At 46.4% G+C, this 71410-nt stretch overlaps 3 protein-coding genes and 1 pseudogene across 4 annotated transcripts; 2 read left to right on the top strand and 2 right to left on the bottom strand.

Annotated features, from left to right (window-relative positions):
* Nucleotides 1-10246: 10246 nt before the first annotated feature.
* Nucleotides 10247-18682, top strand: LOC123146131 (CLIP-associated protein). Of its 2 annotated transcripts, none has more exons than XM_044565716.1 (16): nt 10247-10393; nt 11237-11398; nt 11502-11599; nt 11862-11936; nt 12029-12097; nt 12170-12255; nt 12331-12448; nt 14379-14477; nt 14559-14877; nt 14964-16531; nt 16737-16838; nt 16955-17029; nt 17120-17188; nt 17360-17428; nt 17768-17869; nt 17996-18682. In XM_044565716.1, the coding sequence occupies exons 1-16, from the start codon at nt 10276-10278 to the stop codon at nt 18134-18136; spliced, it is 3270 nt and encodes a 1089-aa protein (XP_044421651.1). In that variant the 5' UTR covers nt 10247-10275; the 3' UTR covers nt 18137-18682. The 2 variants fall into 2 exon arrangements, with proteins under 2 accessions (XP_044421651.1, XP_044421652.1); XM_044565717.1 differs by having other exon boundaries at nt 14976-16531.
* A 1300-nt stretch (nt 18683-19982) lies between these two features.
* On the bottom strand, nt 19983-24890 carry LOC123146132 (disease resistance protein Pik-2). Its single transcript, XM_044565718.1, has 3 exons — nt 23980-24890; nt 20370-22469; nt 19983-20273 (listed from the first exon to the last, which is right to left on the bottom strand). The coding sequence occupies exons 1-2, from the start codon at nt 24795-24797 to the stop codon at nt 20429-20431; spliced, it is 2859 nt and encodes a 952-aa protein (XP_044421653.1). The 5' UTR covers nt 24798-24890; the 3' UTR covers nt 19983-20273; nt 20370-20428.
* A 20637-nt stretch (nt 24891-45527) lies between these two features.
* Nucleotides 45528-47303, top strand: LOC123142761 (26.2 kDa heat shock protein, mitochondrial-like). The gene is made up of 6 exons (XM_044561527.1): nt 45528-46035; nt 46122-46297; nt 46412-46431; nt 46598-46616; nt 46711-46820; nt 46961-47303. Exons 1-6 carry the CDS (start codon nt 45843-45845, stop codon nt 47199-47201), a joined length of 759 nt encoding a protein of 252 aa, XP_044417462.1. The 5' UTR covers nt 45528-45842; the 3' UTR covers nt 47202-47303.
* A 797-nt stretch (nt 47304-48100) lies between these two features.
* Nucleotides 48101-49185, bottom strand: LOC123142855 (4-coumarate--CoA ligase-like 5; annotated as a pseudogene).
* Nucleotides 49186-71410: the final 22225 nt, after the last annotated feature.

Below are 71410 nucleotides of genomic sequence, written 5' to 3' on the forward strand. Positions count from 1 at the left end.
GGGCGACCGAACTGAGTGGTGACGTAGGAATAAAAGGCGGTGAGTGTGGCTAAAGCATCGGATTTACGACGAAGAGGAAAAGTCCACACATAATGAGAATAATCGTCTAAAATCACCAAATAGTATAGACAGCCCGTGTTACTCGCAACAGGAGACGTCCAAACATCACTATGAATCAACTGAAACAGAAAAGCGGAAACTGAAGTAGACGCACTAAAGGGAAGACGCACGTGCTTGCCCAAACGACAAGCCTCACAAGTATGCTCATCGAGCTTATTACATGAGAAAGAAAAACTCCTAAGGATCTGACGCAGAACGGCGGGGTTGGGGTGGCCCAAGCGAGCATGCCAAAGGTCGACACCAGCGGAGAGAGCGACGGGTGTGGAAGTGGAGGCGCCGGCGTGCACGGGATAAAGCTCGTCAGGGCTATCACATCGGTGAAGCACCATCCGGGTACGGGCGTCCTTCACAGAAAAACCAACACCGTCAAATTCAACAGTAAGAGGATTCTCACGAGTAAGACGACGAACAGAGACTAAGCTAGTGACTAAGTCAGGTGAGACAAGAACATTAGACATAGTGATAGGTGTGGAACTGGAAGGAAAACTAGTACTACCGACATGGGTGATAGGTAAAGAGGAACCGTTGCCAACGGTGATGCGAGTGGGAGTGTGAACGGGAGTGGAGGAGGAAAGGTTACCGGGATGAGCTGTCATGTGCGCAGTAGCACCCGAGTCCATGTACCAGTCGCCTCCACCGCCATAGTTGCTCGGCGACGGCGCCGAGTGTAGGGCGGCCAGGAGGGCAGGGTCCCACGGTGCAGGGGCCGGCGGCGGCAGCTGACCTCCATAGGGCGACGCCTGGGCGGGCGCGCCGTAACCACCGAGGGATGGCGGCGCGAGCGGGGCACCGTAGTGCTGGTAGGGGGCGGTGACGAACGCCTGGTGGCCCGCTGGACGGGGGCCAAGGAGACCCGGTGCAGGAGCCCGCGCGACGGGCATGTGATAGGCGTGGACGACGCCCGTCCACGGGTTCTGCCCGGCGGCCCACGGTGGAGGCGGCTGCTGGAAGTGGGGCGCCCCCCTGCGCCCTGCGCCTGCTACTGCTAGCGGCGGCCCCCGCCACCCCGCCAGTTGCGCCGGCCCCCGCCACCTTGCGGCTGCTGGGGAGGCGCTGGGGGCGCGGGCGGAGCGGGCGGCAGCGGGTAGTAGCCGGCGGGTGCTGGCGGCGCGAACGGGCGGGGGCGGCCGGAGAAGCAGGGCCGCTGCGGGTGGTACCGGCGGCGAGAGCGGTGTGCTGGACCCGCTGCTTCAGCTTCGTCATCCGGCGCTCCTCAAGTTTGAGGTACGAGACGACGCGCTGGAAGGTGGGTTGCGGCAGCAGGGTGAGGTTGGTCGCCGCGTTGCCGAAGTCCTCATTAAGTCCGGCAGTGAGGGTGCTCAACATGAGGTCGTCAGAGACCTTAGCGCCGATGTCGCGAAGCTCGTCGGCGAGCATCTTGAGCCTCATGCAGTACTCGTCGATGGTGGAGTTGTCCTGGTGACAGCCAAAGAACTCCTGCTGCAAGAAAACAAGGCGCTGGAGTTTGTTGTCAGTGAAGAGCATGTTGATCTTGCCCCACACGGTGCAGGCGTCGTCGTCCTCGGCGACGACCGTGTGGAAGATGTCCTCCGAGACCGTCTGGTAGAACCAACGAATGATCGTGGCCTCGATGGCGGACCACTCCGGGTCGCCGCGCATGTACGCGCTGTCCACAGAACCGTCAATATGCTCGGTAAGATAGTACTCGCGGAAGACGAGGTTGAAGTAGGTCTTCCACGCGTAGTACGACATGCTGGAGCTGTCGAGACGGACGTGGACCCGGGCCTCAATATTGAGGTCACGGATGACGGCGGCGGAGGGCTCGGGACCAGCGAACGGATTGGACGAGTGGATGATGGAGGAGGAGGGCCATGACATGGCGGCGGCGTGCGGGGTAGCTGCTAGAGTTAGGGTTGGGAGAGGAGGAAGCAGCAGCGACGGGTCAGCGGGAGATGGCGCGGCGGCTGGCGAAGCGGCAGCGCGATGGAAAAAGGCAGAGCGGCTGGCGAAGCGGTGGCTGGCGCGATGGAAAAAGCTGGGCGGCGGCAGCGCGATGGAAAAAAAGGCAGAGCAGCACGCGATGGAAAAAAAGGTAAAGTTAGCTAGCTACTGGTCAACGCGGTCAAGGCTACAGCTAGCTAGCACGAGGTGTGCGGCTGGTCGAGCGGAGAAGCGGCACGAGGCGCGCGGGGTGCGGAAGCGAGGATGGGGCGCGGCGGCGGCAGCGGCGGCGGCGTACAACCCTAGGGTTAGATCGGAGAGGATGATACCATATAGAAAGATAATTTGCAATACGATGTATTGATTTGGTGTGCTGGTGCACGCATATATAATACAAGGGAAGGCCTCTACCTCAACTATACAAGACTAGGAGGTGGGCCACAACTCCAATACACGTGCAGTACAAAATACATATTCAACAGTATGGACACCGCATCTCGAGAATACAACTAAAGCAAAGCACAACATATATAGTTGTGGTTTGATTTGGAAGGACTCCTCATTCTTCTTTAAGTTGTGCACCGTCCGTTCGGTCGTATGGCTACCTCCGAGTACGGTACGAATACCGCAGCCTGTTTCCGTTGGGGCCGGTCGTCTACTCCGTCGAGCCATTTTTATTGAGGGCAGCTGAGCCTGGCTTGTATCGAGACAAGGCGGAAGATGTTCGGATCTCTGGGGTGCGTGAGAAAGTCAAGACCAACGCTACTGGCTTTGCATTTGTTAAACGACGACGTTCCGAGCGGTCGTCGTAGTCGTCGTTGTTTGTGCTTGTTTCTTAATTAACTGGCCTTCACTGACCCGATCGTTCGTTGGCTTCTAACCACCGCGTAGGAGTCGAGAGAAATCTCTCCATGCATTTGTAATCATGCATGGCAATCTTATCAAGTAATCTAGCTGGTTTTCTTGCCGTGTGTGTGGTTTGATGGTTCATACACGGGAGAATATCATACACAAACCAACACACGGTGTCTGTTTGTTCTTTAATCTCTTGCATGTAGCGCTGTGTGCCCGGCTCTTTCAGAGATGGTACATGCATCAAGTTGTACCACTGGTGGTTACAGCTTAATTACCTACTTAGGGTGAGTAGGTACTTCTGAAAATGTATAGCTAATAAGCGTAGTACATTATCTTCAGGGAATATTTGTATTCCCTCCGATTCATATTAACTATCAACAAAATCAGGGGCAATTAATTTGAATCAGAGGGCGTATTATTTTTAAGTCGCGGCAAATATATACTACACTGCAGTTCTCGCTCACAAAGGTTTAAAACTACAATGCACCTCTCCTCTTTAGAAAAAAAATGGTTAATGTCACTGCTTGTGACGGGCGAACTAATGCAAAACGCCATCCAGCACGTAGGACGTGCTCCCTCCGTTTTAAATTACTCGTCGTGGTTTTAGTTCAAATTTAAACTAAAACCACGACGAGTAATTTGAATTTGAACTAAAACCACGACGAGTAATTTGGAACGGAGGGAGTACAACGACACGTCCTCTTTGAAAGAAACAGTGAAGCAATCATATGCATGAAGTGCAAACTATATTTTTCCTGGCGAAATTTGTTGTACTAGCTAATTAAACCACCTGTTATTTATTTAGTCGCGAACGTATGACACGTTTCTATTACAAACAAACTTCGCACAAGAAGACAAAGAACGAACAACCAGCGTACACGCGTTCTTGAATTTGACGTACGTATGAGTCCGTGGATAACTAAGAATAATCTCGAGGACATGAGTTCGTGTTGTCACAACAACGATGCTGCAACAGCCAGGGGTTGGTCGAATTGACATTCATTTTGACCGGCGTTTCATCATACAACTCATGGGTGGTAGGAGAGAGCAAGTATAAATTAGAACCTCAATAAGTATCCAACGTTCGGAATTTAAGCATGCTAATCCGAACTTTTTTCATGGCAACTTTAGTTAAAGCGATGCCGACAAATATGGCAATTTTCTAACAAAAATCGAAATGAAATGAAGTTGCCATGTGTTAACAACTAAAATTGCCACCTCGCAGCAACTAAAGTTGCCATAAAAAAAGTTCGGGATGACATGCTTAAATTCCGAACGTTCGAGATCTATTCCGATAAATTAAGTCTTCCATAGGTGTCCCTCGCTTCTCTTTAGGATGTATAGTTAGGTTTCCTTTTTTCTAAGGAAACATTATATTTTTTCTCTCAAAAAAAAGGAAACATTATATTTTTCTCGCAAAAAGGAAACATTATGTTTTTACATCTTATTTGCTTAACTATTGCCCAAGTCAACAAGTCAGGTTGCAATATGGCCAGGATTGTCACCCCTAGTCACCGCGGCCAGAGCTTTCCCTACACGTCTTTTGCCTCAGTGGAGGCTAGAGCCACAAGGACAGAGTAAACCTTGGTGAAGTACTTTTACTTCACTAAGTTTTGGTCGTTTCGAGCTGATCCCTTAAATTTAGCGTAGTAAAACTTACAATTGTTGGCTGATGCATCTTGTCTAACACTTGGTATGTGTCTCCGCAGACGATGCCAGCCCTAGCGAGGAACCTTCGATGGTGATACAAATCACTTCAAACAAGTAGTAAGAAAAACGAACGGCAAAGACGACGACAACAAGCAGAAGATCCTAGTCCTGGTGGTTCCGGTTGCCCAAGGTGGATGCGCTCCGCATGGGCGAGCGACCCATGGATGGGGTTGTGGCGCAGCTCTTGCCGGCGAGCGGGGCAGCTTCGCACTCTGGCACGTACTGACACGACGAGGAGGAGGCGCGGGAGGTCGTGGCACGCGCGACAGTGACAGGTGCCCCGTCCTCGAAGCCGAAGTCCTCCACGTAGCTGATGGTGCGGATCACCCGCATTCCGGCGAACAGTCGCAGCCCACCCCGCCCCTAGACGCCCTCGACGAGAAGCCGCACCCCATGGCACCCTGTGTCGCTGTTCCTTATCCAACACGAGGGGAGCTGGTCGCGGGACACGACAACGACGGCCCGAGGCGGAGCTGGTCGTGGCGCAGACCCGAGGTGGACGCGACGGAGGGTAATACCTTCGACGATGTCGCAGGCAAGCACCACGCCCGCATATACCTCATTACCTCCACACGAACATGGCGCTTATCTCATCTCCACCAACGCCGCTTAATGTCCCCGGCGATGCCCGACACTACCGGAATCACACCCTATGCCGACGGCCCTGGCCGTCGGCATAGCCTTGATTCCCCATCGGGACAGGCCTATGCCGACGGCCCCCGTCGGCATAGGGCCATCGGCAACATATCCGTCGGCGTAGCCCGGGAGGCCGTCGGCATAGAAAGGCCGCCAGCATAGGACCTATCCCGACGGTGTCCGTACATCTATGCCGACGGCCCTGGCCGTCGGCAACGTTCCCGCCTAACGGCGGCTGCCGTCAAGTGCTGACCAACGGTTGCTCGCCACGTGGCGCATCTATGCCGTCGGCTTAGTTTGAAACTACGCCGACGGTCTAGCCGTCGGCGTAGTTTCAAACTAAGCCGACGGCTAGGCCGACGGCATAGCCCTGCCACGTGTCAGCCGCTGGGCACTCCTGGGGCAGGGCTATGCCGACGACCTAGCTGTCGGTTTAGTTTAAAACTATGCCGACGGCTAGGCCGTCAGCATAGCTGCCACGTGTTAGCAACTGGGTGCTCGCGCCAGCTCTATGCCGACGGCCTAGCCGTCATCATAGTTTGCATTTGATTTTTTTCTTTTTTCTGTTTGTTTTTAGATCAATTCAATTCAAATATACAACACATATCAGCAGATATATATGATGGAAATAGACATATAGAACACATCTAAGTATCATCTGGCACCGTCACAACAAGATATGCATAAGCATCATCACAATCAACATAAAAATAAGCATATAAAGAAGCACACAAGTCATATGAAGGACCATCAAAGACCGCAAGTTTATGATCATCACCACACACAAGTCATCTAAAGAAACATAAGCATAAGCACACAAGTAACCGAAAAGGCTTAAGCGCCAGGACGTCGAGCACCGCGGAGGTCGTCACCCCCAAGACCGCCGAAGGCCAGGTCGTCACTGCTAGCGGCAGCGCTACCGCCAAGACCGCCTCCACCTCCGCCTCCACCTCCGTGGATTGGAGTGGTCGGGCTCCGTGACTCGGGAGTGCTGCGAAGACCACCGCCAACGGTTGATCCACCGGTTCCCTGGATGTTGAAAAGACATATTAACAGGATATATGACTGTGTTGAAAGGCATGATATGCTTTGGGTGAATAGATTGGGGACTAGCATGCCGCCAAATCTTGCGTAGGCGGCCTCTCACAAGTCTGGAAGTGTTGTGGCGGTTGCAAACGCCCGACACGCGTCTCCGGGGTGCGCCTTCCCTCACGGACGGCGCTGCCGTCGGCACCTGGAGGGAGGAAACGGACGCGTGGGTCTACACAGATGTGATCTTGCTGTGGCTTTGGCCCGGATGTTGCTCCAAAGTGTTTCTATGGGCTGACCTAACACAACTGGGTGGAGAGTTCCACTGGTCAAAGCCCGTCCGTGCAAAGTCAAAGGGCTAGATCCCGTGGTCATACGCTACAGGGTAGGCGGGACGGGGCCCCTGGGGGAGGGTAGAAATGCCACCGGAGCGTCGCAACGAGCCCTCATACATATCGTATGGTGTGGTGGCATGTCCGAAGAGGCGGCACGCGTCTCCGGGGTGTGGCCCCCCTCACGGACGGCGATGACACAGTAGTAGACGTTCTGCGGTAACGATGCGGCGTGAATATTATTAAATACTCGGAGCGCGATAAAATCATGAGTTTTTTACACGACGTGGGCACATGTGCTATAGGACTGATGGTAATTTTTCATAATTTTTGGTGATGGAGAAGTATCTAAACACTTCCCTCTACGCGGATTGCTCTTCGCGTGTCTACGACTGTGGCCCGCGGCCTCCGGGGGCTAGCATGCCGCCAAATCTTGCGTAGGCGGCCTCTCACAAGTCTGAAAGTGTTGTGGCGGTTGCAAACGCCCGGCACGCGTCTCCGGGGTGTGCCTTCCCTCACGGACGGCGCTGCCGTCGGCACCTGAAGGGGGGAAACGGACGCGTCAGGTCTACACAGATGGGATCTTACTGTGGCTTTGGCCCGGATGTTGCTCCAAAGTGTTCCTATGGGCTGACCTAACACAACCGGGTGGAGAGTTCCAGTGGTCAAAGCCCCTCCGTGCACAGTCAAAGGGCTAGATCCCGTGGTCAAACGCTACAGGGTTAGGCGGGACGGGGGCCCTGGGGGTAGCAATGCCACCGGAGCGTCGCACCGGGCCCTCATACATGCCGTACGGTGTGGTGGCATGTCTGAAGAGGCGGCACGCGTCTCCGGGGTGTGGCCCCCCTCACGGATGGCGATGACACAGTAGTAGACGTTCTGCGGTAACGATGCGGCGTGAATATTATTAAATACTCGGAGCGCGATAAAATCATGATATTTTTACACGACGTGGGCATGTGCTATAGGACTGATGGTAATTTTTCATAATTTTTGGTGATGGAGAAGTATCTGAACACTTTCCTCTACGCGGATTGCTCTTCGAGTGTCTACGCTTGTGGCCGGCGGCCTCCGGGAGCCGCGTGCCGGGTGCCTATGCGTGCCACCATGCTTCCACAACCGTAGGAGGGCCCACCACAACACCTGGCGGCATTGCTACCCCCCCAGGTACCCCGTCCTGTCTAACCCTGACATAGACGACCGCCGGGTCTAGCCCTTTGACTTTCGCCGGACGGGGTTTGACCGGTGGACCTTTTGACCTGGTTGTCATAGCCCAGCCCATAGCTACACCCCCAACACCGTCCCGGCCCAACCCACCCCAATATTCGCCATGCCGGCCCGATGTGGCTGTTTCCCCCCTACGGGACACGACGGCAGCGACACCCGTGAGGGGGGGGGGCACACCCCGGAGCCGCGTGCCGGGTTCCTGCGCCTGCCACCATGCTTCCACAACCGTAGGAGGGCCCACCGCAACACCTGGCGGCATTGCTACCCCCAGGTACCCCGTCCCGTCTAACCCTGACATAGACGACCGCCGGGTCTAGCCCTTTGACTTTCGCCGGACGGAGTTTGACCGGTGGACCTTTTCACCTGGTTGTCATAGCCCAGCCATAGCTACAGCCCCAACACAGTCCCGGCACAACCCACCCCAAGATTCCCTCCGTGTCGGCCCGGCGTGGCCGTTTCCCCCCTCCGTGACACGGCGGCAGCGACGCCCGTGAGGGGGGGCACACCCCGGAGCCGCGTGCCGGGTGCCCGTGCCTGCCACCACGTTTCCACAACCGTAGGAGGGCCCACTGCAACACCTGGCGGCATTGCTACCCCCCACAGGCACCCCGTCCCGTCTAACCTCTCCGTGACACGACGGAAACAAGGCCCATGTGGGGGGCAATCGATATATGTTTTCTGTACATTTAAGGCACATTTAAGTTAATGAAATTAGTTTTGGAAAAAAATAAAAATAAAAAGAGAAAATAAATAAAATATTAAAATATTATTAGAAATCTATGCCTACGGCAAAGCCGTCGGCATAGCTATGGCCACGGAACAGTAGAGCCCTGGATCGATGACGTGGCGTAGGGCGGGGATCAATGACGTGGCAAGATCCATGGGCCAGGCCTATGCCGACGGCAAGGCCGTCGGCATAGATATGGCACCCCACGGGACCGGCGAGCGACGCAGATCGATGCTTTCGGCATAGCTATGCCGACGGCCACTGTTAGCCCGTCGGCGTAGCCTGACGCCGTCAAACGGCCGTCGCCGCCCGGGTAGACGGCCCACATGATATGCCGACGGCCTGCGCTATACCGCCGGCTGCCGTAGGCATATTTCTTGCGACGCCGACGGCTGATCTATGCCGACGGGTGCCGTCGGCATAGATTGATATATGCCGACGGCCTTTCTACGCCGACGGCTTTAGCTGGGCCGTCGGGATATGTCCATCTATGCTGACGGGGGCCGTCGGCATAGATTTGGCCGTCGGCATCGCAAGTTTTTCTGGTAGTGCGAGGTCACCGCCGTCGACAAGGGTGCTTCACGCAAGACACCCGCCTGCCACAAGGGGGGCTTCGCATGAAGAATTTTTTTACAACACGCGGTCGAGACAGAGTATTAGCAGGCGCCCGCTAGGTAGAGCGGTAATTTTTTTACTCCACTATGTAGTAAATTTTACTCCTCTAATAGCATTTTAGGGGAGCTAGAGATGCTCTTACTAATTCTAAACACTGATCAACAGACTGAATATTTTGAAGCGTCGACCTACCAACAGACGCAACCTGGTTAAAAATCAGTTCTAGACCGCGATTCCCGCGCCCATAAAAGCATCAATGCTCCCATGCCAAAACCTCGTTCAACTCTCTCTCTCTCTCTCTCTCTCTCTCTCTCTCTCTCTCTCTCCTCGTTCCCACCATTTCCATCGCCTCGCACACCCAGCAGGCACCAAACCCACGCGCCGGCGGGATGGCGTCGTCCGCATCCGCGGCGGCTCGGCTGCAGGAGCTAGCGCCCGGGCCGGGTGAGGTGATCTCGGCAGCCGAAGCCGCCGCCCTCGCCGAGTGCTGCGCGGGCCTCCTCGGCTGCGGAGACGCCGGGGCAGCGTGCTCGGCGCTCGACGCGCTGTGCGCCGCTGGAGGGGACGCGATGCGGCGCCACGTCGACGAGCTCACCCCGCTGGTCGTCGGGAGGCTCGGGGACGGCGACGCGGCCGTGCGGGAGGCCGCCAGGAGGTTCCTCGTGCTGCTCATGGAGGTATTGGCCTATCGGAGTTCTGATTTCGATTCCTTCTCCTCCAGGGTTTAGCGCTTGTCGCCGTGGAATTGCACGATTATTATCTGGGCATTTCGCGTCAGTAGTAGTTGTGTTTCAGGCTTTCAGCTAATTTAAAAGAAGCACACATGGATGTGGGGGGCATATGTAGTATATTTTACTAGCTCGAGTACTTAATTAATTAACATATCTCCAATCAAAGGTCTGGGCTAAATGCCTGCATAACTGGAAACTTAAAACAATACTTATCCAATTTATCCCAATTTTATAGAGAGCTGTCTGTTGTACCTCCGAGACTAAATGCGGAGTCGGGAGTGATATCACTTATTGTAATAACATGAAAACGAAAAACTCAACTAGTTTGCTTGTGATGTTGCAGATGAAGGAGATGAATGCAAGGTCAGAAAATATACAAACAGCTCCTAGCATGCCAGATGTCCACCGCAGTAGTTGTACAACAACCGAAGCTGAATCTTCTGGTACCAATCAAGTAAAGAAAAGTTCGAAACAAAAGATCAGCACAAGAGACATGTCACTTCTATCAGGTATGGACTTTACTTCACGGGTCTGTCTATGGCATATCTAGATGTGGCATAGTTATTGCACATCTAAGTGACTCAATCAAGCATGAAAAAAGGAAAAAAAAAATACCAGCACGAATCTTCGTGTAAAATCAATGACATAGGACTAAGATGTGCAATACTCAGGGCACATCTAGATGTGCTTTAGCAAAAATGTTACTTCTCATTAAGCACCCAAATAATTTATCCACAATTGTAGTTCATATATCTAGTAGGATTACTCTATTTTTATCAAACAAGAACCTTTCATATCAAACCCATTAAAAAAACTAAAACAGGCTTATTTTGTTAAACATTACACTATGTAATTAACCATTTCCGTAATAATTTAAACTACATAATTCAATACCATCGAGGTTGACAACAAAAATTGTCATGACATCATATTTGAATCAGAGACTGTTTCCAAAGATATGCCTTAGTTTATAAAGTATGTTACGGAATAATCTACAATAAAGTTTAATGTTAAGGCCGGTTGACCATCTGTCTATTCATACCGGTTGACCATTGTATGATACTTACTGGCCAATACTCATAGATCAGTTTTCGCAGCGGGTCAACCTCATTAGTATACTACTACAACAAATAATTAACATCCAACTAACTGGCAGTATCAGTAGCAAGCTAAGAGCAAGCAATGTTGGTATATTGAAAATTTTAAGGCCAAGAATATGGTGTTTGATGACTTATTGTTCGTTAATAATGAATGTCTTTCCTCTTCTACTAGGCTTTGTTTACAATACTTTTAGTATTACATTATCTATTTCTGATTATTGGTATTTGATCTATCCACCGTACTCTATGCAGGGGAAGAAGATATTACAAGGAAATCAGTTGAACCTATAAAAGTATTCTCTGAAAAAGATCTGATAAAGGAAATAGGAAAAGTAATGTCTACTTTACAACCAGATAATGAGTGGTCAATCCGGATAACTGCGATGCAAAGAGTGGAAGGCATAGTTCGTGGAGGTGTCAATTCCTTCTTATTTATGTTGGCTTCACTATGCACAATACAGTTAACTTTGTCAAGTAAGTCAGATATTCTGAGGCCTTCTTTTTTCTTCTATTACAGGTGCCGCGGATTATTCAGCCTTCCCCACGCTTCTAAAGCAACTCGTGGCTCCTCTTATAACCCAGCTTCTGGACAGGAGATCTAGTGTTGTAAAGCAGGTTTGGCTATTTCTGTTTCACGTCTGTAGTAGTGAGACTTGCTTCACTATGATGTTGAAGTGAATGCTGCAAGTATGTATTTTGTGTAATCAAACATAGTTGCGACAAAAGTAGCAACTAATAGTAAAGTAGTGTGACCCAAAAGGATATATTTTGTGTAATCATCTATGCGTCTCTGCCCCTAATGAACTCACCACATTTTGGACCATTTGTTTGCACACCAACTGAAGCATGGCTTTCTACTTATTTTTTATATTTCTAGGCATGCCATTTGCTAATTTTCCTATCAAAGGAGCTACTACGCGACTTCGAACCATGTGCTGAATTGCTTATTCCGGTATGTTGTTGATTTCCTTTAATTTGTGCATCCTATGTCTATGACTATCTGGTTGTATATGAAGAGACCACTTTGACATCTGATATCTGTAGGCCCTTCTTAAGAATGTCGTGATCACTGTTCTTGTAATTGCCGAGTCAGCTGATAACTGTATAAAAGAGGTACATATACAAGTGCTTTTTTTGGACATTTTATTGTAATAATGTGCTTGATGTACAATGTTGGCTGTACAGATGCTACGAAACTGCAAAGTAGCTCGCATTCTACCAAGAGTTATTGAATTCGCAAAAAATGACAGAAGCGCAGTTCTTCGTGCCAGGTAATAGAAAGGCACCAAGGCGGGTGATATACATTGATCTTTGGATGAATGCTTAAGAATGTGTTCCTGTTGTAGGTGTTGTGAGTATGCAATACTGATGCTAGAGTATTGGGTTGATACTCCCGAACTACAGAGATCAGCTAATCTGTATGAAGAACTCATAAAGTGTTGCATAGGAGATGCAACTAGTGAGGTATTTCTTTTTCTTTTTTGAAGTGTGTGAAAATGGATATTTAAATTTCTTTCTTGTCTTTGCCTTTTTTTATTGATTCCGGCAATGTATCTAGGACAAGTTTGTCATTCGGCTACAAGCAAATCTCTTGCCAACAAATTTTGGTTATCTAGTTGGATAATTTTTTGAGTTAGTTACCCTAAGTATCATCAGTTCTGAAGCAATTGCCCTGAGTATTATTGTTTTTTGTTTCCTCCCCTAACCCTAGTCGGCTAGCGCGAACTCTCTCCTTCAGGCTTCACTGGCGAGCCTGTGGATTTGCCTCCCTCTACCTACTGCCCTGGCGGCTGGTGGCGCGGAGGTGGATCCCGATGCCTCCGCTTCGGTTAGTAGTTTAGGTTAGAGTTTTTTAGTCCCAGGCACGACACTTGGGTGGATGGGGCGCTTCATTTTCGAGTTTGTCTTCCGGGCTCCGATCTTCCTTGAGTTCGTCCGTCTAGAGATAGTCGACGGAGCTCCAGTGTAGATTCCTGTCATCTCCTTGGGTCGGTGAGGTTGGGGTTTCTCGTCATGTGATGAGATTTGATGTCATATGCTTTAGATCTATGTAAGGGTTCAACCGCGAACTGCGACTCTAGGGCGTTGGTTTTTAGGGGCATTTGCACGAAGACTTTCCGGTTGTCATCGACAAGGTCAAGCAGGCTCCAGTAGGGAGCGGCTACAGCGGCGAGTCACTAGCTTGTTTTGGCGCCAATATTGATCGTTCGGTGGTTACGAAATCTCTAGAATTTTTTTATTATGTTTGAGATGCTTTATACTTTCAGTGACTCTTATAATAGATCTGATCATTTTCGCAAACAAAAAAAAAGTTTTGATATTATGTGTAGAAAACGTGCACTTGCTGAAATGGAAACAAGGAAAAAAGAAACCTAAATGTATAGATAAGCCCCACAAAGCAGACAAATCACCCTCCGAAGCTGGTTTTGCCCAGGTGGCACACTGACCAGATTTGACTTACATAGCCACCTCACTCCGGGACCCACATGTTAGTGTAATACTCCCACGAGTCGACCATCTCTCCGCTCCCTCTGCCGCGGCGCGCTCTCCCGGCCAAGGCATGACCTCGCCGTCGAGCTTCGCCTGGGCGCACTTCCCGCGCTGCAGCGTCACATCGACCCCTCCCTCTACGACGAGGGCGGCGATGCGCTCGCGCCGGAGCCGCTGGAGGCCGTGCACCAGTGACGCCACCGTGGGCCGCAAGGACTCCATTGAGCTCTGGTGCAGCCAATTCGACGGCCACCGATCGTGGATGCGTTGATGGGCGCACCGCAGGGCAGGTGGAGCCTGGGAAGGCGTCCCGCTCTGGATGGACTTGGTCGTCGGCGCCGCGGTCGATGGCCTCGACCGCGGCTCCTTATGTGGACATGGTACGCCGTTTTCGCCTCCTATCGCTCCTCCTGCGAGATCTCGGCATATTAACAGATTATAAGGCAACACTACGGCCTCGTGGTCGTCTCTGGCTGCTGTGACCACCAACTCCTTGGTCGAGAGCCAGCCTCTTCTTGGGCGCATGCAAAGTGTTCGACAGAATGACCAGCCCAGTGGGGACTTCTCCGTCTCGCCGCTTAGGCAAAACTGTCACGAGAAACCGCTAAACTGGCCTCTTCAGGGTGATTTAATTTGTGATAGTTGAGGGGATTAAGATACTGAATTTTTACTTTTCAAATAATATTCTGAAACATGGTTCTGAATCTCTTTCAGAAAAGATGGTTTACATTCATCAGTACAGTTCTTTTAACCTTTCTGGAATGGTTCCTATATTTCGCCTAGGACTTCTATTTTACAACATGGCATTGCACTCTCACCTGTGTTCTTTTTGTGGATGCCCTTTTCGAAACTATTCCGCGTGGTCACATGGTTCTAGGTTTTAAGCAACTTTCTTTATTTGAAGGTTCGATCGGGTGCTAGGGTATGCTACAGGATATTCTCCAGAATTTGGCCTCAACGTTCTCATCAGCTCTTCTCATCATTTGAACCATCCAGGCAGAAAGTATATATATCCTCAAATTTATCTTGCATATTTGCCTATTTGGTCATACAGTTTTTGACTCTATGATATTAAATTCTGTAGATGATAATTGATGATGATGCTGAGACACATCAAAAGCAGTTGTCACCAATAGAAGGAATTAAGCTCGGGCAACCTCAATTTGTTCCTTGCATTCCAACTGCAATGGACAAAGTTGTCATGGTCGATCCTCTGACATCACTTTCTTCTGGAGACCTGCAATCAGCACTGGTGAAAATATCTCTTCAGCATTCTCATATGACCCCTCAAATTCCAGCGGAAGATAGTAAAGATGGTTTAGCTATTGGAAGTTCATTTGAGGATATGAGCACATTAGAAGAAGAAAGAATTCCAGTTCCAGACCCTGATGAACGCGTTTCAGGTATATGTCAGCGAAAAATACCTTGCTATTTCTTCTTTTTCTCGGTTTGGACCACTCTGCTTTATTGGCCAACTTGTTGAATTCAGACCAAAATGCAGGTATCAGTTCATCATCCCGTGATTTTCCTTCTGCCACTCCATTTGAACCAACTCCAGACATTTTATTGTCAGAAGCAACTGTCATAGCAACTTTCCAAGACAAGGCCGAGTGCAGGCCGGAGGTTGAACATATAACTTCTTGTCAAGTTCAAGCATCACGGGATCCTTCTGAGATGTTGAGCCGCACTCCTCCTGCTAGTTCGGAAGAGTCAGAAAACTTGCTAAACCAAAGGCCCACTAAATCAAGCTCTAATGGAATATCAGGTGGAAGATTAAGGTCCCAACAAGAAGAGAGGCCCTGTGCCAGAACTCCTCGTAAGAGTGTAGTTTCGAAGCAGTCACCGAATAACCACACTCCTAATTTCCGGCGACCTCTCCTGAGTAAGCTGATGACAAACTGGTTCTATGCCAGTACAGGAGGTGATTTAGATGGTAAACAGCTCATTATTGGTGAAACGGCCAATAGCATGGATGTGCCCTCATCTCTCACTGGGGCACTTTCTTTAGGCCTTAACCCCAAGTCAGATTGGATGATGAGGGTATATGCATTCAATTTCTTGCGCCAACACTTGCAAGAGCGAGGACCGAAAGGCATTCAGGAGGTTGCACAAAATTTTGAGAAGGTTATGAGGCTTGTTAATCAGTATTTGGATGATCCACACCATAAAGTGGCACATGCTGCTCTCTCATCACTTGCTGAGATCATGCCGGTTTTCAAGAAGCCTTTTGAACATTATCTGGACAAGATGTTGCCCCATGTTTTCTCTCGATTAAATGATCCAAAGGAGTCAACCAAGCAGCAATGCTTATCAGTTTTGAATCTTGCAGGTGAAAATTACTCCATTGATTCTCTCTTACCTGCTCTGCTTCGTTCGTTGGACGAGCAAAAATCCCCCAAGTCAAAGCTTGCAATTCTTGACTTTGCAAAGGCCTCTTTTGTGAAATGCACAGTTAGTTCTGACATCTATCCTGGTAGCAGTTTTCTCAAGCCGTGGCTTGGGAAGCTAACTCTTCTGTTTAAGGATAGAAACAAGAAGCTAAAAGAGGCTGCGGTGGTTGGTTTATCTTCAGTGTATTGTCATTATGATCCGGAAACCATGTTAAGCTTTATAGTTACCTTGTCAATGGAAGAACAGAAGCAACTTACGCGGGCAATAAAGCAGTTAATCCCTATGATAGGGAGCGACCTGGAAGACTTCTTGCAGCAAAGGAGACATAAACACAAAGTGCCGTCTTTTGATCGCTTTGCTGCTACAGATCCTCATCCCAGAAGTTATGTTGGAAGGCAACATAAATCCCACCAGCATGACGCATATCAATCTAGTGATGTCAGAGGTGATCAAGTATTTAGCTCCGCATTCCAATATCTCCCAAACACTCACTTGGAGGTCTTTGGGCGTCATACCGCGAAGGTTCAATCTGAATTGGGTGGTGAATCTTATGGTCACAGAGCTGAAATGATGGGTAAAAAGTATAGTCCTAGAAGGCGAAGCAAGGATATGATGATGAATAGTAGTCAGAGTCATGAGCCAAGCATTTCCAAGATGCATCATCAGGTTTGTAACTATTTATTGACCTGTTTGGTGTTATTTCTTATCATTATTTTTAAGCTTCTTTCCATTTTGACATAGGGATTAACATGTATTTCCGTTTAGGTTGATCTATTTGTATCACCTTATTTATTTATTTTATCTTAGTAAGGGGTATTCCAGTCCTAGGTTTGTTGGTTCTGATGTCACCTCATACTTATTCCTTTCTCAGAATTTGCATCATATGTCCTCTCTCCTTGAGATGCTTGATGACCCAACTGAATCCACTAGAGAGCTTGCACTTTCTCTATTGGCTGGAATTCTCGAAAAGAAAGTAAGATTTTATTTTTTTGGTGGGAATATAATTATTTCTAAACTACCAATAGTGAGTATTTGTGCCATTGATGGGCCTTCCATGAAAATGACCTCTGCTATGGTCATATATTCCAGGAAAAGGCACTGGAGAATTGTATCGAGACTCTTGTAGTTAAATTGTTGCATGCAACCAAAGATTCTGCCTTAAAGGTACTACTACACTGGGGCACTCTTCTAGGATTTGCATTGTCTCAACCATAAAGTTGCTCACTCAGGCCTTTTGTGTCATTGTCATTGCAGGTAGTAAATCTGGCGCATATCTGTCTGACAACCGTGGTCACTCAATTTGATCCACTGGGATGCCTTCGGGTAAGATTCTTTCATATTATGTTTTCGGTTTTACGAATACTCTTAGGAATTTAATTCATATAGATGAATTGGAGAACTTGTTGCTGTTCCTTTTTCTTTTTTCCTTTTTCACGGTCGTTGGAATCTTATCTCTTTTTTAGGGGTCTTATCTTGCTCATTTTAAATACACAGGCAATTGCTTCTCAGTTGGTCTCTCATGATGAGAAAATCCTTATTGTCAGCATCAACAGTTTGAGCAAGGTAAATCCCTCCCAGGTCATACAGTTGATGTACTTACTATGTAATAGTGTGTGTGGTCACGTGGTCTGATCTCGGTGCTGGCATAATTTTTTATTTTTATTTTGGATAATGAGGAGTACATCTCCCAGCCTCTGAAAGTCTGAATGTTAGGATGCACACATGCACACAGCCAAGTGTTAGCATCAATAGCTGTAGCGTTTTACCCTAGCAGATTACATTGTGGTTAATCTCGTGTTTAATATAGCCCATTTCACTAGCACCAGCATATATATTTATATTTTTGACTTGTTACTACTTTTTCCTAACTGCGAACTTTTGCCTTCCTCTCTGGTTTTGCAGCTTGTGATGCGGCTGTCACACGACGACCTGATGGCTCATTTGTCGACATTTCTACCCGTGCTTTTGGACACCTTCGAAAACCACAGCCCGTATGTTCGCAAGGTTCGTTCATTCCCACTTACTTTTGTAGATTGTGTTTAGATCATCTTCTATTTTCTGGCAAACACAGCATGTTTTTGCTGAATCATATCAATCTTGAATAAACTTGTGCTGCATATATTATTGCAGGCTATTTTGCTGTGTCTGGTGGACACGTACCTGAAGCTGGGGCCGGCGGTGGCGCCGCACCTGGAGCGGCTGGGTGGCGCGCAGCTGCTGCAGCTCGTCGTGGCCACGTCGGCGAGCCGACTGTCGAGGGCGAACATCTGATGGTTCAAGGCATGATGGAAGGCGTGTACGTGCAGCTACATCTCTTGTGATTCACTCAATGTAAACATCAATAACAAGTACAGTGCTGCCTCAACGGTTTCAGAAAAAGAAACCAACGGAAAAAGCTGACCTGTTCCTTCCCAGGTCGCTCTCACTTGCTCAACCCCCTGTTTCTGGCAGCCAGGGAGCAGAGCAACTCTGTTTCGCTCTTCATAACGAAACCAAAAAGAGGCCACTTGGGTCATAGGTTCTTTTCCTTTGAGGAAAGGGCTAACCCAGCAATTTTCGCTTCTCTTGATTGTACAGCCCATACTGTGTAGAAACAAGCCCAACAACACTCACCGGTGTAGATCATTCACTTGCTAAGAGAGCTTTCTGCTGTTGATCCTCTTCTAGATGCAACTTTCTATGCAGCAAAGCCTCTGCCTCTCTGGATGTAATTCTAGATTGGCCTTGGAGGCCATCTCTTTCCCCAAGGGGAAATTACTGTCTGTACATTGCCTTGGTAGCTAAATCATAAAAGTTAGCCCTCCTTGAGGGCTCATGTTTGCCCAAAAAAAAAAAACTCACCAGTGTGAGTCAGTCATACAGTTAACTTCCCCTTCCATTCATTCAAAAAAAAAAAACTTCCCCTTCCATTTCTCAAAAACTTAAATCAATTGTTTCTTGAAAAACAAAAGTTTTTTCCTTTTATTTTCTGTTTTGGTCTTGCCGCTTGAGATTTGATCGACTGTAACAGGAGCGACCTGATGACTCATTTGTCGTCATTTCTACCTGTGGTCTTGGACGCCTTCGGAAATCTTAAGTAGTCCATATGCTGGCAAGGTTTCATTCCTTCTCACTTACTTTCGTAGATTCTGTTTAAGACTAACCGATCATCTTCCATTTTCCTGTCAACACAACTACTCCCTCCGTTCGGAATTACTTGTCTCGGAAATGGATGTATCTAGAACTAAAATATGTCTAGATACATCCATTTCTGCGACAAGTAATTCCGAACGGAGGGAGTACTTCTGTTTGATCTCCACGGAGTTGCTGAATCCCAAAAGCAATAGCTCATAGAAGCTTAAAATCTGGCAAAGATATCTGTCCCAGTTCTGTCTTGCAACCGTCCAGGACTTGCAAAGCATGAACCATATATAAACATCCAAACATTGTGCTATAATTCAAAAGCAGTCTGAAACTCAAGAACCTGTTCTGAACCTCACGTGTTCACGGCAAGTTCATTAGTGGGTGACGCCCCCTGGTTGCCCTATATGTTCGGACCGTTGGCTGTACTGTACTGCACCCCATGCCTGCATCCCCAACTCCTGAACTGGCCCTGCTTCTTCTTCTGTAGAACACCTCTGAACTCTGAAGCACGCCACTCACTCGCCCAGCACACACATATGAAATACTCCTTCTCGGAGATCCTCGTACATGTATAGGTGGGGCGGTGCAGGGTACTGATCTAGAGAGGGTACTCTACCTGACGGACCTTGTTTTTTTTTTTCTCTTTTCACTGTGAAGAAAGGAGGTGAGTTAGATTAGCGTTGGCTTTGGTGTCAGGTTGGTAAACGGCAGCAGCAGAGCACGGGAATGGCTGGCTGTTGCGATGTTTCTCATGCTATCACTCACTCAATTCCATCAGAACTGGAACCACTGCCAAGTGCCGAATAGATGCAGTGGTGGATAGGATAAGATACTTCCCGCTGAATCATTTTTCCTACTGTACATGTACATCCCAAATCTCACACTCCGTTTACATCTCTGAGATTGAAACCAGGTGCTCACGCTATTGTAGAAAGTTCAGAATTATGTACATAGGATTGACAAAACTCTCAAACCTGACTGTCTCAATTTAAACTGAATGAATGGTCCATCAAATTAAATTGGTACACACAAAGTGCATGAGTACATACACAACAGCGACAACTTAATTGATTCTTAAAAATAGTAATCAAATAAAAAAATACTGGATACAAGATTCACTCTGAAAACCAAATAGTACCATGCAGCAAAGCAACAAACACCACTTCTTCTGAGACACCTTTATTTTTGAGCTTCCACACGCGTGGTCCCGTCTGAAAGGCGAGAGGAGAACGTGCATGATCACCACAGCATTCCAATCACGTGATTGCATTCAATAGAAGAACCCCTGAATAGATGGAAGGGAGAAAAAAAAACACAACTGGGCGTGAGAAAGGTTGCCTACAGAAAGTGTTGTAAGAAATTGTTGGTTATGATTAAATACCTCTTGCATTGGTACTCGGTAGTCAAATGTCCTGATATAACAGTTCCTGACAGCTAGCTCTATTCCTCGTCACTGTAGTTCTCTTCCTCGTCGGAGTTATAATATCTATCATCCGTTCGGTCGTAGATAGATAACATGGGATGATTGGGATGGCCATTTGCCTCCTTCCTTATAGCAGCAGCTGCAGCAGACTTGATTTCGAAAGATGTGTCAGCATCATTGCAAAGAGTAACTATGGCATCTCTGAGAAATGGGAGGTGGCCAAGACCCAAGTAGAACCCATACTCTTCTGCCACTGAAGCAAACAGCGGCAGCGCAAGCTTCTCCAGCTTTGGCATTGCCCCTTCTTCAAACGTCAAGTAAATTGCACTTGCACAATGGGTTGCACGAATAAGGCAGAATTCCTTCAAACACGGGAAGCCAACGCCTTGTAAGGCAAGCCTTTCTTTTTGGACAGTGCTGAATGCTAGACTCAGGCAGAGTAAGGCAGACATCTCTCCAAGTATCCGCAAATCCTCCTCTGTTGCTTCAATCAAATTAATATCTAGGTATGTAAGACTGGCAAGGGCTAGAACAATCCACTTTGGCAGTTTTGGTAAATAGTAGTCGCCGCCCATTATAAATATTTGGAGGTTATATGGCAGAGGGGACCAGGAATCTAAGAACCTGAAGGGTGTTGAATTAGAAGAGCATATCCATAAAGACTGAAGTTTGCATGTGCCAAGATTGCATATCGAGGAGAGCAACATCTCTTCATGCCTCTTGTATTCCTGAGATCCTCCACCGTCCAACTGTAGATGGAGTTCTTTCAAACTGGTCAGATTCCCTAGTTCCTCAACTGCACATAATGAACTCTTGATAATATTAAAGCCCGAGATCACCTCTAAATTTCTCATATTTCCAATCCCATTTGGTATCTTTGTTCCACCTTTACGAACAATGTAATATGAATCTGTTTCAGTGAGTAGATGTTGTAGCTTACTGAGCAAAATAATTCTAGCAGGCAATTCTTCTATATGTGTATTTCTAAGATCTAGCGTCTCTAGATCATATAGCCTCACAATTTCTGATGGTAGCCTTGACATGCGAGTGCCCCTAAAGCTCAGGTACTTCAGCTGGAATAGCTTATCTATACCATTCATATCATACTCATGCAGACTCTTACAATCTTGAAAGTCTAGTACACGCAAAGCTTCAAACCTGACAAGCCTAGGCAAGTGTTTGATGCAAGTTGATGCTATCACTGTCAGAGATCGTACATGGCTTAGATCTTCATTTGACAATATGGATGCAAGCTCTTGGTCAATATGCTGGACTGATAGTCGCCGAATAAGACCATCACGCTTTGCCAAATCAGTTTGACCATGGCCTGCCAAAGAGATGAAATTATCTTCAACCGATTTTGAAATAATGAGCTCGAGCATCATGTCATGGACTTGACAAGCACGAGCCTTTCCATCATAGCCAATTTCAACCGGCTGGACCATACTTTTGTTTATTAGCTCATAGAAGTGGTTCTCGGCAACCTCTTGCTTGCTTTGTCCGCGCTCTTCAGAGATTAAGCCTTCTGCTATCCATCGCCTCACTAAAATATCTCTCTCAATCACATAATCCTCAGGATATATACATAAATATAACAAGCAGGTCTTGAGATTGGGTGAAAGATCATTATAACTAAGGGATAATATGTTATTCATTCCATCTAAGCTTCGGTTTTTGTCCAATGTAGAACCAATAGACCTTCTGACCCTCTCCCACTCATCTTTGACCAGCGGTCTGTTTGCCAATAAACTTGCTATACTGATAATTGCCAATGGGAGGCCTCCACATTTCTTCAGTATTTTATTCGAAACTTGTTTTAGCATATCAGGGCAGCACTCAGAACCAAATATTCTTTTGAAGAACAATCGTTTGGAGTGGAGATCATTTAGGGCTTCCATTTCATACATGCGGCCATTACCACCATGAGAACATGATCTTGCTACATCAACAACTCGTGTGGTAGCTATAATCCTGCTAGAAAATTCATTCTCCGGGAAAGCATACTTAATAGCGTCCCATGCTGATATGGACCATATATCATCAATAACAATGAGATACCTGAAGCATATAAGTAGGTATTGTTAACCAACTATGAAAAGTAGTTCAAGTACAGAACATAAAGATACCAATGTCATTTATAAGGACTTCAACCATAATACCCAAAAAAACTACGATCTCCAAGAGGATGATAATACAAAAATCAGAAGGAAAACAATAAATAAACTATGATTGCCTAAGAATCATACAAGCTGCAAGTAATCAACAAGTTATTTAGGGTCTTCCGTGTGCTTATTCCTTATGTTACCATTTGCAGTTTGCTTACTCAACTGAGACTTTAGCCATAGTTGGAACTCAAAACTAACCAACTAATATGGTTAGAAAGAATCAACAGCTCCTACATGATTATGCTTCAGAAAAGGGAAAATAGCTGCTCCCCGGTAACTTGAGGCATATTTTGCTTCTTAACTGCCCGGTGAAATGGATCACGAAAGTTTTGAGGTTCAAGCTCTTATTACTGTACTAGTTGATAATGATCAATCTGGCTTTGCCAAAAACAGGTGCATCGCTTATAAGTTCTTATATGCAAAAATGGATCTTGTTCAGACAGGCAAAGAAAGGAAAACTGGAAAAGAAAGGTCATTGTGCTAAAACTAGACTTAACCAAGGCTTTTGCTAGGGATGCTCTCTTTGCTATTATGAAGGCTAGAGGTTTCGATGGTAAATGGATTATGTGTACTGACTCCCTTCTTACAACCGCTAAAACTGCTATCCTGTTGAATGGAATCTCTCTCACCCCTTTTGTTCATTATTGTGGTTGATGTGCCGCAGCAAGCCATTAAAAAATTTGCATCCAGTGGAGCTCTTTGACACCCAGTTATCAGCATGTTGCCTTTTCCAGTGCTACAGTATGCAGACGACAGTCTTATTGTTTTGTAAGGTGATGTTCATCAGGCTAAACTTCTTAAGGAAATCCTTGATGCCTTGGGCAATACGATGGGGAAACTGCGGATATTTCTAGGGTGGTGGGCTGCCCGATCTAATCTTTTCCTCAAAACTACCTGGGGATGCCCTTGTCTGACTCCAAGTTGCCAAGAGAGGCTTTTCTGCCAGTAATCTCTTCTGATGCTAAATGTTCTATCGGGTTCTCCTTGAGTTTCCCAAACGAAGGGTGGTCACCTCTCTCTTACTAAATAGGTTTTGTCGGCTATCCCTGCTTATCTTATGTCTTGCATCAAATTACCAAGTGAGTAGTTGATGAGATCGACAAACTCTGGAGATCGTTTCTCTGGAAGGGAAAGATAAAGCTAATGGAGGTTCTTTGGACAAATTGCCCTTAGAATGATTCACTGTGTTATTCATGCTTTAAAGGTTCACGAGAAATATTTTGAATCATTTGAGTGCATCACTAATCTTTAACCCATATACATATTTATTTTACAATTCGATTTAAATAGTAGAGATTCTTTTTCACTGCTGCATATAGACAGGGTAGTATAAATAAATTATTCTTAATATATTTGCTTCAAACGGGTTCGGGGGGGGGGGGGGGGGGGGGGGTTGAAATTACCTCTTATCCTGTAAGAGTTCTTTTAGCTTCGCAATACATTCCGCTTCATCCCAAGTTTCGATACCTTCCTTAAAATCTTCCTTGCAAGGCACCCGAGAGATCAAATCCTTCATAATTTTCTTTACGTTGGGCTTTTGCGAGACCGAGACAAAAGCATGACAATGAAACTCCCCCTGGATCTTGCGGTAGACCTCCCTGGCCAGTGTTGTTTTTCCCAACCCACCAAAGCCAACAATGGACAACACCTTGCGATGCTTGGTCGAGCTACTTTCATCTTCCAGCATGCACTTAACAAGCTCGTCTCTTGGACCATCAATTCCCACAAGGTGTGCTTCCTCAACAAAAAGAGCGGACAAGCAGGGATCCACCGCTGAATGTTCAAAGGTAATATCATCCAGCTTGTAACTACTTTTCAACTCTTTTACCTGCTCGAGACGAATCTTCAGATCATTGATTTGGTTGGCGATTCCACGGCGAGAGCCCAGAGTCTTGAGCTGGCGAGCAGTCTTGCGGAAGAACTCCTTGAATCCACCCTGGTGGTGGCCGCCATTACCAAGCTGGTAGATGAACTTGTCGATGACATCCTCGATGTCATAGGCCAGCTCCCTTAGCAGTGATATCCACGCCTTCACCTGAACATCAGGATCTTGCAGCGTCGTGTACTTCTGGACTGCGCCATGCATGCAAGTCAGCTCGGATCTGAGCGAGCGGATCTCGCGGCGGACGCCTTTCAGGCGGGCACACTCATCGCCAAGCAAACCAGTGAGCTTCCCCAGCAGGGGACCCAGCACGCCCAGCGAAGAACTCACCACCGCCATTGATCTCTCTATTCCTCTCTCGAACCCATCTCTCGGTTTGTGCTTGGTTTGTGCTCAGAGTGGAGAGTGGTGCAGAAAGAGGACGGACGAATGGGGTGTGTGCTAGCTAGCTGCAAGATTCTTACAGGGTTCTTGTTTCAGTTAGGCCTAAGAATGGCTGATTGGCTGTGTGTGACTGTGCCATGTGAGGGTAAACAGTGGACAGCGTGCTTCACAGCTCCCTAGGCCACCGTTGTCAGATAACAGGGAAATGGTGCCCCATGCAGCGTGCGGAGCCCGCATTTCTCGGAAGTGTCCTACCGCAGATTAACCTATGTCAGCCAGCATAGATCTAGATATATGTACTTGATTGCGATCTACATGACAAGCCAAGCAGCACTCGTTGGCTTCAGCTAGATCTAGATATATGAACTTAATTAGCATCTATTTACATGCATAATACAAAGGCAATGCGCTTGCATGACTTGTAGTGATGTGCACTGATCGCAGCACACAGGTCGACGAGAAGCTTGCTAGGAGAAGAGATGAGCTGGGGTGATTAGCCTCTAACCAATACTTACATGTAACTGCACTGCACGGGAATAAAAATATACTACAGCTGCAAGATGCCTCACGCAAATATACAACATGTATCAAATTAACCCTTTGATAAGTGGCGTGAGAACTGAAAACAAGTGGGCAAAAAGGACTGGCTTAAAAAAACATTTTGAACGAATGAACTATAACAATGAATTTACCGACACACGATCTCACATGCACCATGCGCGGCCCTACGAAGCAAAGGCATATACGCACGCGATAGAGCACTGGGGTTACTTAGGTTGATGAGCCAACTTGTCCCTTTTTATTTCCCCTGTTCTCGATGTAAACACAAGCTTGGACCAACGTTAATGTAGTATCCACATGTATCGTCTCGTGAGTTTCATTTTGTATTCGTGTGTATTCTGTAGCTGTCAGCCTTTTCAAAGTGTTGTAATATCTTTTGTGTCCCACCTATCCCTTCAAGATGGAATCTATTGGGTCTCGATGTGTAGGCACGTGAAGCCACCTTATTAAGCAGCTGAATATGTACGATTGCTATAATAAGGGTGCGCCTATACTAATTCTCAGACGACCGACGACAGCCGGAATTGTATTGCAAATACTTTCCTCCCCTGTGTGATATGTGCTTTATTGTTTTTGTTGCTGGGTTTAGCTCTGCTTCATGTGGTTTGTTGTTTATTTTTACTGGGGTTTTACTTGTTGTTTCTCAGTTTCTTCGTTTCGGCTCCTGACCTTTGGAATTGGTCTCCAAACCCACAAGTCAACACAAAAATCACACGCAAACAAAAAAAATAGAGAGGAACACAAGGTAGAAATCCAAAACACCGCCTCTTTCCCCTAAAAAACACTCCTTCCCACTTTTCCCGCCTTCTCCCTCTCCCTCTTACCCTTCACAGGAGAATTGCTTCACCCCTCCCTAAAACCTCGCACATATTAAATTTAAGAATTTTGCAAGAAATCAAGCATATAAAATGGATGGAGGATGGAGGAACAAGTACTCACCCGGTCCTGTATTTGTTGTTGTATGCTCCTTTGATCCAGCTTTTTTATGCCTGCAAAAATAACAAAATGTCCTAGGGAACATGTTCAGACACAAGCAAAAGGCAGGACACTTCGCTTTCTGTTGCTGAGAGCTAAGCTGATTCTACTTAGAGCAACTCTAATGGGGTGACCCATTTCGTCCGCCGCCGTCCGCTTGGATCGGCGTGGACACAAAAGGCGGCCCAACGCGCCGACCCAAACGGACGCGCCTCCACTTTTCGTCCGCGGGCGACCCATTCCTGGCCCATTTTTGAGCCGGATTTGCGTCGGCGCGGACACGAGATGGACGCGCACGCGCTCGCCTTCTCCTCCCCCGGGCCCGCTGGTCGGTGTCACATTGGCCTCCCCCCATCCAACAACAACCCTCGCCCGCCTCCTTCATCGTCGATGTCGCCGCCCATTTTTTCCGGCTACTCTGCCAGCTGCCGGCGCCTCCACATCCGCCCAGCAACGCCGCCAACTCCCATGTCGCCCGCCATCGCCTTCTTGCCGCCGGGGAGCCGACTGCTTCCCATCCCAGCTCCCCCACCACCACACAACCGCGACCGCGACCAAGAAGCCACCTCGCCGCCCCGGCCAGAGCTCACCGGCACACTCGTCGGACGCCGGCAGGGCAGCTAGCTGGTCCGTGTGTGCCGCGACTCCCTTCGCCGGCCGTCTCCTTCGTCGACGCCCGCAAGCTGTTCGACAGTTTGCCCAAGGTACAAATGGACTCCGCCAACGAGTTCTTTTTTCACAATTTCATTTGCGACTCTGACGATTCGTCGTCCGATGACGAGGAGGAGATATTGGCTGCCGTGTTGGTCCATCACCATCTCAACAGCCAGCGGCCGTTGTTCCGTGGCTCCATTCCGGGCCACCTTCCGGCGTTGAATCGCAACCGAGAGAGCGGGCATTTCCTTCTTTGGAAGGACTACTTTGATACAACAAACACGTTGTTCAAACATCAAAAATTCCGCCGCCGTTTCCGTATGAGTAGGCATCTTTTCAACCGTATTAGAGAGGGGGTGGTCGGCTATGATGACTATTTCGAGTGCAAAGAGGATGCCGTTGGCAAGATTGGTTTCTCCTCTTATCAGAAATGCACTGCCGCCATCCGAATGCTTGCATACGGAGTGCTCGGTGATCTCATTAACGAGTACGTCTGTATGAGCGAGTCTACATGCCTAGAGTCCCTGTATAAGTTCTGCAAGGCTGTTATTGCTGTGTTTGGCCCTGAGTACTTGAGAGAGCCGACTCCTCAAGATACAGCCCATTTATTGGCGATGAATGCTAGCAGGGGCTTCCCAAGGATGCTTGGCAGCATAGACTGCATGCACTGGGAGTGGAAGAACCGCCCTTCTGCTTGGCAAGGGTAGTATGAGGGCCATGTCAGGGCTTGCACTGTCATACTAGAGGCCGTGGCGTCTCAAGATCTCTGCATCTAGCACTCTTTCTTTGGCATGGCTGGATCACACAATGACATCAACGTGCTTCAGCGCTCGCTGGTGTTTGCTAGGCTTGCCGAAGGCAACAGCCCACCGGTGAACTTTACTATCAACGGCCACAACTACGACAAATGATACTACCTGGGTGACGGTATCTATTCTCAGTGGACCACTATTGTCAAGACAATCCCCAACCCTGTCGGAGAGAAGAGGAAAAGATTTGCCCAAGAGCAAGAGAGTGCTAGCTAGGTAGGATGTCGAGCGTGCCTTTGGTGTTTTGCAGTCTCGATGGGGCATCGTTCGGTATCCTGCTAATACCTGGAGCATGCAGAAACTATGGGAGGTGATGACTACTTGTGTGATCATGCACAATATGATCGTAGAAGACGAGCGCCCGGAATGTCTGTACGATCAAGGGTTTCAGTTTCAGGGTGAGAATGTTGTGCCCGAGCATGAAGGAGCGGCAACGTTTGAACAGTTCACCCAATTTCATCATGACATGCGTGATTGGGAAACCCACGTGCAACTGCAAAATGATTTAGTTGAGCATATGTGGGCTCATGTTGGCAACCAATAGATGTATCTTTTTTTATTCGGCTTGCAAAACTATGTAAGACATTTTTATTTTTATTCGGCTTGTAAAACTATGTGATACATTTTTATTTTTTATTTGGCTTGTAAAACTATGTTATTTTATTCGGTTCAAACTATGTTACTATATGTTTAAATGCAAATTCATCAATGCAAAAATGAACTATTTGTTGAAATAGAGCGGCCAGCCGGCCACGCCAGCACATATGGGTCGGCATGTTGGGCGCGCTGCCGACCCATATCTAAAACAGGACGGACACCGGGCGGGCGGCGGACCCAAACGGACAAAAGGCGGACGAAATCGCCATCCGTTTGGGTCGCCCCATTGGAGTTGCTCTTAGTGTTTTGAGTTTCGTCTGATGTCTTGTGAAGGAATTTTGGACTTGTATGAGACTATTTGATCGGGACAAAGTTAATGAGGAAAAAATATCAGCAATTCACATTTTAATACACAGATAGCTACTTCCAGGTGCCAGTAAATTTGCGGCAGCTGGAAAATGGGCATTGCCACTATCAAGTATCAACATACGCTTTTACAACCCCATATATCAAGAAAAATAAAACATTTTGGCTGCTGCGAAACTGCGATAGTTGACTAATTGTCGTAGTGCAAGTCAATCATTTTCTCTAAGGGGACAAAAACACTAGTAGAAAAAGAGGCTTCCATATGCCCCCATTAGTCCCGAAAATAATCGAACCGTGATAAAAGGGGTCTTTAGTCGCGGTTCGGGAGGAGACCCGCGACCAACTATCTGGGCCCAGCGCGCTCGGTCGACAGCTGACGGACGGGAGGGGCTTTAGTCCCGGTTGGCCTGGCCAACCGGGACTAAAGGTCCTCAGGCTGGCCCGAAGGCCTTTAGTCGCGGTTGGCCAGACCAACCAGGACTAAAGGTTAGTCCTTTAGTCCCGGTTGGTGCCACCAACCGGTACTAATGGGATTTGAGGCATTAGTACCGGTTCACGGCACGAACCGGTACTAAAGCGCCCATCAAACTCTACCCCCCCCCCCCCCCACCGCCTTTTCAGTTTTAGAAAAACCAAAAGAAAATGATGAAATTTCTTAAAATGGGCATAACTTTTGCATACGAACTCGGATGAAAAAGTTTTTTATATGAAAAATCATCTACTCGAAAAGTTACATCCGAATTTAACTGGGGGAACCCCGTTAAACATTTTCAAAATCCTCAAAAACCTAACAGAAAAAAAGATACGGGGCTTTTAAGATCTGGAGAGGCAAAAAAATTCAAAAAATTTCAAATTGTGGTCAAACTGTGGTCAAACAATGGTCAAACTAATTATTCTAGAATATTAGTGTTACTAAATAATTATTTCATTTTTTAAATTTTGGTCAAATCTGGTCAAACTGTGGTCAAACAGTGGTCAAACAATGGTCAAATTAATTATTCCAGAAATATTAGTGTTACTAAAATAATTATTGTTTTTTGAAACAATAGTTTCAAACTCAAACAGTGAAATGTGTCACTTCATGCTCAAGCTAAATTCCTGAGGGCTAAACAAGTGCAGACTTAGAAACGAGGGAGAATAGAACCCGGAAGTTAAGCGTGCTCAGGCTGGAGTAGTGAGAGGATGGGTGACCGTCCGGGAAGTTAGATGATTTGGAATGATGAGGGGTGATTAGAGATTAGAGGATAAATTGAGCAGTGATGAGGGGTGGTGATTAGAGATTAGAGGTTAAAATAACTCAGAAATTTGAAAATAAAAAAAATTAAAAAAATTCGCAAAAAAACCAGGTTTAGGGGGGCTAAAACCCTAAACCTGCGGAGGAGGCCTTTAGTCCATAAGTTTCAGTAACAAACCTGTTTTGACTTGCAAAATCAAGACCATGCTGGGACACAATTTCCTTACATACTCAAGCATGTCAAAACACACCCCATGCACCTTAGTTTAGCATCTATTAACAGATTTTTATTTTTATTTTGTAAACTGGTCTTACAGAGATTTATTTCTCTCTCCCTGCAGATGACGGCATCATTATAGGAGATCCACCTCAGCACATTGCACATGAAAAGTACGCTGCAAGTACAACAATGACAAGGCATTTCACATGTGAATAAAATGCAAATAATAAATTATATTATAACTTGCTCCCTATGAGAAAAAAAAAGTAGGCGAACATTCCGCATGACACGGCCATGGCATACACCCAAATGATGCTTCGGAGTGACCCGTATACTGAACTCGAGATCCGTTAATTGCTGGTAGTTATTACTGATCAGAAGTGTAAGATATTTTTACTAGCAAGAACATATACAAGGCATTTGTTGGAACTACACCTAGATGCTAGAGAAACCTATGGGTGTTGAGCCGTTGAGGTATGTTTATTATTTTCTACGTTGCTGCAGTTGCATATTCGACAGTCTAACACTCAACACTGCCGCCTGTGCAGCCATGGTTGTGAGCTGTGCAACTGAGACATGCCCAATGTGCAACTCGCCTGGAAAACCAGCAGTGACACGTGGCTGGGAGCTGTGAAAACCGAGACATATGCCCAAATGTGCAACTTTGTACACTTGAATCACAGAAATAATTGAAAGACTAAAAACTGCAGTTACATAAAGGCTGCTTCTGATTGGATTTTATAAGAGACATCTGATTATTTCTCTTGGTTTGAATCGTTAGACCCAATTGGAAAAGGGTTTCTACATATTATTCCAGCCTTTGTATAATTCCATTAAAGCAAAATCAAAGTAATGTAAAAAAATCTCAAAAACAAAATAGTGGAATGAGAAAGCCCGATGTATGCAGAAAAAAATAAAAGATAATGAAATGAAACAGCGAAAAAATGCATATGTTATTTACTCACAGTTGGGCGTTCATTGTACTTTTTTTCGCTAGATTCCTGATGATGGTGCTTGTAAACTGAGAAGATTAGGGAGAACTGATCACCACACTCGATTATGCTCCAGGCTGCACCATATATACACTTACAGGACGGCAGCCCAGGGAGATCATGGGTGCTCTACTACTAGAGATCGTGCGCCACTAACACTGCAGGAGGGCGCCACGATCACACGCACGCTCTACACCGTATGCCAGAGGCTATACGTACACACATGCGATATACAAGAGCAGTACAGTCTAACACCCCCCGCAGTCGTGACATCGTCGGCGGCGACGCAAAGACTGGATCGGAACTCCGAGAAAACGTCCGACAGCGGGCCTTTGGTCATGATGTCGGCGAGTTGTTGACGCGTGGGGATGTGAAGAACACGAAACTGGCCGAGGGCGACGCGCTCGCGGACGAAGAGGATGTCGAGCTCCACGTGCTTGGTCCGTCGATGATGCACGGGGTTGGCCGACAAGTAGACAGCAGACACGTTGTCGCAGTACACCAGCGTAGCCTTGGTCACCGGAGCGAAGAGCTCGCCGAGGAGCTGACGAAGCCAAATGCACTCAGCAACGGCGTTGGCGACGCCGCGGTATTCGGCCTCGGCGCTGGACCGCGAGACGGTTGCTTGGCGCTTGGAGGACCAGGAGATGAGTGCATCGCCGAGGTAAACACAGAAGCCAGACGTGGAGCGGCGCGTGTCGGGGCAGCCGGCCCAGTCCGCGTTGGTGAACGCGCGGAGATCCAGAGTGCTCGAGGCGCGGAGATGAAGGCCGAGTGCACACGAGCCGCGCACGTACCGGAGCACGCGCTTGACGAGCACGAGATGGCACTCGCGCGGGTCATGCATGTGGAGGCATATCTGCTGAACGGTGTAGGCGATCTCGGGCCACGTGATGGTGAGGTGCTGGAGGGCGTCGGCGATGCTCCGGTATGCGGACGGGTCGGCAACGCACAGCCCGTCAGCCGAGGGAAGCTTTCTCTTCGTGTCAATGGGCGTCGGCGAGGGACGGCAGGTGTCCATGCCGGCACGATCCAGGAGTTCTTCAGCGTACTGGTGTTGTGACAGGAAGAACCCAGCCGAGGTGCGCGTGACACGGGTCCCGAGGAAGAAGTGGAGGGAGCCCAGGTCCTTCATCGCAAACTTGCCAGTGAGACGCGTGATGACACGGTGGAGCACGGCGTGCGAGGACGCGGTGAGCACGATGTCGTCGACGTAGAGGAGGAGGAACGCCGTGTCGTCGCCGTGCCAAAAAGTGAAGAGCGAAGAGTCCGAGCGCGTGGCTGTGAAGCCAATCGAGCGAACGAAGCCGGCGAAGCGAAGGAACCAGGCACAGGGCGCCTGCTTCAGCCCGTACAAGGACTTGGAGAGGCGGCAGACGTGTTCTGGCTTGGCTGGGTCGACGAAGCCGGCAGGCTGCAGGCAGTAGACCTCCTCCTCCAAGGTGCCGTGGAGAAACGCGTTGGACACGTCTAGTTGGTGCACGGGCCAGCCACGCGACGCGGCCAGGGTGAGCACCATACGGATCGTCGCCGGCTTGACGACGGGGGAGAACGTTTCGCCGTAGTCGATGCCGGCGCGTTGGCGGAACCCACACACGACCCAACGTGCTTTGTAGCTGGCAAGAGCACCGCTGGCGTCGGTTTTGTGCTTGAAGATCCATTTCCCAGTGATCAAGTTAGCACCAGGGGGCGCGGCACCAGCTCCCACGTACGGTTGCGGACGAGAGCGTCATACTCATCTTGCATGGCGGCGAGCCAGTGCGGGTCGCGGACGGCAGCGCGGACGGAGCTGGGAACCGGCGAGACCGACGAGGACATCGAGGAAGTAGATGCCGAGGCAGCGGCCGCGTCGTAGTAGCGCGGGTTGGGGCGGAAGATGCCGAGCCCGCGTGACCATGGGCGCCGGTGGCGCGACGGGCGGTGCGCGCGGCGCCGGCGACACGGCGCTGTTGATGGAGATGCCCGCGCACCCGGTGGATGGGGACGCAGGAGTGCTCGATGAAGACGTGGCCGAGCCGCCCGTCGAAGAGCCCGCGGCGAGGCTGGGGCTGCGCGGGGCAGCAGTCGGTGAAGACGAGCCGGTCGTGGGAGATCCGACGGTGGAGCTTGAATGTGTCGAGGGCACGCTTGGCGCAGGCGATGTTGAGGCGTCCGATGAGGATCCAACGCCTGAGCTTGAACCAGGCAAAAGCACGGGCACACCATGGCTCCTGCTCCTTCGCCCATGCGGCCTGCATCGCCCGCATGGACGGCCGCGGAGTCGACGTGGTCGCGGAGGCCGAACATGCCGACGATGGTGTCGAAGTGGCGACGCCACTGCGTGTAGTTACCGGCGAGGAGGTCGAGGGTGACGGGAACAATGGCGGCGAATGTCAACCATCTGCAAGATGGAGGACGGGACGGAGGGCGCAGGTGGCGCAGGAGGAGGCTGCGCAGGGCGCACCGGAGCGGGGAGCGCGGGAGGGGGTGGTGCAGCCGGTGCGGCAGGAACCGCAGCAACAGCAGTAGCGTCGGCGGGAGGTGGTGGTGGTGGTGCATCGGCTAGGGGAGCGGCATGGAGGACGCCGTCAACGCTGAGAGGACCGAGGAGAGACGACGGGGTTGTCGTCCATGGCGGCAGAAGCAAGACCGGCGACCGGCGCAAAAGGATTGAGTTGGTCGGGGGAGTCTGATACCATATAAACTAAGAAGATTAGGGAGAACTGATCACCACACTCGATTATGCTCCAGGCTGCGCCATATATACACTTACAGGACGGCAGTCCAGGGAGATCATGGGTGCTCCACTACTAGAGATCGTGCGCCACTAACACTGCAGGAGGGCGCCACGATCACACGCACGCTCTACACCGTATGCCAGAGGCTATACGTACACACATGCGATATACAAGAGCAGTACAGTCTAACAGTGCTCATCACAAAAATCGTCACAACTATCTGGGAATAAGAAACCAGCTAGTCTAAAATCCTCTGAAGTACAATGAAGAAATCTTGTCTACATACAGATCATGATAACTCCCCCGCCGCGCTCGCGCACGAACAGAAAACAACTTAAGAAATCAAAATTAATAATCTATGTTTTTGGTTTAATAGCAGGTATTCTGCTCGGAGACTGTAGACCCCTTTGTAATACTATAACTCTGGTGCCTTCGTGCACACTCGATAGCAAGCTTGTAGTCGTGGTCATCATGGTTGTAGTCAGGGAAAGAAACTAATTAGCTTCTTCAAAAACTGAAGCGCAATGAAGAAATGGCAAACATTAGAAATGGATGGGGGAAAAGAACCGTATATACCTTCAACTTCCCAGCGGTTAGGAGAAGCAGCATTATACTGAGCTTCCTATTGTTGCACAGTGTGTTTCGTTTGGGGAACTGATTAGCAAGACACATATGTTTCTTACATGGTTTTAGTTTCCAAACTAAAAGAAAATAAACAAGCTTGGACAATCACAAAGTTGGATAACTCGAGTTTGAGCTTTTTGACCTAAACTATGAAACTCAATTCCATGTAATACAGAGGGCAATTCGTCCCCAAAAGTTCGGAAGCGTCTTGTAGGATGTGGCAACTGTAGCGACAACCGCGACAAATCCAGGCTCCCCGATGCTGCACAAACACGCAACCAACGAACGAACTGGCCGCCCCAAAATCAAACACGAGTCACCTACAGAAGAGTAAGGATCGTACGGAAAATCACCGGGGCTCTACCCTGGACCAGTAGAAGCGAGGAAGAAGGTGGAGGTGGGGGTGCCGCAGTTTACCGGATGGGAGCGCCGGGTCGGCGGCGACCTGGCTGAGCTCGCAGCAGTCAGCCCCCGACGACGCGGCCGGGATCGCTGGCCTATCGCTTCTCACTCAGCCTCTGTTTCTACGTGGCACAATAGTTGTTGTCTCGATAGTTATTGTCATTGACCTCTTTTTTTATGGCAATTGTTATTGAACTTTTGAATTCATCTGAAAAATATGGCACCAAAGCTTGCCATAGCATGACACCCTGACCTCGTCAGCGAAGAAAATGGCAAAATCCGTTCCAATGGACAAAATCGAGGAGGGTCGAAACTAGAAAGTTTAGCTGGAAGATGAAGCATCACCATCTGCCGAGTGCCGCTCCGACGAGGAAAAAAATAATACCCTAACCTAAACTACTAGCAAGAGCTGTGGCACAAGGATCCCCTCCTCGCCATCGGCCGCCTAAGCATCATGCAGAGGAGGGACGGATCCAGGAACTCGCCGACAACCTTGGCGGACATGTACCAACGAAGAGCTCATGCAATGGCATGTGTTGTTCTTCTTTTCAAAATTTTAATTTCAGTGAGTTTTGTTTTAGTTTGAGCTCCTTTCAAAAAGGGTGCATCCTTATATCGCTTTATGTGACTCTATCATCTCACTTTCCAACAACTCCTGATAGATGGCCCGGTCCACGGCCTACACATGCGGCAAGGACATCAAATATCAATATGGTGAGTGAAGGCATTTTTTAGAATTTTTACAGTGTATGTACGATCGCTTGTTTCGCTAAAAATGCATTTGTTTGTCTTTTCAAAGACACGTTGAACTTTTCTTCTACATTTTTGAAAGTGTTCATATGTTTGAAAAAGGTTTATTGTGTGATTTTCAAAATGCTAATCATGTATTTTAAAAATGTTCACATATTGATTAAAAATGTCAATCATGTATTAAAAAATCGTCATCATGTATTTGGAAAATGTTACCTTTGTATTTAAAAAAATAGTCATGTGTGTACAAAATGATCATCATTTATTTAAAAAATGTTCACCTTGTCTTTATAAATTGATCAACATATTTTTTATATCACCATTTATTTATTAGAATGTTCGACGTGAATTAGAAAATTGTTCAACAGATATTTTAAAACTGCTCTCCATGCATTTTTAAAATATATAATGTGCATTAAAAATATTCAACTTGTATTTGAAAAATCCTAAAGATATATATAATTTTTTAATGTGTATTAAAAAATTCAATATGCATTTATAAAATGAAAAAAATAAAGGAAAAGGAAGACCAAAACCAAATTGGTCCAAATCACTTGATATGAGATATATATAGGTCTCGCGTTTCAGAAACCTAGACCAAACGTATTATTTTTCCACAAAAAACTATCCAGATCCAAACATTCTTTTTATAATTCAGGCCCAGATCAATTTCCCTTTTTTTAATAGAAGCCCAGATCTATTTGTTTTTCTGAATATCAACACCCGGCCTATGCAGAGTTCTTCCTGGACCGTGCCAGCCCAACTCCCCTCTCCCTGACTCCTCTGTTTCTACCCAGCCAGCAGCAACCACTAAAAAAAAGAGAAAGAAACAGCCAGCAGCACCGCGGCCGCCATGGCTCCCTGCGAGGTCGCTCTGTTGGTTCTCACCTGCGACCTGCGGCTGCGGGGATCCCCTGTTTCTGGCCGCCATGGGAACAGCAGCGCTCTATCTATATCCCAAACTGTCTGGAAGCACCTCTCGATCCCTCAGAGTTGACCTCCTCCCACTCTGGGCATCCACGTGCCTCTGCCACATCTGCGCCACCTGCCGACCTGGACGCGTCGGTTCCCCCTTCACACACCTCCTTCGCCCATGCCCTGTTGCATGGCTCGACGTGCCCTTCTTCCCGCCAAAACCCATCTATACATGCTCCTCCTTCGCCTCCTTTTAAACAACACCTCCCATCAAACTTCTCCATGCGTTGCTATCGCTGCCTAGCCCTAGACCACCGAGTTCGCCACTGCAGAGACCCAGTGCGCTGTAGGAACTGTTGGGTCTCCGGTCACCGGCAGCGAGATTGTAAGCTCCCCTCTCGTTTCCTTGGCGTCTCCATCTCATCCCTCCCGCTTTCCTCTCGGTTGCCTAACAGTCACGAGACCCGAAATCCCTGGAGGCTGGAGTGGTAGATGATCTCACGAGACAGTGGGTCGAAAGTGAGGTAGACGCTTGTGCCGCCGGTTTCGAACGCGTGCTGCCGGTCGGCTCCTTGTGCCTGTTGACACAGACCCGACCTTGCTGACGCTGTTGTCGAGTACTCTCTGACAATACGCAGCGACGTACAAGCTACAGCCGATTGCTTCCGGCTGCTTCGACGGAGACGTGCACGTACAGCGGTAAACAAGGTCGGGTCTGTGTCAACAATTGGTATCAGAGCAAGGTTGGTCTTCCAGTAACGAAGGATCATGGCGGACGACGATAAGAACAAGCAACTGGCAGAGTACTCCGGTGCAGCTAAAGTATTTGCTGCTCCGGCGAGTTCGTCGTACCCACGATTTGATCGCGAGAACTTCGGGGTCTGGAAGGCCCTCATGGAGTGTGGTCTCCGCGCCAACGAGCTATGGGACGCGGTCGACCCAGGAGGCAACGCGTTCAAGAAGGAGGGAGCCAAGCACCGGAAGGATCGGCAGGCGGCGTCGGCGATTTACTCGGTGATGCCGATGGATGTCCTCCAACACCTGATCGCCAAAGAAACGGCGAAGGAAGCATGGGATACCTTGAAGCTCATGTTCGAGGGACACACCCGCGTCAAGCAAGCCAATCTCCAAACTCTCCTAAGGAACTATGAGACTTTGGTCATGGGCGACAATGAGTCCGTCGATGCGTTCGCTTCACGGGTGGCTACTCTCGTCAATCGGATCCGCGTGCTTGGTGAAAACCTCACGGAGACCTCGGTTGTCCGGCGGTTCTTGCGCGCAGCCCCTCCCCGGTACCTGCAAATTGTCACGGGGATCGAGCAGTGCGTCGATCTCGAGACTCTCTCCATCGACGGTCTCGTCGGACGCTACAAGGCTCACGACGAGCGTATGCGGTACAGTCTCGGGGATGGGAGGAACGATGAGAATGTCATGCTCACACGGGCTCAGTGGCTGGCGCTGGACTCAAGGAGAGGAGGCGAGGGCTCTAGCAGCAACACTCGCCAAGATCGTGCGCCAAAAGAACAAAGTAAGAAGAACGCCGGCGACGGCGCTCCGAAGAAGAAGTTTGACAAGCGCAAGATCAAGTGTCACAACTGTGGCATCATGGGGCACTTCAAGTCGGAGTGCAAGAAACCACCGAAGGAGAAAGCTCTCCTGGCCAAAGGAGGCGATGATGGAGACATGATGTTGATGGTCGAAGTATGCGAGCTAATGGACAAGGACAGTCCAGCTCCAAAGGCGCCGGCTACAGAGGTTGTCACGCTCATAGAGGAGGTAGTTTATCTTCACGATAAGAAGAGGATGAACACGTCGAGGCACGTGTGGTACCTCGACACGGGCGCTAGCAACCACATGACCGGCGACAAGGACCAGTTTTCTGAGCTGAGTGTTTCGGTGGGAGGCACGGTTCGGTTCGGCGACGGACGGACCGTTGACATCGCAGGGCGAGGTACTGTCCTGTTTGAGTTGAAGAACGGCGGTCACAAGGTACTCACGGATGTGTACTATATTCCCAAGCTAAAGAGCAACATCATAAGTCTTGGTCAGCTCGAGGAGCGTGGTTGCAAGATTGTGCTCGAAGATGGCTATCTATGGGGGTATGATCGTTAGAGGATGCTAATTATGAAGGTGCAGAGGTCACCAAACAGGCTCTATGTCCTCAACTTGGATCGTGTGGATCCGGTATGTCTCATGTCGAGCATGGATGACTCGGCATGGAAGTGGCACGTGCGCTACGGTCATCTAAATTTCCAGGCTCTTCGGCAACTTGGACAAAAGGAGATGGTACGTGGTCTACCGTGCATCAATCATGTCGACCAAGTGTGCGACGGTTGTCTCATTGGGAAACAAAGGCGAGCCCCGTTCCCAAGAGAGGGAAACTTTAGAGCGAGTAAAGCTCTTGAGTTGGTCCACGGAGACTTGTGCGAACCGATTACACCGGCCACCCCTGCCGGAAACAGATACTTCTTGCTTGTTGTCGACGACTTCAGCAGATTCATGTGGATCGTGTTGTTGAAGACAAAGGACCAAGCTTTGCAAGCCTTCAGGATAATAAAGATGGCGGCTGAAGTAGAATCTGAAGCCAAGCTGAAGGCCCTCCGTACCGATCGGGGGGGGGGGGGGGGGGGTTGAGTTCAAGTCTCGTGCATTCACGGAATTTTGCGAAGCTCAAGGGATCAAGAGGTATCTTACGGTGCCATATTCACCGCAGCAAAACGGTGTTGTGGAACGGAGGAATCAGACCGTGGTGGCGATGGCACGAAGCATGTTGAAGAGTAAAGGCATGCCGGGCAAGTTTTGGGGTGAGGCGGTCAATACGGCCGTTTATCTGCTGAACCGGGCTCCAACCAAGAGTGTGGTTGGGATGACGCCGTACGAAGCATGGTACGGACACAAGTCCACGGTTGATCATCTTCGCACTTTCGGGTGCGTGGCGCATGTGAAGACAGTGACTGGGCATACTAGCAATTGGCGGATCGGAGTACTCCAATGGTGTTGGTTGGCTATGAAAAGGGAACAAAGGCATACCGTGCGTGCAACCCCTCGACCAATAAGGTGGTTGTGACGCGTAATGTGGTCTTTGAAGAAGCGCGGTCATGGAATTGGAACTCCACCGAGCCGGTATACCCATCTTCCGATGAAATTTTCAACGTTGTTTACGATGATTATGAGCATGTAGACATTGATGATCAACCGAAGACGTCGAGTGCCGCGACGAGTAGTGCGAGCGGCGCAGCAGAAAAAAAGGACGCGAGGAGGCACGCGCCAGAAGCTGCTGCAGCCGACGTGTCCGAGGGCACGTACGGCACGCCCGGCAGCAGCGCGCGCAGCGCTCGCCCTGGTGGCGTTGTTCGATCAGGAGGGCCAGAGCAGGCCACACCAGCTCGTGGCTCACGTGGCACAGCACCGACCAGCCCATGCAAGAGCCTGTCGGCTGGAGGTGTTTCCAGCATGCAGCAAAGCATCCCACGTGCTGCACCACGAGCACATGAAGTTGATAGAAGTAAGCACATCGATATAAGGTATCATTACATACGGGATTGCGTGGAAGAAGGCAAGATTGAAGTCAACTACATTTGCACCGACGTTCAGCTTGCAGATATCCTGACCAAATCTTTGGGACGACAGAAGTTCACGGAGATGCGGGGAAGGATCGGCGTCCAAGCTGTGAAGTGAGGACATCGTGGTTGGGAGGGTGATTGTTGGTATCAACCACGTAGTGTAGTGTGACCAGTCCGGTACGGACTTGGTACAGTCACCAGGTAGGATTTGTATTTGGACTAGGACTAGGACTAGTAGGACTAGCTTAGCTAATATATATACTGCTGTACCCCGTGTAATCAGAACAGATCAAATCAATAAAGTGCAAAGGCTCGACACGAGCCTCTTGGCCAACTCGGCGAGTCTGCGTATTGTGTTCCGACGACTTGGTCTACGCTAGCTAGCTAGACACGAGAATCCATCCACCAGGGTGCTTGCCTGCTTGTTTACCGCTGTACGTGCATGTCTCCGTCGAAGCAGCCGGAAGCAATCGGCTGTAGCTTGTACGTCGCTGCGTATTGTCGGAGAGTACTCGACAACAGCGTCAGCAAGGTCGGGTCTGTGTCAACAGTGCCCTCCAGTGGCTTCCATTGAGGTAGGCTTTGTGGAGGCATGTGTATGGGTTGTAGTCTGTAGAGTTAGTCGTGCGTCGGTGCTCACCAAGGTTCATCATGTGGCATTTCTTGGAGTAGATGCGGTCGACATGTACACTGGAAGCACGCTAATGGGGCACCTAAAGTGTTCGACGGAATGGCTATCACATTTGTGCTTTCCCATCTCACCTCAGCACCACATGAGCAAAACCACCTACCAGAGCATCGGGGTTGATTTGTCTGGTTTTAGAAAGTAGAGGGGATTAAGATCCCGGTTTTAGAGGTCAGGGCCTCAGGAGGCTATGTGGCCAAAATGTAATACTTATGGGGTCATATACACTTTTTTTCTAAATCTAATAGGTTTCTTCCTTAGTGATATCCCAAATTATCCCACCAAGAAAGATGGCCGCGTCGTCCTGGCCTGCGCTCCCGGCCACCCGGCGGGATGTCCAGGCTGTCGTTGCAAGGACGTGGAGCCGTGGAGCTGTACTGGCCTCCATTGGCGCACCGTGCCCAATGTCAGTGCTGGTGTGTATGCACATATATTTCATCCCCAATATTGCTTATTTGATCAACTTCGGGTCTGCAGTAGTTTAATCAGCTCTTTTCAGAGATATAGACTAATCAATACAGTAGCTTAATAACTTGTAATCACTAGGGCCAATTAGCTGATGGGAGACAGGGAGAACGATGGTTGAAGAGGCTTAGGCAGTCTGCTGACAAGGAAATGCAACAGTGATTTCGCAAGAGAAATGGAGGTGATGGCTAGGCTCTGGCATGACAATGGTGTCCGCCTCCTTGCTTACTTCAGTGAATGCGATGAGCGGATACTCATCTATAGCTATATGTCGAACAACAGCATGGATCTCTGCTTATACTTCTATATTTTTTCTTGCCTATGCTCAGAATTTGGATCACAATAGTAAATAGATCATTAGGTTCTCTTCTATAATTGTTGGTTGTTGTTGTTCTGTTCTCCAACACATACGAGCAGCTCATTGTTGCACGGAGATAAGTTTCATGCACATAATTAAAGTTCTGGATAATCGAAGTACAAATCTGTAAATACCTTTAGAGGAAGCTTGTATGCTTGACATGCTTGACCATGTAAAAGCTCATGCATGAGTAATTATATAGTCAGGTTATTCTTTTTATCTGCAAGGTGAGCTTCAAAATTCTGTAAACTAGCGTTTCCAATAGTTCAGAGCTGCCACTTTACTTTCAGTATTTAGGTGGATGATCTCTGTTTAAATTCCTAATACAAGTAATGCACTCCGGCAAGTTCTATTTATTTGTGTCCTTGCTGCCAATAGATGTAATTTCATCGCGAGCACCCAAGTACAGCAGCACTATTGTCGTTCATTATTGTTGGCTTATGCCCAAGAGAGAAAATAATTAGCATTTACCTCTGTGTGCCGGACTGTAGTTGTACCATATGCCTATTGTATCATTTTCATCCTTGATAGATGCAGCGAGTAAATTGTCACTGAAAAATGTTGTGGTTGCAGCGTTTGTTTTGTTAATTCTGCATTCCTTCCTTTATGAGAAAAGTGTTACTTCTGTGTTAGTTATATGTTATGTTTCTCTATGTCCATTGCTTGCATTGACTTCAGATTGTGCGTATGTGGAGAAGCATGTCTGCTCCCAGTGGAGAGGACTTTCAGAAAGACAACTTAGACACTTGCTTTAGCATTCACGATTACTATTTTTGTAAAAATATTCATACGTGTGTTTGAATTGTTTTTAGTAGCTGTCTTTATTACTCTCTCTGATTGAAAAAAAAATCGGAGGCTGCCTACAGCAAGTCTCTTTGTCATCAGCGCCTTTCTTTGCTTGGTAGCTCCACAGCCAATCTTTCAAGCTACATCCAGATGTAAGAAAGTTACAATTAATCCAGTACTAATAGTTTTGTACGTACATATATGCGCACTCACCCCTTCTATATACATATGATTCCAGAGCATCTTTTACTAGCATTTTGTTTCATTGCCCCATACAAAATGTATGCAAGTGATGTCTATTGTTTTTTTTTTCCTTTGTCTAAATATACTACAGAAGCATGTGTTAAATAAAAGCTGGTTGGCGTCGTCGCAATTGCCAAATGTATGTGGACATATTTTTCATCTTCCGCATGTTCTCTGTCGAGAGCAATGAGAAAGCTACGTAGGGAGAACAACAAGTCTTCTGCAAGGTGAAAATTGAGAAGAAAATATTTGGCTTGGACGACAGGGTTCATCGGCCGGATACCATATGTTTGATTTTGCTCGATATCTACTTAGCAACAATATGGCATCACTTTGATATCTTGGTGCATCTTTTATTGTTCAGTAGGCTCCACTTATTGAGTAAACATTGTTCGCCCGACCTTTTATGACTCCCTCTGTAGCGTAGCACGGGCATCTTGCTAGTTAATATATTATGCAATGAACATATTTTCAATTATATGAGGCGACAAACTTTTTTTAATGTCGTATAATATTTTTGTTAGTATCGTATAAAAACCGGACGTCCCGGAGTTTAAAGACGTATACGCGTACTAGTTGACGCATAGGATGTGCAAGCAAGCGCGGTATCGATTTCCGGCGGTCATTTTCTACTTTGTAAAAAAACCGAATGGCACAGATACGCGTGCTTGTCGACGCAAATGGAGGAGTAGCGCAGCGGCAGTGAGCTTCGACGTCGAATGGCGCGGCGCGGGATCGAACCCCGGCGGCACGCGTGCGTGCGGTTTATTTCTCTAAAAAAAAACATGTTTTTTTGTGGCGAGGCCTTTTTTTAACATTCGGAGGATATATGCGTGATTAAATAAAAAGTAAGGGTTTTTTTGTAAAAGAGCATGCCACGTCAGCCCCCGACACACGGGTCCCAGCGGTCAGATATACCGTCAATACACGTTTATACGTGGCTTAGACCGTTTTACAATGATTAGACTCAAAGATGGTACTGACTTGCAAAAAAATGACTAGTGATATCAATCCGTTATGACGTGTCGAAGTGTGGTACTTTCGTGCTATTAACTCTAAAACGACGGACACTCATGCTAGCTTTATCGAGGACGGACACCCGGCCAACCGGTGGCACTACATGAAAACCAAACAATATATATATGTACCCGCCGTTAGATTGCTTTAGGATACGTGCTAATATAGTAAGAATGCATGTTTACATTATCTTATATTTGGAAAGAATCTGCTGTGCTGCCATCAATTAGCACTTTAAATTCGTGATTACTTGCCTTTTTAATGAGGTATTAATCTGATTGGTCCACGACAATAAGGAAATAAATATCTCCCTAATTTTGGATGTGCATTAACTACATGACTCGTACATGGAAATAGTCGTATGGACACTCCACGTATATGCCAAACTAATAAAATCATATTTCCTAGTACATCATATATATCTTCAATTATGCGGCCTTTTCTTGTGTCTGAGGTTGTATTTCCTAGTACGTGCATGTATAATCTTATTAAAAACAAAGGTATCTAGAAATATATTGGGTATTCTCATGTTTCACGCATCCAAAAATATAAAATACCCAAAAAGTAAATGTGTACATCATTTTAAGTTTATTGTACGTGGATAAGCTAGTTGTAGGTACATATTAATAAATATCGCATATACCCAAAAATATTTGGGTATAAACATACCCGAGAATATCTTTTTTACTAAAAAAGTTCACATACTCACAAATTTATTTGAGGTATCTGCATACTCATGAAATTTCTGGGTACATACATTGTGTCTCGTTAGCAGATATTTGATACCTCAGGCATGAGGCATGTGTCAATGCTTTGGAGTATGTACACCATTTAGATATATAGATACCAAATTTAAGTACATACTCATGATATTTCGGGTATGTGTATATTCTTAGTACATATAATAGCACGGGTATATGTATATTTTTTATTAAGTAATATTTATGGTATGTGTATATTTTCATTAGATATAATAGCCTGCGTACGTGTATATTTTTATTAGGTATAATACGTCAACATAATATTTGGAAAAGGATTATTGCTAGGAAATCAGTATAATATATTTTGGAAAGTAATCATTGACCGTTGAGCGTACTAGTGCATGCAAATGAAAAATGGGAAACTACTATTTCATTGATTGCACGTCATGCACTAATAAAAATGGCTTGCCATGTTTGGGCCTAGGTGCCCCAGCACCTAGGTGCCTGGGCACCTTGCCTAGAAACCGTTGCATCACACTAAGATGTGTGCACGTGTAATTAGTATTAGCACTAATTCATAAATGCATTAGATTTTTATTAGAAAAGAATTATTGCTTGATATGGACACTTAATAACCACCCAAATTAAGCCCATGCATGTCTCATACGTCACGTAGCTGGGTATTTTTTTTGTATAATGGAGGTCATATTTTTTTATGTGCGCCCCTTTATTGTTCACCGAGTATCTAATAACTTGAATAAATTACTAGGTATATACATACATAACCCAAAATATCTTAGGTATGTTTTTGTACTCAAAATATGTTGGGTATATATCAGATACTTATACGTCACGTAGTCAGGCATATACATGGCCATATTTTACTTTAGGTACACACGTCAAGTCGACTGGTTATGTACAATATTTTCCAAGCTTTTTTCGCACAACTGGGTATACAAGTGTGCAGACACCTTGGATATTTTCACTTGAAGTATATTATTTGATGGAGAAAAATTCACTGTAGGTCCTTAAACTTGCACCAGCGGTTACTTTAGTCCCCGTAGTTGAAAATACCTGAAATACCATCCCTAAACTTGTCATAGGGGTTCACATACGGTCCATTATACTGTTTGGTCTACGTATTCGCTGATTTGGCAGCGGTCAAGTCGTTCCACGCTGGTGCTGACTGCCACCTCGTCTCCAGCCGCTTGAATATGCAGGAAAGCAGGGGGTCTTTTGCAAATTATGCACATAAAACAGCTGCCCGCTCCCCACCTGGTCGGACCGCCCCAACCTAGTCCGTCCCCGCCGCCAACCTAGTCCGTTCCTGTCGCCGCTTGCTGCCATCTGCGGAGAGAGAGAGACCATGGCTTCCGCCGTCGCTTGTAAGGGTGCCGCGCCAGCCAGCCTCCTCAAGTCCGGTGCTCCTGTGGCCTTCTGCGCGCTCCATTCTCCCGCCGACCGCCGCCCGTACAACACCCAGGTCAAGGAGGTCGGCCGCTACGACGACGACGACTACAGCGGCCGCGACCTCGTCATCCCCAGCTTCTTCTCGCAGGGTATGCTTTGCTTCCCCACCTGTGGTGCGCCGTTTCTTTGCATTCGTTCTGATCAGCTTTTGCCGTCCTTGATGTTGATTCTGCAGACGTGCTCGACCCGCACAGCGCGCCGACCAGCATGGCCCGTCTGCTGTCTCTGATGGAGACCGGCCTCTCCTCCATTGCTGGAGCGTCGCGGCTCGGACGGTGGGTGGCGAAGGAGGACGCACTTGTCGCGTCAGTGGCTCCACGCTTCTTCTTGCATAAACTAGTTAGTGCTTTCGTTATTACTTTTCGAACATGAACCAAATGGATGTTCCTGCTGTATCTGCATTCTCCTCATCTTACCATGCATGTGACTGATTGATCTTTCAGCTACGCGGCCATTGTTGATCAGTCAGACCAGCTCACTCCCAGGTAATTTTGCTACTTTTGCTGGATGCATGGGAGGTATTCAGCCAAATTTGCAGGCATAAACCACCTGGATTGTAATTGTTCACTGAAACTGACGTCTTTTTGACGGATTTATTTGCAGCCCCAGCTGAATCTGCCGTTGCTGACATCCACCCATGCCTAACATCAGGCTTGCAAGATACGGAAAGGTGAGCGAGCGTCTCCATCTTCAGATACAAAATGATTCAAGCCTGATGATGAACACATGCAGCATAGTAATAACAACTGGCATTTTGAACGCAGTGGTTCAACGACAGCTCCGACGACATCAGAGGCTGCTGCGACAAGGCTCTGCAGATCCTGTGCGCGCACTACGGGTGGGATGTAAGGCTCGAATTCTGTTCACTGTTCTTGTGATCTCAACGAAAAATGGGATTTGATCATTTCTCTGAAACAATAACATTTTGCTGGATGGCACTGCAAGACCGTGGACGTGACGGTGCCTGAGGTGGAGGAGATGCGGCTGGCGCACTACGTGACCATGGGCTCCGAGTGCTCCGCTTCCCTCGCCACCAAGGAACATCCTGATGATCAAGGGCGAGGGCGAGAAGCAGCCCTGGGACGGCGACGACGACTCCGCGGTGCCGAGGTACAACCGCCGCATGGAGATGCCTGCTGACGTGTACAAGATAAACAAGATCAAGGCCGAGATGAAGAATGGCATCCTCTGGGTGACCCTGCTCAAGGTGGAGGAGGAGGAGCGCAAGAGCGTCTTCCACGTGAAGGTCGAGTAGAGAGGCGAGTCAAGTAGTCCTTAGTGGTAGTGCTCATGGAAGATGGCCAGTGCGAGAGTATGAGAGACGCCTTGTTGATTTGGTGATGTTTGGTGTCTTTCTTTCTTCGTTTTGCTTCGTTGATCGTCTTGGATCGTGGTCTGGTGGTGAAGTTGGTTGGGAACTCTGTTAATTTCCTCAAGTTTGGCGTATGATGAAACTTACTTTGGTGGTGAAATTGGTCATGAAACTATGTTGATTTCCTCAAGTTTGGCATATGGTGAACCGATTTGGTGGTGAATTTGGTGGTGAAACCTTGTTGATCTCCTAAGTTTTGCGTGCTGCACTAATTTAGTGGTGAAATTGATCATGGACTTTGTTGATTGTCTGAAGTTTGGCTTGATTAACTACTTTAATGGTGAGATTGGTCTTTCAAATATGTTGATCTTCTCAAGTTTGACGTTATGAAATGATTTGTGCCGAGTGTGTAGTCTCTGATCCATGTTTGTTCCTCACTGTTCCGTAGAAAATAATTATGTTTATCCTCTGTTCTTGTTAGAACACTAACTCTTGGAGTTCGTAGCTGTAGTGTTTTTGTGTGAACAGCCATATGAGATAGGCATTTCCTGGAGCACTTTGTTGATTTCCTTTACTTTGACGCCATGAACTGACTTGTGCCGAGTATGTAGTTTCTGATCCATGTTTGTTCCCGTGGAGGGGTGAGGGATAGAGAAGCCAATCCAAAAATGCTGAAATTTCAACAAGCAAATACAGTAGAAGCATAGGCTGAAAATCAATAACTACAGCAGGCTGAAAATTTAGAGTAGAGAGATGCATAATGGCCGTCCTAGACATGAGGACCGGCTGCGCCCGAATGGCCGTCCTCCTAGCTGGCCGTCGCCGGCCGCAGCGCCCACCCCTCACCCCTCCTCCTCCTGCCCGGCCTGCATGGAAGATTCAGTAGTATTCTGCAGCCTGCATGGAGTCTCATGCTTAACCTGAACAACCTGAACGTTCGTGAAGACAGCGGCGAAGCGCTCAGCGACGTCCCGGCCAAGGGGCGCGCCACCGACGGCGATGACGAGGAGCGAGGAGAGGTCGCCGTGGCGTGCCTCCTTGGACTTGATCATGGCCACCAGGACGGGCGGCGCCGCGGGCAGCAGCGTGACGCGGTACCGCAGGATCACGCGCAGCGCGGCACCGAAGTCGAACTGTCGAAGCGCTCCATGAGCACGGCCGTGTCCCCCATGGATACGGAGCGCAAGACCATCATGAACCCGAAGACGTTGAACAGGGGGAGTGGGAGCAGCGTGACGGCCGGCGGAGGAGCCGCCTTCGCGCCTGCAGAGGACAGACTCTCCTGCGCATCGGACCCGAAGACGACGCACCTGACGTGGCCGGGCAGCTTGGCGGCGACCTCAGGGGCGGCGAACGCGACGACGGGCCTGGAGAGGGCGACCTGGTGCGCGTACTCCTCGGGGGTTGAGGCCGGGTTGGCGGGGGACACGACGGTGCCGATGGACATGAGCGCGAAGTGGAGCACGGGGACCTCGAGGCGCGAGGGCGCGACGACCAAGGCGACGTCCCCGGGGCGGAGGCGATGAAGGACGGGTAGGAGACGACAATGCCTGTGGCGGCGTCGACGAGCGCAGGGCGATCGGGGAGGCGAGGAGCGAGAAGGCGTAGGCCGCGGCCGCGGCCGTGACCGGGAGTGATTCCGGCGGCAGCGCGCCCGCTGAGCTGGAGCAGACGTTGTGGAAGGTCCGCGTGGCCGCGCAGAATCCGCTGCGCGGGTCGATCCCGGCGGGCGTCGCCGCCTGTTCGGCCATTGGGAGTTTTGCTTTGTTGTGGTGTTTTCGACGGAGAAACGGCGCAGAACAGGAGGAGGAGTGATGTGGATTATCCCAGTCCTCCCGTCGCAACTCGCAGATCGCAATGGAGGCGGCGGCGAGGGCGGCGGAGGGAGGCGGCGGCGGGGACGGAGCGGTCCGACCAGGTGGGAGGGGGCAGCTGTTTTATGTGCGTAATTTGCAAAAGAACCCCTGCTTTCCTGCGTATTCAAGCGGCTGGAGACGAGGTGGCAGTCAGCACCCACGTGGCACGAGTTGACCGCTGCCAAATCAGCGAATACGTAGACCAAACAGTATAATGGACCGTATGTGAACCCCTAGGACAAGTTTAAGGATTGTATTTCGGGTATTTTGAACTACGGGGACTAGAGTGACCACTCGGCACAAGTTTAAGGACCTACAGTGAATTTTTCTCTTATTTGATGTATAATATTTTCCTACATTTTTTCACATAACCGGGTATATACATTGACCGGCTATGTACAATATTTTCCTACCCTTTTTCATATAGCCTTATATATGTCGACCGGGTGTTGCAATATTTACGTCAGTAGGTATTGTATAACCGTATTGGATAGTTAGGAAACAAAAATAAAATGCAGTTAGTCAACAAATAAATTATTATGTATATACATACCCACGTACGTACAACCTTTCGTTAGTAAGTATGATACCCACTTTAGATAATTAGGAAAAAATGTAATAGTTCAAAAAATAAATTACTGAATACAAACGTACATGCATATGTATATAATTTCGTTGGTAGGTATTAGATACCCGTATTAAATAGTTAGAAAACAAAATATACCTGTAGCAATTCGAACAAAATCAACATTAATATATGTTATTGTATGGCACGTGTTGCATGCCTAATAATTAGACCCAAAAATAAAACATGAGCATGGAAAGTCTTGCATGAAAAATAATTAGAAAACAAATTAAATATATCACAGTTTCCAAGACTAACAAGGTGCCCAGGCACCTAGGTGCCCCATATATATATATATATATATATATATATATATATATATATATATATATATATATATAGGGTCACGCTATTCATCACCCTGGGTGAGGAATACTTATTCCTCACCCCAGCCTAATCACATGCACCCAAGCGACCCGCACGGCACCAGCACCCTAAGGTTTGGGCGGTAATTTATAGTGCGTGCGAGGTAATATTATGGCCTTGACATGGCCTTGACTTACTTGTCTCAGCCGCGAGGAGCTATAACCATCCCCGATTGGAACCTACAGGAGTTGACTGCGACGAGGACGAACCAACATCGAGGGAGTGAGGCGCCGACGACCGTCACCTTGACTGCGGCCAGATGGGGCCGAGACGCCGACCACTCGTTCGCTCCTCCTCCAAGAAGCGATCGAGTTTGATGATTCCTGGTGCAGGCATCAGGATCTCTGCTATTGGATCCAGGTGCGGGAGATTAAAGTATTAAACTCAGTCTCTAACCTCCCGAATGGGACTTAGACTCTGTTGTTGGATCTTTGTTCGGGGATGAGACTGACGTTCGAGTTCGATCCTGGCCAACGGGATTGAGACGCACGTTCTCTAACCTCCAGCAGGGTTCACTCGTTCGATCCTGCCGTCGTCCATACTCCAAGCGGCGTGGGCATCAAGCTCGGCTTCGACACCCGCTCTATCCAGGTCCACTCCCGCCTCCCATGTCCCGTCTTGCTTCTATTATTCTAATCGGTGGATGCTTCCCACTAATTGGTGGTTCCATACATATTTACTAGGATCTCTGCTGTTGACTAGTTCCAGGACGGGGACTGGTTAAATTTTGCAGTGATAGGGTTAATTGACTAGTTCAATTAAATCACCAGTATTCAGTCCATTAAGGCGAGTAACTTTAATCGGCCAGTGGCCAATAGGACTAATTAACTAGTTCGAGTTCACTAATAATTAGCTACATCAAGTTTAGGTCAGATTCTGAATTAATACCACTGAATACATTACAATGGGGCTAGAGTTCAGTTCGTGTTTTCTTCAATAACCCTAATGGCCATCATGTGTACGTGCTCCATTGCGCTGCACCAGTAGCATTTTGATAAACTTGGCCTGAATTGTTATGAACAGAACCAGATACATTATTGCGAAGACGTCAGCGCCACACACCCCCATCAAATCCGTCCAAGCTCATCCTGTCTCCTCACAGATCTCGTTAGCTGCTCCATTCTCAGTGCCTGATTAAGCACAAGGTATTGTTGTTCATTCCTTATTGGATAGTCATTGATATGCGTTGAGCTGAGCCCAAGTTAATGTAAAGCTCATGATTTTCAAACCGAACTTTGTTGTCGCCATCTAATCTTATGAATCTTACAAAGTAGTTAAGCGTTATGTCGTTTCTTTTGCGTCTGCACATGCAGATTTTTAATAGACAATGTATTGTTGCTTGGAGTGCGTTTGTGGTTCAATGTCATATATGACACCATGGCTTGGCAGGGCGATCCGGTACAAGGGAGCGCCATGGGCGAACCCAGCCCGCGCGAGTACCCATGGAGGCGGCTGGCGGGAGAGATCATCCTAGCAAGGTGGATCTAGCATCCCGTCATAGAGGCGCCCCGCGGAGCACCCTGGCCCATGTAAGAAGGCCACGGTGGAAGCGCCTCATCTGAGCAAGCAACCATGGTTCTGATTGTTCATATTGATTTTGAACTTGGGTAGCAGGGAAAGAGGAGGAAAATTCAGAAGGTATTGAATCCTCTTTTACATGTTTGGTCACAATAAAACTCCATTCTGAATTGACTTCTGATTTCAAATGCCCTGCAGGACGCAGCAGAAGATGTCCCGCAAGAATACCAAAAAGGCTACAGCCGAGAGACAAAGATGGGAACATAGGATGTCCAGATGCTGTTGTAGAGGCTTCCCACAGTGTCCATTTGTGTTGTGTTGTTCCTTGCCAGAATTCTATGCGTTTACACCGCTGCTAATTCTGCTGGCTGAATTTTAATCATGTCTGCCCCCCAGGCTTTCTATGTCAGAAGTGGCATGTGAACTTCTGTGAGCATGCCTTTTAATTGGTTGAGAAAATTATACTTTGCATAAAACTAAGTATGTTTCTGAATTGTGACTCTATTGTTGAGATCCATGATCTATGATAAAGTATTGCCAGAAGATGGTTGTAATCTTGGTAGAGAGAATGGTATCTTGTATCTGTACTTCTGTAGTGCATCGGTGACATGAGAAATTTTGTACATTTTGTATGTATTTACCGGTCCTATGTTTTTTTTATCTAGATGTAAATGTCTTCAGTACTGATGTGACTTGAACTTGGATAGCTAGCAGTGAAACATTATGAGTACAAGTAACTTGGAGTCTTGCATTTAATGAAGTACATCTCTATCTTAAATGTCAGAGTTTGGCTAGTTACTGTTTCTGAAATCTATGTTATACATTGTATATGGACTTATGGAGCAGGAATCTTCTGTTTCCATGTAAGCTAAGGTGTTGATACAGTCTGTCATGGAGGTTTGGTAGTATATATATGGTTAAACCACCGCATATTTGTTATTGAAGAAAAAATGCAATGTTGTTCTAGACTACTCCCCCCGTTCCAAAGTTAGTATAAAGTTGAGTCATCTATTTTGGAACGGAGGGAGTATATACTAATATATCTGATGGGAAAAATGCAATATTGATATATACTATATGTGGGGATGGAAATTTTTGCATGTTTATTCTCCTGCTTGAGCGTGACCATGACGGTGTGTCCATGGCGGTCTGGGCATGACCAAGCGACGGACTGGCGTGCAACTCCTCGCCGTCCGTCTCGTCACAGCAATGAGCAGCCCTTGTTTAGTCGGTACTGCTAAATGCAAATAACGGACATAAGAGTGTTCTCTGGAGGCAGACAATGCATGTGTTGTGTTTGTTGATCTTTCTTTAGTTTGCTGTAATTTTTATTAGCAACTGAGGTGTAACCAAGATGTAGGGCATGGTGAGGATGTGTACTCTACTACTATGTGATTTGTTCAAAATTATCTCAATGGAATCTTGGACAATGTGATCCATTTTGAAGTTCAGCAATTGAACTAGTCTCTTTCCTTTATTTTGACGGTGGAATCATTTTGAGAGGGGAGTAATGAGTTGGGACTTGAAATCAGTACGCATGCTACATGAGTCATTTTTGGTGCCAACTGAAAGTTTTGAATTGGAACATGAATGGTACTGAGAGATCCATCCATAACAGACATTGCTAATTCAAGAAATGTATTCTCAAGAGACAATCGCAAAGACATATATAACAAAGATGTGAAAATTCAAATATCATTTGAAAACGAGAAATACAATGTCGCTGATGTAGCGGAGCCATAACAATTCTGATGTGAACAAATTAATAAATCCAGTGGTAATTAAGCAGCAGCCATAACAAGATTTTTTTTCTTATTCTACTTAAATCTTCTTGCAGTAGCAGTGCCAATGGATTCTTTATCCTTTTGCTGGGCTGTAGTACACATGCTCTTCCCTAGCACCTCCAGGATTGATGTTTGTAGAGAGGAAGAAGCTTGTGAGGACATTTCCTGGGCATTCAAGTTGATAGAAGCTAGGCCAAATCACACTAGCATTTTTAGCACTTGCTAATGTCCTCTCTTCTGAGTTGGATTAAAATGCTGCAAATTCAATGAGTGAGCATAAGAAGCTAGACAACATATAATATTGATGTTATGACCGATTTAGCTAGGCCCACCGGGCAATCTTAGCCCACAAGTTATCTTAGGTTAATTCTTATGCAAGTTATCTTAGGTTAATTCTTATGCAAGTTATCTAGGTTATAAATATAGGCTGTAAGACTCTTTTTGGAATCAAGCAATAAGAATATTATTATCCTTATTGCCCGGCTCCCAGAGGAGCAGGAACCCTAGCCGCCTGTAACCCTAGCCGCCGCCGCCATCTCCCTCCGACGCGACGGCGCCCAGCTGCCGGCGCGCCCGATCGTCGCCCCGTCCCACTCCATCCTTCCCCTACAACCTCCGGAGCAGGTCCGGTAGGACCCCTGGTTCTACCAATTGAACAAATTCTTGTTCTACATCCAATGAACAAAAAAAAAGTTCCTGCGCAAATTTTGAAAATAAAATCAAGGTGAGATGCCAAGAGATGTGTGAATGCATAAATGTGTTTTGATGTAATGTTGTTGCAGTCTTACGCTAGAAGCTAAATGACCTATGAGATGTGTGATTACAGTAGCATTCTCTAATTAACCTGTAATTTGCCTTTCCATGAGTACAAACCCATAAAAGATGCAGGCTTCAAAAAACAAAACAAAAAATCTCGCTCCTCGATAGAAAAACAGCGGAGCTGAGCTTCCTCTTCTCCATTCTGTGATTTGTTAAGTAGGCCTTAATAGCCCTTGCACAACCATTACTACCAGACCACTATGAGAACAATCATAGATTTATGTAGTAACATTCTGCATTGTAAAATTAGCATCGTACTTTCTCAAACTGAATGAAGCGGTAAACCAAAGATAGAAAAAGTAAAAGAAGTATGTTAATTGTCAAAATGAGAAAATTGTACAAGAAAAGGAACCTTATAATTCTGATTTCCTATTCCTAGAATAAACATAAACCTCTAAGATCATGTGCTTAAAACCTTAACCTGATACTTTACATCCGTGATAAAATTTGTACAGAAGGTCTTTTCTAAAAAGAACATATATAGGAAATATTCTTATAAAGCTATTACCTCCGAACCAAAATATAAGACGTTTTTGTAGGCTAGTTTGATACAAAGGTAGTAATTTGTAGCTGGGAATTCAGTCAGTAATGAAGGGGCTGCATGCCAACAGTCTAGATTAGAACAAGCGTAGTAATCAGAAACCAACCATAACAAGAAGACACAAGTCAGTAAAGATTCAGCATGGGGGACAAAAACTCTAAATCTTTACAGTCTCCTTTTTTTTAAAGGCAGACTCCTAATTGTGCGGCAACTGACACGGAGAATAAAAAGTCAGTTAAAGTAAAGAATAGACAACAAGAAAAGAAATAATATTTGTACCACCACACTAGTCAGTGTAATTTTAAGCTCCTTGTCTGGCTACAAGTAAACAAACCTCACTAAATCTGTAACTTTAACATCAAAATTAAAGGTGTTAGAAAAACAGGAATCAACATCTCACGACCAAACAAAAGGAATCTACCTGAGGTTGGCAAGATGAAAGGAAGCTAACTTCTATAGCAATGCCAAAAAGTTACAAACAATTCAGAATTTCAGATTTCAGAGGCAATCACAGTAGGTTACTGCAATTCAAAACTAGTATAGCCACTAGCCATATGCGACCTTCACATCAGATCAGTGTCCCTGAGGTTGGCGTGCAGGCTGCAAGCACTTCACGGACATTGAGAGACACGGTCTATGTGACCGCGTGGACGCCCAAGGCAGCGGAGCAGTGCACTAGTTCCGAGCGGCGCGGCCGAGGCGCCCATCAGCGCCTGCGACGCCCTGCACCCGAGCTCCACCGCATGCGCCGATCCTACCATGCCCGCACGTTTGCAAAAACAAGCACCGTCAGACCGAAGGATATAGGGGCGGAGTTGCAGCTGCAGGACTTACCATCGCGGAGAGCCTCACAGCGGAGGAGAGGGAGGGGCTTCCGTATCCTTCGATGGTGACGGCAGGAACTGGGTTAGATCCTCGCCGTATCAAACCCACGGCTCACAACCACGAGACGGTTTGAGTCGACGGAACTGAACCAGCGAGATTCTGGCTCGGTCGAACGACGGGGTGGAGGACGTGGAGTAGTTTTGAGTCAATGTACAAACGTAATATTACTATCATACCGATGTAGTTTTACAGAGTGGAACTGGTGGGTAGAACGGTGGTCTGGTTGGACGCAAGGGACGGCAGCTCGGTCGTTCGGCCAGGGTGAAGAATTACTTATTCTTCACCCTGGGTTACTAATAGACTTTCTATATATATATATATATATATATATATATAGTAATACTATTCATCACCCAGGGTGCAGAATAGTTATTCTTCACCCGAGATAATCTTACGATCATTTTATAATAAATTATGTTTCAAATACAAATAGTTACAGTCATATTGATTCACTGCGTAAAATTTGGCATAAAAAAGGTTAGAAGACCAGAAAAATCACATTTTATGTACATTTTACACTATGTTTTATATTCGTAATTTTACGTAACATAAAATATTTTTTATGGCAAGTACATCATTTCTTACTTTCTCTTTTTTATGTATGAAGTAAGACAAAATTTACCAAACGTAAAAATACGGTGCATTGATGTCAAAATATAGAGGGGGTGAGGAATAACTATTCCTCACCCAGGGTGACGAATATATATCAACTCGAGTGCGTGCTAAAACACGGCCGGGGTTCACTATGTACATCCAAGTAAGCCGAATTTGAAACAAGTGACACACCTAAAATAGCGGCACTCGGCTTATTTCTAAGAAAGTCGCGTGGGCCTAAAAAAGACATAAAATACTCGTCTTATTTGTAAGTACGATGGATGGTCATAAAAAAGATACTTGGCTTACAATCAACACTCAGTGAAGTTTCCTACAACATGACCATGCATCACGGCAACTGCGAACATCTTCGCCATAGTGCTACCTGCTATAAGCCAAGTACCCAATAAATGGCACTCGGCTTGCATGTCATATCCACCGCATTCTCCTCCAACAATTCGGTATATGTTGAGTGCTTGTTTTGGCTACAACATTCAACGGGCAAAACGTAAACAAATGCTTCAAAGTCGAACCAAAGATTACCCCTTGTCGGCCTTGGTCATTAGACAAGTTGCATGTAATGTGCTCTCTTTTAAGAAATCAACCGTGTAAAGGTTGTCATCCAACTCTCCAACAAAGGTCACTTCGAGAGTATCTCTCTTAAAGACTTTTACAACCGTTAGTCCAAATAGTGTATCATTAACCAACCGAAGCTAATTGACGAACGGAAAGCAAATGATATTTAAGGGATTGGACAAGCATGACATTTGCAAAACACATCTTGATACGTCTCCAATGTATCTATAATTTTTTATTGTTCCATGCTATTATATTACTTGTTTTGGATGTTTATGGGCTTTACTTTACACTTTTATATCATTTTTGGGACTAACCTACTAACCGGAGGCCCAGCCCGTATTGCTGTTTTTTTACCTATTTCAGTATTTCGAAGAAAAAGAATATCAAACGGAGTCCAACCGGAATGAAACCTTCGGGAGCGATCTTTTTGGAACGAACGTGATCCATAGGACTTGGAGTGCAAGTCAAGAAGCAATCGAGGCAGCCACGAGGGTGGAGGGCGCGCCCCTATCTCGTGGGCCCCTCGGGCGTCCACCGACCTACTTCTTCCTCCTATATATACCCATATACTCCGAAAACATCAAAAGCGCCCACAAAAAACTATTTCCACCGCCGTAACCTTCTGTATCCGCGAGATCCCATCTTGGAGCCTTCGCCGACGTTCCGCCGGAGGGGGAATCGACCACGGAGGGCTTCTACATCAACACCATAGCCTCTCCGATGAGTTGTGAGTAGTTTACCACAGACCTTCGGGTCCATAGTTATTAGCTAGATGGCTTCTTCTCTCTCTTTGAATCTCAATACAAAGTTCTCCTCGATCTTCTTGGAGATCTATTCGATGTAACTCTTTTTGTGGTGTGTTTGTCGAGATCCGATGAATTGTGAGTTTATGATCAAGTTTATCTATGAGAAATATTTGAATCTCCTCTGAATTCTTTTATGTGTGATTGAGTTATCTTTGCAAGTCTCTTCGAATTATCAGTTTGGTTTGGCCTACTAGATTGGTCTTTCTTGCAATGGGAGAAGTGCTTAGCTTTGAGTTCAATCTTGCGGTGTCCTTTCCCAGTGACAGCAGGGGCAGCAAGGCACGTATTGTATTGTTGCCATCGAGGATAAAAAGATGGGGTTTATATCATATTGCATGAGTTTATCCCTCTACATCATGTCATCTTTCTTAATGCGTTACTCTGTTCTTTATGAACTTAATACTCTAGATGCATGCTGGATAGCGGTCGATGTGTGGAGTAATAGTAGTAGATCCAGGCAGGAGTCGGTCTACTTGTCACGGACGTGATGCCTATATACATGATCATGCCTAGATAATCTCATAATTATTCGCTTTTCTATCAATTGCTCGACAGTAATTTGTTCACCCACCGTAATACTTATGCTATCTTGAGAGAAGCCACTAGTGAAACCTATGGCCCCCGGGTCTATCTTTTATTATATAAGTTTGCCATCTACTTTTATTTGCATCTTTACTTTTCCAACCTATATCATAAAAATACCAAAAATATATTTATCTTATCATATTATCTCTATCAGATCTCACTTTCGCAAGTGGCCGTGAAGGGATTGACAACCCCTTTATTGCGTTGGTTGCGAGTTCTTGTTTGTTGGTGTAGGTGCGTGGGACTTTTGAGGAGCCTCCAACTGGATTCATACCTTCGTTCTCAAAAACTGAGGGAAATACTTACGCTACTATTGTTGCATCAGCCTTTCCTTTTCAAGGAAAACCAACGCAAGCTCAAGACGTAGCAAGAAGGATTTCTGGCGCCGTTGCCGGGGAGGTCTTCGCTCAAGTCAAGACATACCAAGTACCCATCACAAACTCATCTCACTCGCATTTACATTATTTGCCATTTGCCTATCGTTTTCCTCTCCCCCACTTCACCCTTGCCGTTTTATTTGCCCTCTTTTTCCGTTCGCCTTTTTCTCGCCAAATCTATTGTTTGCTTGTGTTACCATGTGCCTTCTATTTGCTTGCATCTTTGCTTGCTAAAAATCTATTGATATGGATCCACTTAAAGTGTTCTACTTAGATCATCTTCGATCCTTATGCGCTCGTGCTGAAACCCCAACTAGCCTAGTTGATGGGAAATCTTTAGATGAGCATGCTCATTTTGTGCGTCACCGTTTGTCTGAAAAAGGGAGACTCTTATGGAATCAAATAAACAGATTGCTGTGTTATGCCTGGAATCTTTGTGAAATTGTGATTTTACTTTTTGCTCTAAGAACCCTAAAAAACACCTTCCCTACCTTTGTGAGTTTAATGAAAATGAAATCTTATCTTCTTATGCAAAGGGTGTTTATAGTTACTATGATATCGAAAAAATTGAAGAATTTGTTGCTTTTAAGGGTGCTTATGAAGTTGCTTCTTTGATTGAAAAGTATGATATTACTCTCTACGAATCTGAAAATTTTGACATACTTAAATATTGCTATGAAAATTATGCTCATAATGTCTATGTCAATGAATTTATTGAGAGAATGACCGTTGCTTTGGAAGAAAATAATGATATGCATGAATCTATAGATAATGATGATTCCGATGATTTGATTGAAATATCTCTTGATGAACATGATGCTTGCTATTCTTGTGGCCATGATGCCAATATTTATAAAAATGAATTTGCTATAGTTCCATATGTTAAACATGAGATCGTTTCTATTGCACCCATACTTGATAATTCCATTGATGAAAAGCATGATTGCAATGATTTTACTATAAATTCTCTTGATGTCAATTGTGCTAATAATATGCAAAACCCTAAGCTTGGGGATGCTAGTTTTGTTATGTCTACTACTTGTTGCAATGATCATGATTGGGGTGATTCTTTTTATGATCTTGAAAATTTATTTAAGCCCCATGATGAAAATGAGATTGATAATAGTGTTTGCAATAATATTGAAAGTGGGTTTGGAAGAGTGTCAACTCTAGATCCCACATATTTGGAGAATGTTCAATCTTATGGTATTTTTGATAAAAGTGGGTTTGGAGAGGTCATGACTTTAGTTAATGTTAATCCCACTATTTTGGAAGAGTGTCAACTTTACATGCATGTGGATCGTGTTGAAAATATTCTATGTGATAGCTATTTTGTTGAATTTGCTTATGATCCCACATGTAATTATGAGAGAGGAAAATATGGTTGTAGAAATTTTCATGATAATAAATTACCTCTCGTTATGTTGAGATTGCTATTGTTTCTTTCCGCTTCCTTGCATATGCTAGTTTTTGCTTGGTATGATAATTTGTTTGCCTATAAGATGCCTATGCATAGGAAGTATGTTAGGCTTAGATGTGTTTGTCATGTGTTTCATGATGCTCTCTTTGCGCTTCAATTCTTGTCTTTCATGTGAGCATCGTTAGAATTATCAATGCCTAACTAAAAGGCTTTAAATAAAAGCGCTTGTTGGGAGACAACCCAATATATTTCCTTTCTATTGTTGAATAAATTTATCATCTACCTTCTGTTTAGATGTGTTTTTATGTTTTAATTAGTTTTTGTGCCAAGTTAAACCTATAGGATCTTCTTAGATGACAAATATTTGATCTTGCTGAAACTTCCAGAAACTTTCTGTTCACGAAATCAATTGTTTAAAATCACCAAAACGTGATAAAATACTGATTCCGATTGCAGTAGATCAATAAACAAATTATCTAGGTCTTCCTATTTTGTTAGAATGTTTTGAGTTCCATAAGTTTGCGTTAGTTACAGATTACTACAGACTGTTCTGTTTTTGACAGATTCTGTTTTTCATGTGTTGTTTGCTTATTTTGATGAATCTATGGCTAGTAAAATAGTTTATAAACCATAGAGAAGTTGGAATACAGTAGGTTTAACACCAATATAAATAAACAATGAGTTCATTACAGTACCTTGAAGTGGTGTTTTGTTTTCTTTCGCTAACGGAGCTTACGAGATTTCTGTTGAGTTTTGTGTTGTGAAGTTTTCAAGTTTTGGGTAAAGATTTGATGGACTATGGAATAAGGAGTGGCAAGAGCCTAAGCTTGGGGATGCCCATGGCACCCCAAGATATTCAAGAATATCCAAAAGCCTAAGCTTGGGGATGCCCCGGGAAGGCATCCCCTCTTTCGTCTTCGTTTATCGGTAACTTTACTTGGAGCTATATTTTTATTCACCACATGATATGTGTTTTGCTTGGAGCGTCTTTTATGATATTAGTCTTTGCTTTTTAGATCACCACAATCATCCTTGCTGTACACACCTTTTGGGGGAAAACCACATGATTAGAATTTATTAGAACACTCTATATGCTTCACTTATATCTTTTGAGCTACATAGTTTTTGCTCTAGTGCTTCACTTATATTTCTTAGAGCACGACGGTGGCTTAATTTTGAAGAAATTGTTGATCTCTCATGCTTCATTTATATTATTTTGAGAGTATTTTAGAACAGCGTGGTATTTGCTATGGTTATAAAATTGGTCGTAGAATGATGAGCATCCAAGTTGAGTATAATAAAAACTATCATAGAAAGTGCATTTAACACTAGGATCAATTTGATGCTTGATAATTGTTTTGAGATATAAAGGTAGTAATGCTAGGGTCATGCTAGTTGGGTAATTATAAAATTGAGAAATACTTGTGTTGAAGTTGGCAAGTCCCGTAGCATGCACGTATGGTAAAAGTTGTGTGACAAATTTGTTGCATGAGGTGCTCTTTTGATTGTCTTCCTTACGAGTGGCAGTCGGGGACGAGTGATGGTCTTTTCCTACCAATCTATCCCTCTTGGGGCATGCGTAGTAGTACTTTGCTTCGAGGGCTAAGTAAACTTTTGCAATAAGTATATGAGTTCTTTATGACTAATGTGAGTCCATGGATATACGCACACTTACCCATCCACTTTGCTAGCCTCTATTATACCGCGCAACTTTCGCCGGTATCTTGCACCCATTATTTACCTTCCTCAAAACAGCCACCATACCTACCTATTATGGCATTTCTATAGCCATTCCGAGATATATTGCCATGCAACTTTCCACCGTTCCGTTTATTATGACATGCTCCATCATTGTCATATTGCTCTTTGCATGATCATGTAGTTGACATCGTATTTGTGGCAAGGCCACTCTCATAATTTTCATACATGTCACTCTTGATTCATTGCATATCCCGGTACACCGCCGGAGGCATTCATATAGAGTCATATTTTGTTCTTAGTGTTGAGTTGTAATTCTTGAGTTGTAAATCAATAAAAGTGTGATGATCTTCATTATTAGAGCATTGTCCCAAGTGAGGAAAGGATGATGGAGACTATGATTCCCCCACAAGTCGGGATGAGACTCCGGACTTTAAAAATAAAAGAGGCAAAAGAAGCCCCCCCAAAAAAAAGAGGCCAAAGAAGCCCACACAAAAGAAATGAGAGAAAAGAGAGAAGGGACAATGCTACTATCTCTTTTCCACACTTGTGCTTCAAAGTAGCACCATGATCTTCATAATAGAGAGTCTCCTATGTTATCACTTTCATATACTAGTGGGAATTTTCATTATAGAACTTGGCTTCTATATTCCAATGATGGGCTTACTCAAAATGCCCTAGGTCTTCGTGAGCAAGCGAGTTGGATGCACACCCACTTAGTTTATCTTGTTGAGCTTTCATACATTTATAGCTCTAGTGCATCCGTTGCATGGCAATCCCTACTCACTCACATTGATATCTATTGATGGGCATCTCCATAGCCCGTTGATACGCCTAGTTGATGTCAGACTATCTTCTCCCTTTTTGTCTTCACAACCACCACCATATACCACCATAGTGCTATATCCATGGCTTGCGCTCATGTATTGCGTAAGAGTTGAAAAAAGCTAAAGCGCGTTAAAAAGTATGAACTAATTGCTCGGCTCGTCATCGGGGTTGTGCATGATGGGAGTATTTTGTGTAATGAAAATGAAGCATGGCCTAACTATATGATTTTGTAGGGATAAGCTTTCTTTGGCTATGCTATTTTGATAGGACATAATTATTTGCTAGTATGCTTCGAAGTATTATTATTTTTATGTTTTATAAGCTTTTATCTTGAATCATTTGGATCTGAACAATCATGCCACAATAAAGAAAATTACATTGAGAATTATGCTAGGTAGCATTCCACATCAAAAATTCTGTTTTTATCATTTACCTACTCGAGGACGAGCAGGAATTAAGCTTGGGGATGCTTGATACGTCTCCAACGTATCTATAATTTTTGATTGTTCCATGATATTATATTACTTGTTTTGGATGTTTATGGGCTTTACTTTACACTTTTATATCATTTTTGGGACTAACCTACTAACCGGAGGCCCAACCCGTATTGCTGTTTTTTTGCCTATTTCAGTATTTCGAAGAAAAAGAATATCAAACGGAGTCCAAACGGAATGAAACCTTCGGGAGCGATCTTTTTGGAACGAACGTGATCCAGAGGACTTGGAGTGCAAGTCAAGAAGCAATCGAGGCGGCCACGAGGGTGGAGGGCGCGCCCTTCCCTGGTGGGCGCGCCCCTATCTCCTGGGCCCCTCGGGCGTCCACCGACCTACTTCTTCCTCCTATATATACCCATATACCCCGAAAACATCAGAAGCGCCCACGAAAAACTACTTCCACCGCCGTAACCTTCTGTATCCGCAAGATCCCATCTTGGAGCCTTCGCCGGCGTTCCGCCGGAGGGGGAATCGACCACGGAGGGCTTCTACATCAACACCATAGCCCCTCCGATGAGTTGTGAGTAGTTTACCACAGACCTTCGGGTCCATAGTTATTAGCTAGATGGCTTCTTCTCTCTCTTTGAATCTCAATACAAAGTTCTCCTCGATCTTCTTGGAGATCTATTCGATGTAACTCTTTTTGCGGTGTGTTTGTCGAGATCCGATGAATTGTGAGTTTATGATCAAGTTTATCTATGAGAAATATTTGAATCTCCTCTGAATTCTTTTATGTGTGATTGAGTTATCTTTGCAAGTCTCTTCGAATTATCAGTTTGGTTTGGCCTACTAGATTGGTCTTTCTTGCAATGGGAGAAGTGCTTAGCTTTGGGTTCAATCTTGCGGTGTCCTTTCCCAGTGACAGCAGGGGCAGCAAGGCACGTATTGTATTGTTGCCATCGAGGATAAAAAGATGGGGTTTATATCATATTGCATGAGTTTATCCCTCTACATCATGTCATCTTTCTTAATGCGTTACTCTGTTCTTTATGAACTTAATACTCTAGATGCATGCTGGATAGCGGTCGATGTGTGGAGTAATAGTAGTAGATCCAGGCAGGAGTCGGTCTACTTGTCACGGACGTGATGCCTATATACATGATCATGCCTAGATAATCTCATAATTATTCGCTTTTCTATCAATTGCTCAGCAATAATTTGTTCACCCACCGTAATACTTATGCTATCTTGAGAGAAGCCACTAGTGAAACCTATGGCCCCCGGGTCTATCTTTTATTATATAAGTTTGCCATCTACTTTTATTTGCATCTTTACTTTTCCAATCTATATCATAAAAATACCAAAAATATATTTATCTTATCATATTATCTCTATCAGATCTCACTTTGCAAGTGGCCGTGAAGGGATTGACAACCCCTTTATTGCGTTGGTTGCGAGTTCTTGTTTGTTTGTGTAGGTGCGTGGGACTTTTGAGGAGCCTCCTACTGGATTGATAACTTGGTTCTCAAAAACTGAGGGAAATACTTACGCTACTGTTGCTGCATCACCCTTTCCTCTTCAAGGAAAACCAACGCAAGCTCAAGACGTAGCACATGTCATTGGTGATAGCCACCTTGCCCAACCCAAGCACATGTCCTTTTGATCCTCCACCAAACACAATGCTCATAAATTGTTGAATAGCTTTCACGAAGTCAAAGAGCAACTTGCTATCTCCGGTCATATGATTAGTGTATCCACTATCAATCACCCACTTGACTCCACCGGAAAAAGCAACCTACACACAATTTATGACTTGGTTAGAGGTACCAATTTTGCAATGGGACCCCTTAGGTTAGTAACAAGGGTCTTGAAAACCCAAATAGTATAGAAACGAAAAGCATTATGAGGATCAACAAATTGAGCATAAACCTCTCCATCCTTTGTCTTATGAAGCATATAGGATGGAAGCGTGAACTCCTTTGGTTTGTTGGGAGTGGGCATGCCCCTAGTGGCCTCCCCACTCACGACCTTGTCAACTTTGCCTTTTCCTTTCTCCTTGCGCCCTTCACGCACAAAAGTCTCCTTGATAGGGGTGGTGCACTTTGGAGAAGACAATTTCTTCTTGCTTGTGCTTGGATCAAATCCAAGGCCTTCTTTGGCAACCACTTCTTTGTGTTGGCTTAACACCTCATTAAGGTTCTTTTGTCCTTGAGCACATGTCATGAGACCCTTATCCAATTGAGATTTTAGAGAGCAATTCTCCTTAAGAATAGATGCTAAATCACCACTAGAGTTAGTAGAACAAACATCAACATTTATAATAGGAGTAAGCCTTGGCTGGAGTTTCAAGATAAGCAAGTTTGAGTTCCTCAAAACTCTTTGTAAGAAGGGTGAGCTCTTCTTCCTTAGTTTTGAGAGACTCGGTCAGAAGCTCACAATTCTTAGAGAGAGTAGCATGAGGCTCCACAAGCTTACTCTTATCATTCATCAACTCCTTACAAGTGCTCTTATCCTTTTCAAGGAGGCAAGTTTCTTAGCATGTTCATCAATGTTTGCACCAATTTTTAAGCATAGTTCATCATTGTGTGCTTCCTCATATTGGACTTTCTTCTCAAGGATTTCATATTTTTCCTCTTCCTCTGTGACGAGGGTTTCGAGTTCCTTAATGGTGATGGTGTGCTTACTCACCATCTCCATAAGCATGCGAAACATAGTGAGCCTATTTCCTTTAAGGGAGCACATGAACTTATCTAGTTTAGCGAGCATAGGATCATCCATATCATCATCATCATCATCATCATTGTCCTCTGCATCAAGATATTCATCACTAAGAGTAGAAGGAGTGAAAAGAGGAGGGTTTGAACGTGGGGTTACCTTAACCTTGTCAGAAGAATTTCGGTTCTCACCGTCTTCCACATGGCCTTAGCCACTTGTGAGTGTTGCCCTTGTAGTCTTTCATGTAGTTGTAGGTGACAACATCACCACTCTTGCTGACTAGCCTCAAGGTGTTTTGAGAGTCTTGAGCTACTCCAGCAACCCCACCAACATCATCTGGATCGGATTCTTCTTGAGCAACTATTGCCTTCCCATCTCTCTTCTTGAGCTTGGAGTTCAACGGATTTGGCAACTTTTTGTTGGGGAAGGTCTTGCGAAACCTTGGTTTATCTTCTCTCTTCTCATAAGGGGAATCGTTGGAGAAGTGGTTGGTTTCTTCACAGTTGCAGCACTTTCTCACTTTCTTATTTTGGAATCTTCCATTGAATTTCCCCACGCTAAACTTCTTGAGGAAAAGAGCAATGTCTTCATATGATGGGCTTTCATCAGAGTCAATCGCATCACCTTCTTCTTCCTCATCATATTTTTCTTCTTCTTCTTCTTCACTTTGCTCTTCCACACACGTATGTGTAACACCCTTAGTATCATGCAACAGTAACCTCACACTAATGGTACCATATCATCAAGATTGACTAAGCCAAATTGCCCCTTAAAAATCAAAGTCAAATTCAAATTTAAATTTGCAAGTGAAATTATTATTTATTCGAACTATAAAACTAAATTGTTCAAACTATTATATAAATTCCCCTGATCATTTTTTCATGTTGGACCAACATCTTTTGGCTCACCAATTAATCCCTAGTAAGATATAAAGTGATAAAAAAAGCAACAAAAATAACCTTTTCAAAATAAACAAATGGTTATATATTTTCAAATGACCCCAAACTTTGAGTGCCTTTTCAAAGTATTGCATTTGATTTATGTGCCAGGTTTCAATGTGAAAAAATTCATTTAGAGCAACTCCAACGGGCCGACCCAAACGGACGGTGATTTCGTCCGCTTTTTGTCCGTTTGGGTTGGCCGCCCTCCCGGCGTCCGCCCTGTTTTTCATATGGGTCGGCAGCGCGCCCAATGCGCCGACCTATATGTGCAGGCGTGGCCGGCTGGCCACCCAATTTACATTGATTTGCATTCAAACAAATAGTTTAGCCGTCCAAATAAATAGTATAGTTTTACAAGCCAAATACAAATAAAAATGTTTCACATAATTTTGCAAACGAATAAAAGAAGATACATCTATTGGTTGCCAACATGAGTCCACATATGCTCAACCAAATCATTTTGCAGTTGCACGTGAGTTTCCCAATCACGCATGTCTTCATGAAACTGAGTGAACTGCTCAAATGTTGCCGCTACTCCATGCTCAGGCACAACATTCTCACCCTGAAACTGAAAGCCTTGATCGTACAGACGTTCCGGACGCTCGTCTTCTACGATCATATTGTGCATGATCACACAAACAGTCATCACCTCCCACAGTTTCTGCGTGCTCCAAGTATTAGCAGGATACCGAATGATGCCCCATCGAGATTGCAAAACACCAAAGGCACACTCGACATCCTTCCTAGCACTCTCTTGCTCTTAGGCAAATCTTTTCCTTTTCTCTCCGACAGGGTTGGGTATTGTCATGGCAATAGTGGTCCACTGAGGATAGATACCGTCACCCAAATAGTACCCTTTGTCGTAGTTGTGGCCGTTGACAGTAAAGTTCACCAGTGGGCTGTTGCCTTCGGCAAGCCTAGCAAACACCGGCGAGCGCTGAAGCACGTTGATATCATTGTGTGATCCAGCCATGCCAAAGAAAGAGTGCCAGATCCAGAGATCTTGAGACGCCACGGCCTCTAGTATGACAGTGCAAGCCCTGACATGTTCCTTATACTGCCCTTGCCAAGCAGAAGGGCAGTTCTTCCACTCCCAGTGCATGCAGTCTATGCTGCCAAGCATCCCCGGGAAGCCCCTGCTCGTATTCATCGCCAACAAACGGGTTGTATCTTCAGCTGTAGGCTCTCTCAAAGTACTCAGGGCCAAACACAGTAATCACAGCCTTACAGAACTTATACAGAGACTCTAGGCATGTAGACTCGCGCATACGGACGTACTCGTCAATGAGATCACCGGGCACTCCGTATTCAAGCATTCGGATGGCAGCAGTGCATTTCTGATAAGAGGAGAAACCAATCTTGCCGACGGCATCCTTTTTGCACTCGAAGTAGTCATCATAGCCGACCACTCCCTCTCTAATACGGTTGCAAACATGCCTACTCATACGGAACCGGCGGCGGAATTTGTGATGTTTGAACAACGGGTTTGTTGTATCAAAGTAGTCCTTCCAGAGAAGGAAACGCCCGCTCTCTCGGTTGCGATTCAACGCCGGAAGGTGGCCCGGAATGGAGCCACGGAACAACAGCCGCTGGCTGTTGAGGTGGTGATGGACCAACACGGCAGCCAATATCTCCTCCTCGTCGCCAGACGACGAATCGTCGGAGTCGCAAAGAAAAAGAACTCGTCGGCAGAGTCCATTTTCGTACCTTGGCAAGCTATCGAACAGCTTGCGGACGTTGAAGAAGGAGACGGCCGGCGAGCGGAGACGCGGCGCCCACAGACCAGCTAGCTGCCCTGCCGGCGTCCGACTAGTGTGACGGCGTCTGACGAGCGTGCCGGTCGGATGTGGCGGGGGCGGCGAGGCGTCTTCTTGGTGCGGGCGGCTGTGCGGTGGGGGAGCGGCGGTGGGAACCACTTTGCTCCCCGGCGGCAAAACGGCGGCGACGGGCGACGGGGCAGGGGCGTTGCGGGGCGGATGTGGAGGCGGCGGCAGCTCGAAGAGTCGCCGGCAAAAATGGGCGGCGGCGTCGGTGACGGAGGAGGCGGGGCGAGGGTTGCTTGTTGGCCGGGGGGGGGGGGGGGGAGAGGGGAGGCCAATGTGCCACAGACCAGCGGGCCCGGGGACAGGAGTAGGCGCGCGCGCGTCCGTCTCGTGTCTGCGCCGACACAAATCCGGCTCAAAATTGGGCCCGGAATGGGTCGCCCGCGGACGAAAAACGGACACTCGTCCGTTTGGGTCGGCGCGTTGGGCCGCCTTTTCTCTCCGCGCCGACTCAAGCGAACGGCTGCGGACGAAATAGGTCGCCCCATTGAATTTGCTCTTACAACAAAAACAAAATGCAAAACAGGAAAGAAACACAAAGCAGTCTATAAAAAGGAAAAAGGAGCAAAGGCACCACGGTGCACTGTAGGCCGAGTGCTACAGTAGCACTACCCAGCCCATCACCGACCTTCTCCTACTTCCCCCTAAATTCCCCTCTCCCACTCGCGCTTCTCCTCTGAACCTCGTGCCCGAGCTGCGGTCGCCGTCCCCGACGACCGGGAGGTTGTCCAGGGACTTCCTCCGTCATCCCCGTGCATCCGTTGGACCGAAGCCGCACGGTACGCTCGGGATCGAGCTGTTTTTCCGCCACGGCCGTCGTCGAGCTCGTCGCATCCGGTCGTCCAATGCGCCTCCAATCCACGTCTACGAGCTTCGCGGTGAGCTCCTCTGCAGATTCCCCTCCTTTACCCCATCGACCCGTCGCCGTATCGATCCTTTGCCGTGAACTCGCTCACGGCCGCACCCGAGCTCCCGCGTACGCGCACGTGCCTGCTCCTGTTCCTGCCCATCCGCGCGCCCCTGCTCCTCGCAGCGCGCCCGCTCCTGGCCGCCCTTGCCGCTGGTGATGCTCGATCGTTGACTGCTGCTGCTCTTGCTACGCTGCTACTGCTTTTTGCTAGCTGCCGCTCTACTTACTTGTCGCCCGTGCCCCTGCGCTGTCCGCGCCTACCTTTGCCCAGCCGCTGCTCGTGCCTGCTGGCCACGCCGCGGACGCGACGTGCTCCTGTACTGGTACATGTGCGTGCGTACTTCATCCCCTGGTACGTACGTGTGTGTGACGGCCGCGACGTGCTCCTGTACAGGCTATTGACCAGCCCTTGTTTAAATTGATCTTATACTAGCTTAGTGCTGAACCCCACCCTCTAATAGCCAATGACGGTAGGTCCCACTAGTTAATTAGTTAGGATAATTGAAACGCTTTAAAACTTGGTTAATTACCTTGTGTCCGTGACACCCAGGACCCACCTATAAGTTTGACCAGTCAGCGGTCAAAGCTGACTGGGCCGTCTGGCCCCATTGTCAGCCTCACAACCATCTAATGTTTACACTTCTCTGTGTGTACATAGCATTTTCCCTATTTAATATTTTCAATTAAATATATTTCAGAAATTCAAGAGTATTAACAAAACTTTGAAAATTAATAGAAAATAAATGGTAACTCAGGTGAAAATAATCTTATCTATATATGAAAAATGATTAGAGAAATATGACGAATCTGGATACGCCATCCACATACCTATCACATGCCCCCAACACGACGAGCATGGAGCCTTCCCCTTCGGATTGGCAGTCCGATAATTGCCCAAAGCCGGGAAAATATTCCCGGATATTTTCCCGCTCCACCTATAACACTTAGCACTGCGTTAGGTGACCCCTAGCATAACATATGGTCATGTCATGTTTTTTGTTGCTTTTGTTTGCTCGGTTATTTATTTGTTTCCCCTTCGTTGCTTTTTTTCGGTAGACCCCCATACCGCGATAAACCCCGAGACCACTAATGACCCGGTGATCGACTACTTCACCGTCGTGGGTCCGTATCTGTTTGCAGACCTTCGTTGCTTTGTTAGTGTTATATGCCTTTCTCTTTATATAAAATACTTGATTTGAATAAACTCACACCCACTGAAATATCTTTACAAATGGCTGATAAATCAACTGTCATATCTATCGGTATTCGTGAGGATGTGCCCGTTGTTGTTGCAAATGTTACCATCTTAACTGGCTTTGTTATACTTGAGATGCCCGAGGACGACAACATGTCGATTATCCTTTGTAAACCCTTTTTGAATACTGCAGGGGCTGTTATTGATTGCAATAAAAGCAAGGTCACTTTTCATATCAATAGTAAGGAGCATACGGTGCACTTTTCGAATAAACAATTCCAAATGAATGGTATTAATGTTATTGAAAAATCTCCGACACTCACTATTGAAAGTTTTCAACTACCTCTACCTACTGCCAAAAAGAAATATGATATACTTATGATTGGGGACATGCATATCCCCGTTGAGGTTACTTAGTGTCTTACAAAAGTTCTTCGATTTCATGCTAATCGAAGGTGGTTGTTTATAAGACTTGATCAACCTTATTAATGGATTATTTTTGAGAGGTATGAAGTTGATGAATTTAGTGGGCACTACCTTCTGTCCTTACCTTTTGTTTTCTGTTTTTCTTAGTTAAATAAAATAAATGCCATGTTTATTCTGTTTTCTGGATTTTTCGTGCAATAAAAAAATGACCCAAAAATAAAAGTGCTCAGAATGCCCTGAAAATTTAATATGATTCTTTTCTGAATATTTTTGAATTTGTGGTGCAAATAACATCAGAGGGGGTGCACTAGGTGGGCACAACCCACCTGGGCGCGTCCTGGTGGGTTGTGGTCCGCACGTGGGCCCCCCTCACTTATCTCTTTAGCCCATGTCATGTCCTACCTCTAGAAAAAGAATCACCATTACT

The sequence above is a fragment of the Triticum aestivum genome, chromosome 6D (genome assembly GCF_018294505.1).
Source record: "Triticum aestivum cultivar Chinese Spring chromosome 6D, IWGSC CS RefSeq v2.1, whole genome shotgun sequence".
Lineage (NCBI taxonomy): Eukaryota > Viridiplantae > Streptophyta > Magnoliopsida > Poales > Poaceae > Triticum > Triticum aestivum.

Excerpts from the sequence above, each read along its gene's own strand:
- LOC123146131 (XM_044565716.1), top strand. The coding sequence starts at position 10,276 with ATGCCAGATGTCCACCGCAGTAGTTGTACAACAACCGAAGCTGAATCT. Across the intron at positions 11,937-12,028 it reads GTGCTGAATTGCTTATTCCG|GCCCTTCTTAAGAATGTCGT; the intron begins GTATGTTGTTGA and ends TGATATCTGTAG. Across the intron at positions 12,098-12,169 it reads CTGATAACTGTATAAAAGAG|ATGCTACGAAACTGCAAAGT; the intron begins GTACATATACAA and ends TTGGCTGTACAG.
- LOC123146132 (XM_044565718.1), bottom strand. The coding sequence starts at position 24,797 with ATGGCGGTGGTGAGTTCTTCGCTGGGCGTGCTGGGTCCCCTGCTGGGG. Across the intron at positions 22,470-23,979 it reads GAACTCTTACAGGATAAGAG|GTATCTCATTGTTATTGATG; the intron begins GTAATTTCAACC and ends TATATGCTTCAG.
- LOC123142761 (XM_044561527.1), top strand. The coding sequence starts at position 45,843 with ATGGCTTCCGCCGTCGCTTGTAAGGGTGCCGCGCCAGCCAGCCTCCTC. Across the intron at positions 46,298-46,411 it reads ATAAACTAGTTAGTGCTTTC|TCAGACCAGCTCACTCCCAG; the intron begins GTTATTACTTTT and ends ATTGTTGATCAG. Across the intron at positions 46,821-46,960 it reads GAATTCTGTTCACTGTTCTT|TGCTCCGCTTCCCTCGCCAC; the intron begins GTGATCTCAACG and ends ATGGGCTCCGAG.